Source organism: Chanodichthys erythropterus, chromosome 22 (genome assembly GCF_024489055.1).
Source record: "Chanodichthys erythropterus isolate Z2021 chromosome 22, ASM2448905v1, whole genome shotgun sequence".
In the NCBI taxonomy this organism is placed as follows: Eukaryota; Metazoa; Chordata; class Actinopteri; order Cypriniformes; family Xenocyprididae; genus Chanodichthys; species Chanodichthys erythropterus.
In genome coordinates this window covers 10,628,139-10,679,884 of record NC_090242.1, presented here as the reverse complement: position 1 = coordinate 10,679,884, position 51,746 = coordinate 10,628,139, and the positions used below count along the sequence as shown (strand labels likewise).

The following is a 51,746-nucleotide window of genomic DNA, read 5'->3' as shown; positions in this document are numbered from 1 at the left end:
ACAGGCTGGACAGTGACGCAGCTGTCATGGATTTGCTACTCAATCCAATGTCACCGAGCTGTCAAAGCAGATGGCCGAGTGGAGATTTAGTGCCCGGCTTACTCAAGCCGCTCTTCTCTCCTTCACACAGCCTACTGACACAGTAAACGAGGTGTGGGTCTAAATGAATGGTTGCCTATTACTTGCCTGGCAAAGATTTTCCTTTGCAACTATAATTCTCCATTAACCAGCACAATTCCAATGCAGGCCTTTTTCTTGAGGCAAAGTTCTGTTTTTTTTTTTTTTTTGCTTTAAAATGTACAGCAAGTCATACAGAACAGTGCAAAGTAAATATCTATAGGTAGACACAATAATGTGTGAAACCTGATGAGCTGTAAAGAGGAATAAGGTGTGGAATCAGACAGTCTTACAGATGATCAGTGTTTGCCTCTCGCGCCGATCCCCGTCTCACGACACACCTTCATTCTCATGCAGGATTGGCTTTCGTCATGAACACAGTGAGCTCGTGTCACCTGTAGCAGCCGAGAGCCTGGGAACAATGAGGGTGAGACGTGGCATAATAATGCCATTTTAAAGGATCTTGAAATTAAGTAGTTCAAACATAAAATAAAATAATAATAGTTTCTAAAAAAAATTGCTTCACCTTCACTGCATTAAAATATTCTCATTACTCCGACTGCTTGCACCTGTGTCGTTAGCCTTTGAGTATTTAAAGTGGACCTATAATGTTCCTTTCACAGATGTAATATTAGTCTCTGGTGTCTCCAGAATGTGTGTGTGAAGTTTCAGCTCAAAATCCCCCACAGATCATTTATTATAGCTTGTCAAATTTGCCCCTATTTGGGTGTGAGCAAAAACACGCCATTTTTGTGTGTGTCCCTTTAAATGCAAATCAGACGTTCTCAAGCCAGCCGACCCTCCAGACGTTCTCAAGCCAGCCGACCCTCCAGACATCATCAAGCCAGCAGACCCTCCAGACGTCATCAAGTCAGCCGACCCTCCAGATGTCATCAAGTCAGCCGACCCTCCAGACGTCTTCAAGCCAGCCGACCCTCCAGACATCATCAAGCCAGCCGACCCTCCAGATGTCATCAAGTCAGCCGACCCTCCAGACGTCATCAAGCCAGCCGACCCTCCAGACATCATCAAGCCAGACGACCCTCCAGATGTCATCAAGTCAGCCGACCCTCCAGACGTCATCAAGCCAGCCGACCCTCCAGACGTTCTCAAGCCAGCCGACCCTCCAGACGTTCTCAAGCCAGCCGACCCTCCAGACGTCTTCAAGCCAGCTGACCCTCCAGACATCATCAAGCCAGCCGACCCTCCAGACGTTCTCAAGCCAGCCGACCCTCCAGACGTCTTCAAGCCAGCTGACCCTCCAGACATCATCAAGCCAGCCGACCCTCCAGACGTCATCAAGCCAGCTGACCCTCCAGATGTCTTCAAGCCAGCCGACCCTCCAGACGTCATCAAGCCAGCCGACCCTCCAGATGTCATCAAGTCAGCCGACCCTCCAGACGTCTTCAAGCCAGCAGACCCTCCAGACGTTCTCAAGCCAGCCGAGCCTCCAGACATCATCAAGCCAGCCGACCCTCCAGACGTCATCAAGCCAGCCGACCCTCCAGATGTCTTCAAGCCAGCCGACCCTCCAGACGTTCTCAAGCCAGCCGACCCTCCAGACGTCTTCAAGCCAGCTGACCCTCCAGACATCATCAAGCCAGCCGACCCTCCAGACGTCTTCAAGCCAGCTGACCCTCCAGACATCATCAAGCCAGCTGACCCTCCAGACATCATCAAGCCAGCCAACCCTCCAGACGTCTTCAAGCCAGCCGACCCTCCAGACGTCTTCAAGCCAGCCGAACCTCCAGACGTCATCAAGCCAGCCGACCCTCCAGACATCATCAAGCCAGCAGACCCTCCAGACGTCTTCAAGCCAGCCGACCCTCCAGACGTCATCAAGCCAGCCGACCCTCCAGACGTCTTCAAGCCAGCCGACCCTCCAGATGTCATCAAGCCAGCCGACCCTCCAGACATCATCAAGCCAGCCGACCCTCCAGACATCATCAAGCCAGCCAACCCTCCAGATGTCTTCAAGCCAGCCGACCCTCCAGACGTCATCAAGCCAGCCGACCCTCCAGACGTCTTCAAGCCAGCCGACCCTCCAGACGTCATCAAGCCAGCCGACCCTCCAGACATCATCAAGCCAGCCGACCCTCCAGACGTCTTCAAGCCAGCCGACCCTCCAGACGTTCTCAAGCCAGCCGACCCTCCAGATGTCTTCAAGCCAGCCGACCCTCCAGACGTCTTCAAGCCAGCCGACCCTCCAGACGTCATCAAGCCAGCCGACCCTCCAGACGTCTTCAAGCCAGCCGACCCTCCAGACGTCATCAAGCCAGCCGACCCTCCAGACGTCATCAAGCCAGCCGACCCTCCAGACGTCTTCAAGCCAGCCGACCCTCCAGACGTCATCAAGCCAGCCGACCCTCCAGACGTCTTCAAGCCAGCCGACCCTCCAGACGTCATCAAGCCAGCCGACCCTCCAGACGTCATCAAGCCAGCCGACCCTCCAGACGTCTTCAAGCCAGCCGAACCTCCAGACGTCATCAAGCCAGCCGACCCTCCAGACATCATCAAGCCAGCAGACCCTCCAGACGTCTTCAAGCCAGCCGACCCTCCAGACGTTATCAAGCCAGCCGACCCTCCAGACGTCTTCAAGCCAGCCGACCCTCCAGATGTCATCAAGCCAGCCGACCCTCCAGACATCATCAAGCCAGCCGACCCTCCAGACATCATCAAGCCAGCCAACCCTCCAGATGTCTTCAAGCCAGCCGACCCTCCAGACGTCATCAAGCCAGCCGACCCTCCAGACGTCTTCAAGCCAGCCGACCCTCCAGACGTCATCAAGCCAGCCGACCCTCCAGACATCATCAAGCCAGCCGACCCTCCAGACGTCTTCAAGCCAGCCGACCCTCCAGACGTTCTCAAGCCAGCCGACCCTCCAGATGTCTTCAAGCCAGCCAACCCTCCAGACGTCTTCAAGCCAGCCGACCCTCCAGACGTCATCAAGCCAGCCGACCCTCCAGACGTCTTCAAGCCAGCCGACCCTCCAGACGTCATCAAGCCAGCCGACCCTCCAGACGTCATCAAGCCAGCCGACCCTCCAGACGTCTTCAAGCCAGCCGACCCTCCAGACGTCATCAAGCCAGCCGACCCTCCAGACGTCTTCAAGCCAGCCGACCCTCCAGACGTCATCAAGCCAGCCGACCCTCCAGACGTCATCAAGCCAGCCGACCCTCCAGACGTCTTCAAGCCAGCCGACCCTCCAGACGTCATCAAGCCAGCCGACCCTCCAGACGTCATCAAGCCAGCCGACCCTCCAGACGTCTTCAAGCCAGCCGACCCTCCAGACGTCATCAAGCCAGCCGACCCTCCAGACGTCATCAAGCCAGCCGACCCTCCAGACGTCTTCAAGCCAGCCGACCCTCCAGACGTCATCAAGCCAGCCGACCCTCCAGACATCTTCAAGCCAGCCGACCCTCCAGACGTCTTCAAGCCAGCAGACCCTCCAGACGTCTTCAAGCCAGCCGACCCTCCAGACGTCATCAAGCCAGCCGACCCTCCAGACGTCTTCAAGCCAGCAGACCCTCCAGACGTCTTCAAGCCAGCCGACCCTCCAGACATCATCAAGCCAGTCGACCCTCCAGACGTCATCAAGCCAGCCGACCCTCCAGACGTTCTCTAGCCAGCCGACCCTCCAGACGTCATCAAGCCAGCCGACCCTCCAGACGTTCTCAAGCCAGCCGACCCTCCAGACGTCATCAAGCCAGCCGACCCTCCAGACGTCATCAAGCCAGCTGACCCTCCAGACGTTCTCAAGCCAGCCGACCCTCCAGACGTCATCAAGCCAGCCGACCCTCCAGACGTCTTCAAGCCAGCCGACCCTCCAGACGTTCTCAAGCCAGCCGACCCTCCAGACGTCATCAAGCCAGCCGACCCTCCAGACGTCATCAAGCCAGCTGACCCTCCAGACATCATCAAGCCAGCCGACCCTCCAGACGTCATCAAGCCAGCCGACCCTCCAGACGTCTTCAAGCCAGCCGACCCTCCAGACGTTCTCAAGCCAGCCGACCCTCCAGACGTCATCAAGCCAGCCGACCCTCCAGACGTCTTCAAGCCAGCCGACCCTCCAGACGTCTTCAAGCCAGCTGACCCTCCAGACATCATCAAGCCAGTCGACCCTCCAGACGTCTTCAAGCCAGCCGACCCTCCAGACGTCTTCAAGCCAGCTGACCCTCCAGACATCATCAAGCCAGCCGACCCTGCAGACATCATCAAGCCAGTCGACCCTCCAGACGTTCTCAAGCCAGCCGACCCTCCAGACATCATCAAGCCAGTCGACCCTCCAGACGTCTTCAAGCCAGCCGACCCTCCAGACATCATCAAGCCAGCCGACCCTCCAGACATCATCAAGCCAGTCGACCCTCCAGACGTCTTCAAGCCAGCTGACCCTCCAGACATCATCAAGCCAGTCGACCCTCCAGACGTTCTCAAGCCAGCCGACCCTCCAGACATCATCAAGCCAGCCGACCCTCCAGACGTCTTCAAGCCAGCCGACCCTCCAGACGTCTTCAAGCCAGCTGACCCTCCAGACGTTCTCAAGCCAGCCGACCCACCAGACATCATCAAGCCAGTCGACCCTCCAGACGTTCCCAAGCCTGAAATTCAAGCCGGCATTCCAGGGTTTAGTTTCGTCAGCTTGGATGTAGTGGTCTTCTGCTCCACCGTGGGAATTTTCAACTCCGCCCTGCATCATGGACCGTCTGCTGGGGATTCTACCCTCGCTCATCCTGTGCACTTGCACTGGCTTCTCCCTCCTTCCACTGCCCGGTTGGACTCATTTTGGCACAAGGTTGCGGTTTCCGGGATCTCCAGTCACCACAGCACTACATTTCCCAGCATCCCTCCTGGCTCTCACCTGCGCGCACTCAATCATCACCCACACCTGCAATCAATCACCCTCATCAGCAGCACCACATTTGAGCACACCATCCACACTCTGACGTTGTCTGGTTTCGTCACTCTCTAGGGCTGCGTTCCACTCCAGTTTTAGACACGCACTCGCAAACTTCTCTAAACACTTCCCCTCGGGGGAATCCCTGCCGCCATTTTGAAGTGCGTTCCACTTCGTGAAGTGGACGAGGGAAGTTTACATGGACAGACCCTCGCTCCCTCGATTTTAACGATTTTAATTGCGTTTAATTTACCCCACCACAAACAATTTTATGATATATTAATTATTTTTTTAAACATTTAAAACACACATATATACATATAGAATGCTGTATTAAACAAATTTGTAAGGGGAAAAAATAAATAGTAAATCAGCTCCACTGCGGATTCCAAGTGATCAAGGGCTTAGGACGTTCCAGTTCAGCCCATACAAAGGTTCCGCCAGAAGTGGGCACTCGTGCAACGTAAGCAATGACGTACAGCCGAGTCAACGAGACCGAGGGAAGTTAGCGAGGGAAGGGCATTTAAAAACCGAACTGGAATGCAGCCTACCTGATGTATGGACTTACCCTTCTGCCTACCTGCTTGAGGATACTTACCCTTGCTATCATCATCCTCTTCCTTGCATTGACAATCTTTATTCATCCATATCTGCAAAAGACAAAGAGACTTTCAAGTCCAAGTGGTGACTTTATTTGATACTGTTGGCTTACCGGATTCATTCCTTGTGTTTGCACACTTCAAATAAAGAACCTGTCTCTTTGAATCCACTGTCTCCTCATCTGTTTGTGACAATATGACATAAAATAATTGATAAAACACTAAATCCTATTCTCTGAACCAAATTCGCAATGGCCTAAACCCATTTGTTGAATAAATCACTCTTTCTGTAAAACCATAAACAAGTTCAGGCAATTAGAATCCATTCGCAAATCTCATGCAATCTTTTTGCAAAACTGTAAACACATTCCCATTCAGGAAAACACACTGTAATGCACTTGTGTTGCATTACAGACAAGAAGGTGCTCAAAGAGGACCGAATCTGACAAATGAGATCCGTGCAACACTGTTTGACCACGTTGTCAACCACGGCCTGACGCTGAGCGAGGCTGGACTGTGAATACAGCCAAATCTAAGCCGATACACAGTGGCAAGTGTGATAAGAACATTTCGACTGGAAAATAGGTATTGTAAAAATATCATCATATCAAAAACATCTGCACGGTTTCAGTAACTGCTTACAGTACTGTATTCTATGCACTATCAGCACTTCTGTTACCTTTTCCTGTGAAATTACTGTACTATTGTATACTGTTTTTTTTTCTACATAGGATTGAGGGTCGGGAACGACAAGGGGGAAGGCCTCCTATGTTCACAGAACAGCAAGAGAGGGAGAAAGTAAACATGGTTTTGGCCAACAATGCTATAACACTCAATCAGCTCCAAGCTAACATTGTCAGTAACCACGCCACTTTCAACGAAATCCATCAGGTCTCAACATCAACACTGGCACGGATCCTAAAAAAAAACATATTCAAATGAAGCAAATTTATCGAGTGCCTTTCGAGCGCAATTCTGAACGGGTGAAACGACTGTGGCATGATTATGCAGAGGTATTTATTCACTTTAGCAGTGTGATCTTGCATACTGTCTCATAATCTTACTGTACTGTAATATGCATACTAGATCTACACTGAACTACACAATTTTGCCTGACACTGTTCTTCAGAGAGTTTTACGAATGGATGGAGAGGAGATCCAGCATGAATTCATTTACGTAGATGAGACTGGGTTCAACCTGACGAGAACACGAAGGAGGGGAAGAAACATCATTGGCCACAGGGCAATAGTCAATGTCCCAGGGCAACGTGGGGGTAATATAACACTCTGTGCAGCCATTACACAGAATGGGGTCCTCCACCGCCATGCCCATATGGGCCCTTACAGCACAGCACTCATACTTACATTCTTGGACCAACTGCACAACATAACCGCAGCAAATCAAGTCCATCATATGCAATACATTGTTGTCTGGGACAATGTGTCTTTCCACCGCTCTGCTCAGGTTCAGAACTGGTTTCAGCAACATCCTATATCTTCACCATACTCTCCATTCTTCAACCCTATAGAAGAGTTTTTCTCGGCATGGCGGTGGAAGGTATATGATCTCCGTCTCCAGGCTGAGGTACCCCTCATCCAAGCCATGGAGGAGGCCTGTGACCAGATGGAGGTAGCAGCAATGCAAGGATGGTTTCGTCATTCAAGACGTTTCTTTCCAAGGTGTCTTCCTAATGACAACATTGCCTGCGATGTTGATGAAATTCTCTGGCCAGATCCAGCTAGGCGAAGAGACAATGTCTAGTGTTTTTTTGTTTTGTTTTTTACAGTAAACTTACAGTACAATACGTAAAGTGACATTTTGTTACAGTATTATGAATCTCCATGTCAACATTTTGGGCGTGTTGACAAATAAATGAGTTTCTTCAGTCTGCAACATTGGTCTTGTGTAGTGTTTGGTGAATTTAAATTATATTTGTACTTTGTTGATGGTAGCCTACTCTAATCATAGGGAAGAAGAAGTGCTAAAAGTGTTTTAGGTTTATCACAGCAGAGTGTAACTCGTGCAAACAGAGTATAGTAATGTGAAACGTGTGTGTTTCATATGGTAACAAAGTGTGTTTTTTAAACCGAAGTGTATAGTTTTTACAAGAGTGTTTAATTATGCAAAGGATCTGTAGTGTTTTGAAAACACGGGCCCTGTTTTGAAAATCGTGCTTAAGCAATCCAAAAAAAAATAAAATTCAAGTCTTCTAAAGAGACACGTCCTTCGTTCATCGTCAGAACACAAATTAAGATATTTTTGATGAAATCTGAGAACTTCTGACCTTCCATAGACAGCAACATTATTACCACATTCAAGGTCCAGAAAGGTAGTAAAAACATTGTTAAAATAGTCCACATGACTACAGTGGTTCAACCTTAATGTTATGAAGTGACAAGAAAACTTTTTGTGCAGAAAAAAATTAAAATAAATAATGATTTTATTCAACAGTTTCTTCTCTTCCATGTCAGTCTCTGATGCTGTTCACTAAGTAAACACAGTGCAGCGCTTCCAGGTTCTACGTCAGCTCATTATTGGCCGGATTCTGCGTTAGCATCACACGCATGCGTCGTGGTGCTCACATGAACAGCATCAGAGAGTGACACGGAGAGAGGAAATTGTTGAATAAAGTTGTTATTTTTGTTTTTTGCATAGAAAAATTATTCTCTTCATTTCATAACATTAAGGTTGAACCACTGTAGTCACATGTACTGTTTTAACAATGCCTTTACTATCTTTCTGGACCTTGAAAGTTGTAAATTACGTTGCAGTCTGGGGTCAGAAATTTCTTGGATTTCATCAAAAATATCTTCATTTGTGTTCTGAAGATGAACAAATGGTTTCTCTAGATAAGACCCTTATTTCTCTCGTCTGGGATCGCTGTAAACTAATTTTGACCTTCAACCGTTTGGGCTCCAGTGAAGTCCACTATATGGAGAAAAATCCTGGAATGTTTTCATCAAAAACCTTCATTTCTTTTCGACTGAAGAAAGAAAGACATGAACATCTTTTATGACATGGGGGTGGGTAAATTATCAGGAAATTTTAATTTGAAAGTGAACTAATCCTTTAAGTACAAGTAAAATTACAGATTTAAAAATGTACTCAAAAAAGTACAAAACCCCGAAAATGTTATGACGCAGAAGACCCAGAGGCGAGAGAGCAAGTTAACAGCGTTTTAATTCTCAGTCCAAACAGTGTAACATAGGCAGCCTGCCAAGCGCCGTCACAAAGGTCCGCTCAGCTGGACATCACAACGGTGAAAACAAGCAGCAGTCACAGGCGATGGTCCGCAGAGAACAGTAGCTCGACCTCAGATCTGGAATCGCCTCGGGTTGTAGATGGAGAGAACAACGCCTGGCAGTTGGAAGATACCAGGTCCGAGGACTAGAGAGCTCAGAAGGATGGTTCACAAGGCGGCTACTGTGACTGGGACAAGGACTGAGACGGACATACAAACAAAGGTCACGGGTATCTGACGGAGAACAGAGAGATAATGCCATTAACAGATATTTAATCATCCGACAAAGAGACAAGGAAAACAGCACAGAGAAATAAGAGGGTATGCATCGACGTCACTTTCCCGCCAAAACGCGCTCCCTCAGCTGGACTGAGTGGCAAAAGAAGCTGCTGCGTGACGATTTAATAGAGGAAACTGCAAAAACGCGAGTAAAACTAACGATTACACTAAAGGTTGCACTCGAAAGTGGTCCTTACAACTTGTCAAATAAACCTAATCCATGGATATTGACATGCAGCCAGGAGTCGTGTTTCCTGACATTTATATGTGCCTGATTTCGACGCTGGGGAAATACATAAAGCAAATCTGCCTGTGAATATTTTATATAACTACAATATAGGTAGGTTTAAATCCACGTAATCACTTATATCAATGTTATATCATCATATTGTCCAGCCCTAAAACCTATAGTTTTATAGTAGCCTATAGTTTCTGTCAGTGTTTAAAAACACCCAATCATGCAGAATATAAGATGGAAAATATTTAATTGATCAGCTGTCAACATAACATATAACAGTACAATATATACGGTATGATTTTACCTCAAAATCCAACAATTAGACACAAAATGATTCTGCAAATCCATGTTTCTCTGCTGGAGTCCAGCTGTTTTTGTGAATTGCAGTGATCCATTTGCTTCTTTTTTCTGTAGCTTTCAGCAGTCTTTAAATATATACCTCAGGTTTTGTGTCAAAGCTATTTGTACAGTCAATCACAAAGCTCTTTTTCGTTTTGGATGTGTTTTGTGTGTTTCTCGCGGCATCCACGCTGATAACCAGTGCTGCCGCTCAGTGGGCGTGACCGCAGTCATAACGGTCGATGGTGACGTCACGTGCATACCCTCTATAGCAGAGAAAATCAGAGAAGAAGAGCAACAGGTGAGGCAGAAATCAGCGCGAATGCCAATAGTAATGACAAGCAGATGAGACCAATAGGCAATGAAGGCAGAGGGAAAAAAGGAGAGAATCAAACTCTGCTTATAACACACAAGCTACTTAATTACAGTAGGGATGTCCGATACCACTTATTTTGTTTTCGATACGATACCGATATCGCCGATATTATCGATACTGATACGATACCTCTAATATGAACTCTAATATGAATATCCACGTGACGAGTGTTGTTAAACTCATCGCTCTCATGCGCGCTTGGTGTTCAGTTTTGGTACAGTGATATTTCTCTTGTGTTTGTAGTCAAACTGCAGCTCTAATTGCAAACAGCACTTTCGTGTTTCTGAGGATGGAAACATGAAGGACATCAACACAGTTGAACAGGCAGAAGAATGGACATCTCAACAGAGCAGTGCTTGGATTAGTTTTTCTCAATCGATTTGACACATTTCTCCAAAGTAATGTAACTGCTCTCAAAACAGTTAACACTCTTAGCTTAGTCAAACAGTTCAACTTCACTGCAAAATAAAGCACTGCATTTTTTCTAGTAATGCATTTATTAAAAGTAAATACTAAGATCAAAACTACAGGTGTATTGTCTAATGATTTTAGAACATTTTCAGCTAATACACTCACAAAACAGGTTTGGTAATATGGGTCATTTACAAATAAAGCTTCATAAAAGTTTTTTTTTTTTTTTTTTCCAAAACTGATGAAATACATATTTTTGAGTCATGAACAATGTGTTAAAACAAGTTTCTTTTTTTTTCTCTTAAATTTCTCTTAAATTCAATTTGCTGTGCAAAAGTTTTCAATGATCCCAACTGCTTTAAAACAACTGATATTTATAAAGTTTGTTTATTCAAACATAAAATTAAGCCAAACTATTTTAATTTTTCTCTTTCTCTCTCCTTTTTACATCCTCTCTCCTCATATGACCTTCCTCTTATCTGTTCCACTCTCCCTTCCCTTCCCATCACACCCTTCCACACTCACACCACACTTACACCTCTATTTTCTCCTTCTCTTGCATATTCTTATTCTTTTCTTGCTCTATGTATAATTTCCCTTTCATACTTTCCCTGTTACATAATGCAATGGTGATAAATGTGTAAACGTTTGTGAAAGCTGTATTTCCTGTGTTGAGTGTATTATTAACCAAGCAGATATCATTTTGAGGCCATTGAAAACATCCCATGTGCACTTGATGACAACTTCCAGAGTTTTGTTTATTGTGTTTGGAAAACACGTTTGTGAATTGTGTAAAGCCAATAAAAAAAGTTGTGGTAGTTTTTTCCTGATTTATTAAAGTTTTGAATGTATGAAGTATTCTGAAAACATTTGAGAACTTTGTGCGTAATGTTTTGAGAAAATGGTTCACGTGATTTGCAATTTGTGTGAAATGAATGAAAACGTACATCTGTTTAGGACAGTCACAAAGTGTTGAGATCACTGAGTTAACTGTTTTGTCAAATCGATTGAGAAAAACTGGAACAGAGTTCATTCTTATGAACGATGAGAATTAATGAGCTGTTTGTGATGAATAAATGCAGAGAAGCGCTGAGAAACGGTTGACGTCAGCCCCGATGGAGCCCCGGCAGCCAATCACCATCTGGATCTTGCCGGTACGCAGTGACATCAGAAGCTGTGACGTTGCTCCGACTTTGCTTTTCAAACAAATTGCTCTAAAAAAATGCAAAAATAACTAATTATGGATAAACTTAATGAGTACATTTACTGTTTTCAGTGATGTGCAGCCCTTACATATCTGTTCACATCTCAAAAAATGTGTTTTGGGTTTTTTTCTAACCTGAACCCCAAGAGAAAAACTGTGAGCCAGTTCAGAAAGCACAGCTGACACATGCTCCGAATGATGATAGCAATGATGGAAACAATCTGAGAGGCAGAGGAGGAAGAGAATGTGTAAGAACAGGACGCGGATGAGAAACATCAAGGCCGGATCCGGCACAGCAGAGGGTTTTTCCCATCATTCCCTGTGATGAGGCCGGACCAGCATGAAGACGTGATGCTGAGGCAGAATGAATCTCTCATTCACTTTGATTTTATAGGTGCTCCACTTTTTTGAGTGTATGCCTACTGTAACATGATTTTCATTGAGTTCTCGTTGACCTTTTGGGCGACTGTATTACAGTATACAAGTGCTGAATACACTGAAATTCAGTACTTTACAATATTCAGTACAATACTATAGCCTACTTGCAGAACATACAGTAAACAATATATTCACCTTAGCTGCAATTACTATATTTTTATGTAATTGTAAATTTTGATTACTGTATACAATATAATTTCTGTAACTAGATGATGCTGTTCTCCATTTTAGAGTCTCATGGATGATCTGTAGCGTTTATATGACTGACGTGTGGATGATCTGAAAACGGTCTGATTTTGAGCAGGTGTCCGGGGTTTTGTGAATATAGTGTGAAGATTTGGTTCTGTGTTTAATGTTGTGGGAAAATGGGTGAAGTTTTCAAGAAATGTGTCTTAATTGTAAGAACTGTAAGATGTGTGATCACTACAGAAGAAATGCAAGCGAACCTCAGCCTTTTTGTAATCTCATTATTGTCATTTCTTTGCGTAGTAAATGCGACCAGCTATAATAGAGTCTGACAACACTGTAGAGAGAGAGAGAGAGAGAGAGAGAGAGGGAGAGAGAGCATGTGTCAGCATGTCGGATGATCACACTGATCGGATCCGACAGACTCCAACAGGCTTTAATATGTGACGGCGGAGTCTCGGGTTTCGAGGGGAATATCACTGGACGATCCTCGGAAAAACCCAGGAATTCACGGAGCAGAAACTCCGCAGGAAAACACCGCCTCCTCCCCGCGGGACACGCCCCCTTACGTCACATGCTGAGCTGCAGAGGGAGCGCGCACACATTACCCCACATTAGTGTGTTCATCATCTTTACTTCTTCTTTAATCAGCTTGTCATTGTGGGTTTATCTGTAGGCTACACATTTCTCTTTGATAACAGTTCTGCACGGACTGACACGAGCATTGCGATTCAACTTGTTTTAAAGTAGTAAAAGTAAATGTTTTAAAGCAGTTTATTATCTCGTGTCCACTGATCGTCTGGCTGTTTTAACGCATTTTGTATGAACTGAGCTGAGCCTGAGCTGCCATACATTCCCTGACAACAAACAACACAATCCTAGATTTAACAAGCAAACAAACAGAAAACATCTTTTAGCGAAAGCAGCACTCGATGATTAAGAAATGATCATTAGCTTTAGGCTTATTTCTCAATCTTATTCCTTGAGCATGGACAGAAATCTCGAAACCTAAAATTCCAGAGATCAGGCACGCTATTCCTCAACTGTCACATTTCTAAACACCCAGAGCTGAAGCTGTTTCTTTGAAACGAGTCTCTTACAGTAAGGCTTTTCTGCGCGCTCGCGCCCTCTACCGGCGCAAACAGCGTTTCCCGGAAATCCACTGACTTCTGTTACGGACTGAGTTAACCCCGGCACTCTGCACTTTACTCTCCATCCACAATGTGTTTAACACAACTACACTCATAAAACTTGCCTGTCGAAAGAAGACAGTTTAAGTAGGGTCTATATGAGTAGTTAAATGTAGGCTTTTCACATTCACAGTACGAAGAGTTGCTGCTGGGGACAGATTCTTTGCATAAATGAGCCTAAAAATGATGCATGTAATTATATATTTCTATGTAAAAAAATGTGTCAACCCATGAGGTGCACTGTGAACGGCGGTAATTAATTGTTGATTACCGTAGCAATAATACATTAATGTCTTAATGTGTGTGTGTGTGTGTTGTGGTATGTCGAGGGCGTGTGTATATGTTTATCCAATTGTCTTCCGCACGTAGTTCGTCTATCTCATAACAGCATGATTTCTCGGAAATCAGCATGGCTGTGTTTAGAGCGGCTGGCTCTCTGTGCGCATGCGCGTTCTGTTGAGACTATGTCAGCTCACGGGAAAAGTCCCCACACACCACACTGCTATATAAACGCTCGCGCCTTCCTACTGTACAGTAAACGACGAAGCTTCTGTAGACGAAACTTGATCTGTAGTTCTGAGTGGATTCACGCCTTTACTGGAGATACTTTTTTGCATTTCTCTGATTTGGATTCAACACCGGTTTATACTGTAAGTGTCTATGAAAATGTTTTATTGCATTTTTATTCAAACGTTTTATTGCATTTATTGCAGTTGCTTAGTAAATATAGAAAAAAAAAAATAGAAATTGTTTATGAGACACTTCACTGCAGGCGTTGAGGGGTGCGGATTCACTGGAAAATTAAATATATTATATTATATTATGTTATATCCTTAGATCTTTATTTAGATTCTTATTTGTTAGTAACTGATGCAAGTTAAAGGGAATCTGCAAAAATGTTGCAAAACAATGACAAAGCATCAAAAGTTACTTTTGCATAGATTGTACAAAAAAAAATAAATATTCTGAATTTTGCAGAGTAAAATAAATCCGCTCGTTTCCTGGTCATGAACTCTTCCACGCGCCTCCCTTCACACGTGCGCGCGCACACACACACACAGGAGATGTGAGAAAATAATTCTTCTGTCTCCCGCTACAGAAACCATGCCTGTGTCCAGAATGCGCATGCGCCCCTGGCTGGAGAGCCGGATCGACTCCAACACCATCGCTGGACTCGTGTGGGTCAACAAGGTAAAGCAGAGACGCAGCGCTACACTAACCCATCTAGATAAGTGTCTCAGAGGTCAGAGGTCTCATCGATATGCAAATGCTTTCAGGAGGAGAAAATGTTCTCCATCCCATGGAAACACGCCGCTCGTCACGGCTGGGAGGTGGACAAAGACGCGTGTCTGTTCAAGCAGTGGGCGATCCACACAGGTGAGAGAGCACACACACACACACACACACACACACACACACACGATCAGACGGGACATGTGCTCACTCTGCTCTAATTCTGCTCCTCAGGTAAATTCAGGGAGGGAGTGACCACACCTGACCCCAAAACCTGGAAAGCCAATTTCCGCTGTGCCATGAACTCGCTGCCGGACATCGAAGAGGTGAAGGACAAGAGCGTCAACAAAGGCTGCGGCGCGGTGCGAGTCTACCGCATGCTGCCCGCCGTGAGCAAGAAGAAAGACAAGAGACCCCGGGGCCGTGACAGCCGGAGACGGGCGAAGGTGAGCCGAGTGTGTGAGACAGGTGTAGAGCGCAGGTGTGAGCGCTGACAGTCCCACTGAACGTGTGTTTGTGTCCTTCAGGCTCTGCCTTCACACGTCAAGAAGGAGGAAGCGCGCGCGGACGAGATGCAGGAGCCCACCATCGACAGCACCATCCTGAGTAAGAGACGTTCCTGGAGTGAGTGTGACAGGTGAGACGCTCAGCTAGCACAGAGTATTCATCGGGTCTCTCGTTCTTCCAGCAGACTCTCCCAGTCCCGCCATGGACACCTCAGATATTCCCGCGTGCGAGGAAGTCGTCGGCCCGGACAGTTCGAGCGGCCTGTACACCAGCAGGTTCCAGGTGTCGCCCATGCATTCGACAGGTAACAGGAGCTCACGTCTGCTTTCAGACATCTTCTTGAATTGAAATGAACTGAATCGGTATTGATTGCGTGTTCTCTTCATCTTTCCCCTCAGACTTGGAGGATTACGAAGCTATCATTGAGGTGAGTGTCAGATTTGCTCTGTGTCTACTGTGCTTGTTCATTGACAGGAATACCCCGTTTTATCTCAAAGTGCCTGCTATTGGCCCAGATGTAATCAAAGAACAAGCAAAACCCAGTCACTTACAAGTTCTGTGTTTTGCTCTTGCAGATCTCACGGCAATTGGAACGTGATAGTTCACAGTGGCTACAAAGCGGTGCCTTTGCAAAGGGGTTCCTGGCCAATGAAGTAGGCACATCAGAGTCTTTGAGTCCAGAGAGCCAGTGGAGTGTAAGTTCAGGTAAATGTTGCACGAGCAGTTAGAAGAGCCTCAGCACGTGCAGTAATGCAGACATTCGCTCGTCCTGTGAGCAGAAACTCACGTGTCTTTCTCATGTCGCTGCAGGAGACGAGCTCGAGCTTCGGCTATACACCGAACTGACCCCGGAGGAGTCTCTCTGCACCTACACAGAGCTGGTGAACAGCAGCACCTTCACACCGACCATATGTCCTCTCTGAGAGCATCAGACTCTGTCTCACGGACATCTTTTTCTCATGGACAATGAACTTCAATCCACGGACTCAACCTCATACCTCAGTTTGCTCATTCTTCTGGATATCTGCTGTGTTCCTCTGAACGCGATCCGTCATGCGGGAAACAGACGAGCTCCGCCAACACGAGGATCTCCTGCAGCTGAACCCAGTGACGGATTGTGGCTTTGCTTGTACAGCTTTGTAACCTCATGTAATGTGAATTGCTCAAGTTCCGTTATGTGCTCATGTCAGGGTTTATCAGATAGATTTATACACACAAACACACACACATATTCCACATAACAAATGAAGCTGTTTGTATGAGTATGGGATGGGGTTCTTCACTGTACATATTATGTAAATATTTATTTGTAATAAAAAACAAAATGAATTTATTTGCTGTTGGTCATGGTTTCTTGAGCGATAAAAGTCATGCAGAAGTGCATCGTGAATGCATCCTGTGAAGAAGGCTTGAAGCACACTGTGATAAAGATTACAAGTTTAACTTGCCATTTCTTTGTCATTAATTGTGAAATTTACTAGTAATTTCTGAGAAAAATCGTTTCTGCACCAAATATTTTCAGTGCAGTATGGAAGCTTGTTTCCTCCATGAAAAAAATGTAAATTTGAATCTCACAATTCTGATTTATTTCTCACCAGTCTGACTGTTTGTCTCAGAATCTTGAGATATAACACTGGAACTGCGAGAAAAAAGTCACAATTTTATTCTGTGCCTTTTTTTTTAAATTCAAGCTTCCATATTTTAAAGGGATAGTTCACCAAAAAAATTATTTTGCACTTTGAATGATCTGCAGAACACAACAGATGATCTTTAAACAGCGTCTCAACAGATTCAAGCTGCAAAAAGGACAGAAAGGAAGCGCAGTTACTCCAGCGGTTTAATCAGGTCACATGACTCTGCCTCCCCTTGTGAAAAAGTGCACTTAACTGTATTGAATGTGCACTTGTTGTGTACTTCATATTATAAAAATACATTTTTAAAAAACATAATGAGGTGGAGACACTGACATCATGGTGTCAATCAAACGGTCTCTGAATGGCTTCAGCACTATCATCTACTGGACCACAGTGAGCACCTCTGAGCACCTGACCTGGACTCATCACATTCAAGCCCTAGCTAAAAAAGCCAGACAACGACTGAAACCATCTGAGAATAGTGGGAAAATTCAAGGTCTCCCCTGGAATCCTGAAGACGTTCCATATCAGGGCTGTAGAAAGTATATTGACTGCATTGCATCATGGTACAGTGAACAGCTCAGGGTCGTAAAGCCCTTCACAGAGTGCTGAGATCAGCTGAACGTCTCCAGAACTTCACTTCAGCCACGAAAAAGAAGCATACTTCAAGTTTTATGAAGCTTACTTAAGTAATGTTCAAGTACATCTTTAAGTATCCTTTATGAAGTAAGTATAATATTATCAATGTACTAATAGCAAACTTGTAAGTATACTATTTCAAGACTAAATTGGCCCACTTTTTAGTATATAAAAGTATATGTTTATCTGTACTATGAGTGTAACAGTAGTAAACCAGTTTACAACTATGTTTCTTATTTGTACTGCATCTGTACTACAAGTGAACTTATACTGTAAGTATACTAGTAGCGTACTATTTTAATACTTGTAGTATTTTCTTTGGTTTATGAAGGGACACTTTGACTCTCTACTTAGTTTAGTAGATTTATACTGCAAGTATACTTGTAAAGTTTTCTTTAACTGAACTTAAGATCATACTTATAGTTTACAATTTATATATTATTTTTGCACTTTAAGTATACTACTATGTTCCTATTTAGGAATTAATTTTTTATAATATACCTTTAACTGTACTTTAACTCTTTCCTTTTTAACAACATTTTATTGTAGCTTCATGCATCCTTTTACTTACAACACTTGAATATGGGTAAATTTCATTTAAAAAAAGCAACATTTTAAGCAAAAGCTGAAAAAAATCATGTTTTTGTCAAAGACTTTGTCTGGATCTGATTTAGAGCGATGTTTAAACACAGCTGAAGTAGATCGAGTCTATCAACACCTCAGATCTTCACAGCTGTTAACCCTTCCTGGGTCGACGTTTCATTCAGTAACACTACAAGCCAAGTGTACTTAGAACACTTAATAATATTTTTAAGTATATCTTGATCAAAAGAGTACAAGGACAAATATACTTAGTTTTCTGTCAGTATAAGTCGAGCATACTTAAGTGCAACTTCAAGTATATTTCTGAGAAGTACATAACACTGAAAGTATACTTTCTTATGTTTAGCTTTAAAAAAGTATACTAATATCACACTTGAATAAACTTGTCCTCAAAGAGCCTGGGAATCGACTGTTTAGTCTGGCACACTTCCGCAGCTGATGGCTTAAATGGAGAGCCTCAGGAGGATCTTCTTCGCTCGGGTCACGACTCTGAAACATGGACATGAAACACTTACACTCTGTGCTAGTGTACACTTACTCTCTGCACATTGCCAGTGTCATTTTATATATTTATATATATATATGAATTTCTTTTGTATTTTATTTCTTCTGTATTTCAAAAAGTATTTGTCTGTATTCTCTTTTTATTGCAGTCTACAGTATGCCAGACCTACATTTCACTGCTTGTTGTATATTAGATAACTTGAATCTTAATGAAATAAAAGGCCACTTAAAGTGCAATAGACTCTCTCATGACTGCTTCTTAACACACTTACACTTTTTCTTAAATTAAAAGTGTCACTTTAAAGTACATTTAAATCATTGTTTTAATATCTTTTGTTGTTCTATAAAGTATACTTTATGTAGTAAGTATACTAATATCATTGTACTAGTACTAAAAGTATTTAATAGGCTCCTTAATCAAAAGAGTAAACACAACCCAAGTGTACTTAGAATATGTCATTATACTTTGAAGTATATCTCTATCAAAAGATTGAGTACAAGTATAGGCCAAATATACTTCGACTTTCCTGTCAGTATAAGTAAAATACACTTAAGTGCAATTATCAGTTTATTTCTGAAAAGTACATAAACAAATAAGATGAAAGTACACTTTTCACACAGAAAAGGGCTCTTTTACATTGTAATAATATTTCACAACATCAGTTTTTGCTGTAGGCAGTAGTGGCGATACTGTATACGGGTTGATTTGAGAATAAATTTCGCTCTGTTCATTGTACAAAACAATCTTTTGTTGTTTCAGAAGAACTTTTACGTTTATGTCTTTTTTGGCACCTGAAACTTTTAGAGCCCACTGACTATTTTAGTACAAATTCTTTGGAAAATCCTGCTTTTCTACAGAAGAAAGAAAATATGAGTTTATAACTGCAGCTTATGATGACTATATTGTAATTCTGCTTCATTCATTTCAACACAATCAAATCACTGTATTTCTGTTATGGTGAAATTAAGAAAATTCCAGTCATTATTCAGTGAAAACAAAAAGTCATTTTATTCATTTTTTTTCTGTATTCTGGAAAGAGAATAAAGAACATGAGAATCACCACTCATATATCAGCTCACGTCGGATGAAAGCATCAAGTAAACGCAATAAAAAGCTCACTAAACAAGTAACATTACTCCACGTGAAGAAGAGTCGAGTGGACGGATCAGAGGTCATCTGTCGTTTCTTCAGCTGCTCTTCAGAGATCAGAAGGCTTCATCTCCTCTGAAACATAAAGGAAAAGAGGAAGCGTGATTAAAACTTCAAGCGAGGCGTTTCCTCAAACTCACTGGTCACACCGAGACGAAGTGGGTAAGAAAACTGCGGTATTCTGGGAAGAACGCCTGATATTCTGTTCCACATGAGTTTGGATGGCAGGGAATCTGTGATATACGGACCGTGTGTCCAATGGCTGCTCTGCCGTGGTCAGGGAATCTGTTTCCCAAAGTGGATCAGAAGATTGGTTGTTTTCATCCTAAAGAAATATATTCTGTCACTGCAGACAGCTTCAGACTCGTAAGACAGCATACCAGGGACTAAACCTCCAACGTCGCAGTGATTTTATCAGATGTTGTACGCCAGAAGAACTCATTTTAAAGCCTTAAACGCTCTTAAACATTCCTACCGTGATCAGATCTAACTGTAAGACATTGACTCTCTCTCTCGTCTTTCTAACCTGTATGACCTTCTTTCTTCTGGACCATGTGAGAAGCATCTCAGGGCTTTCTGTCCATACAGTGAAAGTCAATGGGGTCCAACGTTGTTTTCAAGGTTCTTCAGAACGTCTCTGAGTTCCACAGAAGAAAAAGCCAGATTTGTATATGATGACAGAATGCTTCATTTTCAGGTGAACTCTTCCTTGTGTGTCATGAATCCCTCTGAAGTGAACACAGGAACAGAATTATATGTGGTTAGACAGCAGTGATTGTGACATAATGCCTTTCCCTGTTATTCCCTGCTGTTCGGACACAATCCTGGCCATAATCTGCGCTCTGCTCTGCGTGTTTCATCATCTCACCTGACATTTCTGACACATTCAGTGTTACAAGATCTACAGACTCTGAATAAATCACACACACGTTTAACAGGCTTGCACAGAGAGAAATAAAGACAGCGACTTCCGTTCTGTCCATATTAATCTGTCGTGGCGTTCATGATCAAATGCTTCATTCTCAGCTGAAGATGCCGTGCTGTCACATCCCCCATAATGCCGTGCTGTAACGCTGATGATGTCTCTATACGCCTCACCCTGTGGATTATATACACGCTTTGAACAAGCATTCGTCGATCCTGGTTACAGCGTTGTTATATTAGCTTCGTCTTCAGCTGCTTGTTGTCTGTGTTTCTCTTCATCTCTCTGTCACACGTTTGTCAGGTCAGGGCAGAAGAGCGATTCAAGCGTCTGGACTCATCCAGCCAGACGTACACGCGATACACTGTACTGATATACGTGACATTATGTAAGAATTTACACATGCAGCGCTATCAGATTATCGGTGTCTGAGGCCTGAAACATCGCGCCGGCGCTCAGATGTTACTCTGTCACTGCATTGGCTTCCTGTTAAACATCGTATAGATTTTAAAATCTTGCTAATTGCTTACAAAGCACTAAATGGTTCAGCTCCCCAGTACCTGAGCGAGCTCTTAATGCATTATAGTCCTTCACGTTTACTGCGATCTCAGAATTCAGGCCAGTTTATAATTTATATTATTTATTATTAGCCTGCATAAATTAGGTCAGCCGGAACCGGGAACACTTCCTATAACACCAGATGTACTCGTTACATCAGAAGAAGAATGGCATCTACGCTAATATTAGTCTTTCTGTTTATCCCGAGGTTTACCGTAGTCAGCCGGATCCGGGCCGTATCCAGGTGAGATTGAGGACCTGCGCCTGGACACGATGACAACGCAGCCCTGAAATGACGGCTCATCGACACGACAGCCATCGGCACAGATCCTCAACAGACTCAAGAACCAGACCAGATTCGGCTTCATTCCAGCGTGATGAATCCCATCTTCAAGCAGAAGGAAGTGGATGAATATTTGAACGCTACCAACCCTGACCTGATTTCTGACCTGTAACGCTGCCTGAATCATAATCACGCATTGTTCGCTGTTGGCCAGTCAGGGACACTTGATATTCAACAATATTAGTGATCCGACACTATTCTATGAGACCTGAACCGAGCTGGACAATGACATCACTGTTTTCTCCAGAGCTGAGAAATTAACTAAATCAGTAACTGATGATCTTTACAACGAACTGAACAACTGAACAGTCACACTCTTTAGTTGAATTCTCTTTGCACCATTGATCTTTATTTTCCTGTTCATCACTGAAACGATCTGTATGTATAAAGCGCTATAGAAATAAAGGTGACTTGACTCAGTCCCTGGTGAGGAAAAACAGTATACTTAAACACAATTTATTTGTATGTACTTTAGTATAACTGAATGTATTTGTGGCCCGCTATACATTGGTATACTTAAAGCCTGTTTAATTGGAACAACTAATTTTGTACTAAATGCATTTTCTTTGCCCAAAAGCAGTGCTGAACTTCAACTAGAGTTGTATTAAATATTCTGTTTTGTGCTGAAGTGAAACTATTCTACACTTTAAATATCTACTCTTGTATTTAAGTTTTGAAATGCAGAATTCACTCAGCATAAACTTCAAATGTATTTTGATTACATTAGAATTGCAATTCAATTACACTGTGAGAGTGTTGAACATACATTAATATTACACTGATAGCAGACTGAGGTCAAACTATCCTTTACTCTTAGTGATTTTAAAACACATTGCAATGGCTTGAGGTGTGATAATGGCAGCCTTATTGTGTGCTTCTACACAGTTCAGAATACATTTGAGGAAACGTATAACCTTAAAATATCTAGCAGAAGTAGTTAGTAGAACTTAAAGCTTTTGAGAGAAGTGGGGCGGGTCGAGAGCCGTGGAGGCGGAGCTGGGTCCCGGCATCACTGAACTCCCACAGCTCTCAGCCCCGCCCCTCTCAGCATCATCATCAATTACACACAGCTCATTTACATAAACATCACATTCAGATTAGATGTTAGATAGCAAATAACACATGCAAAGAAACTGTCATTATATACTTGCATTATATAATCAAGCAAAATATAGTACATTTGTTCTTAAAAGTTTTTCAGCCCATACTCAACCTAACCACAGGCTCTACTCTTCACAATAACCTCACAACACTAACATAACAGAAAAATACCAACATAACACAACATTAAACACTAACTTGTGTCTCCCTTGTGCAAAAACACACAAAATAACATTTAATTTCAGCATTTATCTATACAGTCTGATGCAAAGCATGCTGGGAATTAGAAATCTGCTGCAACTCAGTCATATTAAGTTCAGCTAACTACAATCAAATCTTGAGTTCACGCAATGTTTTTCAATTAAGTACAATGAACTTTCATCATTATTTGAGTGAAACAAACTCATTTCATTGAATTAATTTCACTGTTTGGTTATACAGTAATCTTTATTTTAAAGACGTTTACACACGAGCACATCAGCGAGACACTGGGAACAGATTAATGCACAGTCACTGTGGGACACATTACGGACTGGATTCGAACCCGGGTCACGGCCACACTAGCGTTTACCAGTCACGCCTCCACACAGATTTACACAACTCAAAAGCTTTGTGTTATTTCTATACTGTTATGAGTTATACTATAAGCAAACAGATTTTTCCAGAAAAGTCTCAATATAGGCGCAGTAAGTGTTGTGAAAATAAATGCAAAACAGCCTGAAAACGAAAGTGTTGCTATTTTACGTTGTTATTATTCATGCTGTTAATGTTTCTGAATTTATTTGACATTTTAACTTTTTGTGTCATTTTTGAGGACTGGTCAGTATAATGTTAATAAATTGTTTAATAATTCATAATATTTTGACAGTCCACAATTCAGTGCAGCGGGCCACTAAATGAGCGTTAATGAGGAAAGTGTATTAGTACAGTAGGTGCATTGTACATATAATACACACATAATGCCTTATAAACAACCTTGTAATGTGTTGCATCATGTCATGAATAATCCTAAGAGCAATAATACTCAACTATTTGTGTTATACCTATTAAGAGTATGATGATTTATAACACACAATGAGCATCATTTTATCCACTTAAGTTATAATGGATTATAAATGCTATAGTTTCATATCTTTCCAGTCTCATATCTTGACATTGTTCACTTCAGATCTGCACTGTATCATACTTCATCTTAGGAGTGTGTTTTACTGCCTAAAGTAAAGTGACAAAAACTGTAATAACAACAAGGATTTTGCCGAATTTAATACCTTTATAGAAATATAAAAAAAAGCATGTAGATTTACAAGGCAGCTTAATATTTATATATCCAGAAAGTAACTAGAAATCAGAAGGTCAATCACTTTCAGTTGATAACTAGTGTTGAAGTGTGTGCAGCTAACTGTTATTGTTATTTATGTCCAGATTATTTGTTATTTTTGTTCTTGTCCTGTAAATCATACATTTAAATATACAATATAAACAGTTCTTTACAGTTTGAGGTGCACAAAAATATGTTGTTTTACAGTCTGGTTAACCACATTCATGTTAGCTGTTTCTAATGTCATCAGGCGGTTCTCAGCACTTTCCGAGGTTCACTCTTACGTTGTTTACATTTGAGGGTTTCCTATGAGGCTAATGTTAATTTGAGGCTGACCTAGTTTAAAGGGATAGTTCACCCAAAATAAAAACTCTGCCATCACTCACTCACCTTTCCAAACCTGTACGAGTTTCTTTCTTCTGCTGAACACAAAAGAAGATATTCTGAAGAACTTTGGCAACCAAACAGCCACTGACTTCCTATTGACTTTAGTTAGATTATCAATGTTCTTATTCAATATCTTCTTTGTGTTCAGCAGAAGAAAGAAACTCGTACAGGTTTGGATCAACCTGAGGCTGAGTAAATGATGACAGAGTTTTTATTCTTTAAGCTGACTGGAAACTCTTTTACATTTGAAACAGTACAATGTTGTTTTGTTGATTTAACATGTGGAACACATTTTATTTATTTTCTAAATATCGCAATAGAAATGTTCAAAGCAAATGTCATGTCTTATCTTATGGCTGTTTAAAAGAAGACTCAACTTTTGTTACTTTACTAAAAGCAGACAGAGAGCACTTATAAATATTATTACCACATTATAAAGCTTTTCAGATGTTTAAAAGACTTTGTTTTTGTAGTTTCATGAGATGACACAACACATGATAAGGTTGATTATAATGCATTAAGAATATCCTTATGATGCATTATAAATCCAGGCTTCATAGAAAGTGTTACCGTAATGAAGTATATTTATTATTCACTAAGAGAGAGATAAGCTAAAAACACTATGCGTCCCACAAGCCACCAGCCAAATCAAGCATGAAAACATGAGAAACAAACACACAAAAACACTTGCAGCAGATTCATTCATCTGTCAATCATATGAACATGAGTCAGTCAGGAAAGTCTGACACCTCTGACACGACTACAGCGTATTCAAAGTATGCAAATAACACACACACACACACACCCACACACACACATTAATGTTTTATTTATACACTGTTATGATAACGATGGATAGACCCTTAGAAACATGATGAATATTAACCCTAAACAACATTTCAATAAACCATTGAAAACAGCAAAAACACTTTTTAAATGTTAAATTGTAATTGCTAATTTGACTGGTTCATTCATGTTAAATATTAAATGTTCAGGTCAGTTTCAGTGGATGTGAATCTGAGAGCAGTTCCTCACACAGATCTCTCTATCGCTGCACGTCTCTCTCTCTCCTGCCAACTGTACGCTTCAGCGAAAGAGGAACTTAATCATCTGCTTATTTGACACATTTCACAGGATTGTTTGGTCCCACATGTTCGTATCCTGAACATTCAGCAGTTCTTAATACAGACTACACTCTTTTTACATTCATCATTTACTTTCATGTTTTTTTTAAATTAGTTAGATTTTATTGATTTATTGTTCTTGACTTTCAATCTAAAAAATATGAAAATATCACAAAAACATTCATTTATATTTTTTAAATTTACACTTTTTAAAAAATCATCTTAACGAAGAGTGAAATAATCATAAAGCATTGTTTCTTGTGTGATGATGATGATGATGGTCAGAGAAGAGCTTGAGATGTGTGAAGAAATCATCTGAATAAATTCACGAACAGAACTGATTTTGTGTCATTATGAATGGACACTAATACTGTTCAGAAGTTTGGGGTCAGAACGAGATTTAATAAGAAATCAATACTTTTATTCACCAAGGATGGGTTAAACTGATCAAAAGTGACAGTAAAGACATTTATAATGTAACAAAAGACTCAATTAGGTTCAATTAAATGCTGAACTTTTAGAACTTTCTATTCATCAAAGAATCCTGAAAAATAAAATGTATCACAGTTTTCACACAAATATGATTTGTTTTCAATGTTTTCAACATTGATAATAATCATAAATGTTTCTTGATTATCAAATCAGCATATCAGAATGATTTCTGAAGGATCATGTGACACTGAAGACTGGAGTAATGATGCTGAAAATTCAGCTTTGATCACAGGAATAAATTACACTTTACTATATATTCACATAGAAAACAGCTGATTTACATTTAATGACATTGTCACATTTTTACTGTATTTTTGATCAAATAAATGCAGCCTTGATCAGAAGAGACTTTCAGAAACTAAAAACTGTACGATTGTAGTAATCGTATTTTTGTCTAAAATGACAGTCATTCCCACAGCATCACAACAGTGTATTTAATAACATTCTGTGGTGAAAATGAGATTTGTAGTTTTAGAAAAATGACTGTCCTGTGATGAATGATGTCCATCAATAGGGAGACATTTAAACATTTCTGGAATTAAAGGCAGAATCCTTGATCTTACTGAGAATCATTCATGAAGAGACGAAATGAAACCTTCACATGCTGTTCGTGAATGATGTTTACCTTTTCTTCACCTGACACAAGCATTGCTTATAGTTATAAGTTTGTCATCAGAGTCTTCTGTCATCGCCTGTCACTAAACCTAAAAGTACCGTCCTGACCGCTGATCTCACAACATCAGTCATGTCGTATTTCTAGGTCTTTTCCAAACCGTATATATCGTTTATATGTCGTGGATAAAACTCCAAGGTTAGCATTTTACTTCCCCGAAGGGTTTCCTCTTCCTTACACAACATTCACATCAGTTATTTTAGGACAACAACACATTTCAAAACATGATTTCCTATGAATCATTGGTAGATTTTATGCCACATTATCATGACCTAGTGATTAAAAATACTCTGAGTGTTTTTACTCCAGTCACTATTGTACAGTGACAAAAAAAGTGCTGCAACCGCTTCAGTGAGTCAGTCGAGCTCAGGGTATCTCCCTAAAACTTATCAAAGACAGAAACGGCCCTCTTCTGACTGCTGGTATTTCCCAAAATTTATGATACAGCCACACACACCTCGACAGCCGTGAACAGAAGAGCAGCAGAAGCACTGCAGGAGTTGACTGCGTCTGGAAGGATGTGGTGAGAAACCGTTGAGGCGACCCTTCCCTTCCGCTGCAGCGCCTGCAGTCACACTGACGCGCCGCACGGATCTCAGACACGAGCCTAGCGTTCATCAGCTCAACAACTCCAGACAGAAACACCAGAACAACCAAACAAGACACAGGTGAAGAACATAATCATAACCTCAGTACAAAGGAAACAGGAACTGAACAGGAAATACAAACTAAAAGTCCATGAAAACAGACTAAATCCAAACCAAAATGTGACAGGAATGATCAAACTCCAAATAAATCTTTTCCCCCACACTTTCAGTAATAATAATAATTACTATTTTAATTCATTTATAAAACTCGTGTTTTACTAAACAAAGTCATTTCCAGCACATCGCACGTGACATGTTCGTGTCATTCTGTGGCGGAAACGACATTTGAAACAACTCTGGAATAAAACGGTTGATTTGCTACGGTTCATCTATCAAATATACACAATATAATCATATTCGAGTAAAGTACTCTGTTCCTCAAGTGATATTTACGAGCCACAGACATGACATGCAGGGAAAAAAAATTGTAGGCTAAATCATTCCCTCGATTTACTAAATCGTGCGCATGAATTAGTAAATCGAGGGAACGATTTAATGTTTTCCTTGCATGTCATGTGCGGGGCTCTGTAGATATCTGCCTTTGTTTTCCACACGTCCATCTCCAGCTCCTCGCTGACACTGATTGTCGAGTCTTTGCTGATCAAGAACACAAACACATTCTGAGCAAGTGATGCCACAGCTGAAGGAATGAATTTTATTTTAGGACTGAATTAATACTGAAACGGTGTGCGCTTATTTCAAACAAACATGTTAAATCATGCAGATCCGGTTGTTCATCTTATTCCATTTATTATTATTGCTATTATTTATGGACAACAAAATGATCATAGCCTGAATCAGTGAAACATTGCCTTTGTCAAGCCTTATGTGTTTCTGGAATGTGAAGATGGTGATGATCTACACTGTCCTCCAGCTCTGTGTTTAGTGTGGTGTGTAAATAAATGATGGTATCTGACAGCAGTGATGTGTGTCCATCAGCAGACAGAAGACACGGCCAACATATCACAACGTTACCCTTATATCGTAATCATTACAGTAATCGCTGCATAACACATTCATCATGTCTGCTGGACTGAATACTTCATGTTAAAGGGATAGTTCACTCAAAAATGTCATAATTTTATCACCCTCAAGTTGTTTCAAACTATTTCTTTCTTCTGCTGAACCCAAAGGAAGATATTTTGAAGAATGTGGGTAACCAAACAGTTGTGGGGCACCATTTTTTTTCCATACTATGAAGTCAATGGAGACCATCAACTGGTTTCTGACATTCTTCAAAATATCTTCCTTTGTGTTCAGCAGAAGAAAGAAATTGTTTGAAACAACTTGAGGGTGATTAAATGATGACAGAGTTTTCATTTTTGAGTGAACTAACCCTTTAACATCACGTATTATATCTGTACGTCACCGTCATATAGACGTTACTGTGATCTGTAATGACTGATGACTGACACTTCCTCATCTGTAAAACTGAACCAAGCATCTTCTGTAAATCTGCTTTGAACGGCCGGGTCCGTTGGAACCGTTTGCAGTCTGCTCCATCTTGTTTGTCTGCGATCATCACAGAAACAGTCCTGCATATACGTTCATGTCTCTCAGACAGGCAACAGTTCATTAGCATTGACATTCAGATCTTGTTCTGTCACCTTTTCCTGCGGAGTGCCTCAAGGATCTGTCCTTGGTACACACTTCCTCTGGGTCAGATCATCCGGCGGCATGGCTTTAATTTCTACAGTTATCCTGAAGATATGCAAATCTATTTCATGTACAGCAAAAGTCTGTTTTTCTTCCCTCTTCTTTAACATCTTTCTTACACGATCTCAAAGTACGGATGGCTCAAAATTACTTAAAGCTGAATAACTTTAATAACATGGCGATCTGTGCACAAGTTCCTCAAAGCAATGCAAAGATTTATTTACATGAAGACGAGGCTTATGTAACGTGTGGAAATTGCACACATTGCAAAGCGTGGGGAAACATGACCAAAACTATGGAGGACCAAACCTGCAGAAATTAAAAATGAATAAATGAATAAATAAATGAATATATAAATTAATAAACAGATAAATAATGTGATAATAGGAAAATAAATTAATGAATAAACAACATGATAAAATAAATATTATTCATTTTTAATAAAATTCATTTCCCCCCCTTAATTTATTATTTTCTGCTTTTATGTTTTAATTATTTCTAATTTTATTTATTTATTATTTTATTTATTTTTTCCATTTATTTTATATTTACTTATTTTATGCATTCATTTATTTTTATATTTATTTATTCCAATATGTATTTATTTCCAGATTTATTTATTGTAACATTTATTTATTTCAACTTTTTAAATTTATCTTCATATTTATTTTTACATTTCTTTGTCATGTATGATAATTAGGTGGGTTGGTCTTGCTTATCATTGGTTCATCATTGATTGAAGCGCTTGCTCGATTACTCTGGCTGTGTAGTGACAGGTTGTAGCTCTCGCGCGTTATTTTCACGACAACAAGGGTGACACCATTGCGTTCGTTTAGTTATCTTACTTCTGGTTGAGAGGGACCTAATGCTAGTCTCTAGCCGTAATCCTATAACTGTAACGGTAGATTATATTAAGCGGTCGGAGTGTTGCGCTGCACTTTACAATTCAACACCCACCGCCTTAAGACGAGGAGGAGCACCTGAGGCAATGGCTGAAGGCGCTAAACTTGAAGTGCCCACATTTCATGGACGGGAAGCTGACTGACGAACACCCTTACCCGAGAAATGTCTCGGCTACGATGTTCCCGTAAAGAAGTCACGCCAGATGCTGAACAGGTTGTCAGATTCAGGTAAGCTAACTTAGCTAGCCATGTGCTTGTTAACCTAACGATAGATTTGTGAAGTCCGTTCTATGAATTTGAGATCAGTAATATTCACAAAACACAATGAATCTTGCACTATTACCATTGTCACCTGTATATTTCATATTTACGATAGTACATTTACTGTAGTACTATGGTACAATAGTCTTACAGTAGCTTACATTATTCCTGTAAATTACAGAGATTGCAGATGATAGCAGGCAATCTAGCAACATCTCTCATATTGATATTGATGTATGTATCAACACTAGAGTTAGAGATTGTGTATATACTGTCTCGTTTTTAATGCATCTGTCTCTCACACTGTTCTGTTCAAGTAGTGGCATTGTATATTCATTCTCATGATGTATTATTACTAATGTAAAAATGTGTTTGGTTATACTATTTCCACAGATGCATCGATGAGCGTCAGTGATGTAGACAACAGTGAAGATGCTCACATCCACATGCCCTGAACTGTGATGCAGAAACACAATAGGAGGATCCATCTGTCTCTGACCACAACTACACATCAAAATCGCATCTCAACCTGAAGCCACCTACATCTGATATGAGAATGCAATGCGTTGAGCCAGTGCCATTGTACACAACTCTGTTGAGAAACAACCATCTTTGTCAGCACACAGGGTTGACATCGGATGTGTTTCATTCAGTCGCCGAGCACCTTACCAATACATGCACCAACAGCTTCCAGCTACACACTTGGGATCAGCTCCTGATTACTGGTGAAGCTGTGTCTTAATTTATTGCAGGGTGATCTTGCTTAAAGGTTTGGTGTTTCAAATCCTGGTGTTGTGATAAATTCATAACTGCAAATTCAGAGTTCCTGGAATACCTTTGTCCAGGCGCTGAAGTAAATGCAGACAGAGGCTTCACCATTACCGATTTCCGCTATGAAAGGAAGGTGAAACTCGTCATTCCAGCATTCACCAAGAGAGACTCTCCGAAGAAATCACCATCGCCAAGTGGTCATATGGCTGAAAAACTTCAAAATCCTTTCTTAAAACAGTTCCAATTAAACTCACCCCTAAAATTGATCATTTAGAGAATTTGTCCTGTGTAACCTAAGCAACATAATTTCTGATGTAGAGGAGGAATAAGTGTTGATTTGTAGGTGCGTTCCACTTCTGTCTGTGCTTTAGTTTTGATTTAACTAATCAGTGTAAATAGTGTATGTAGTTATTTTTTATAAACCTTTACTATGTTACTTATCTGTAAAGTTATTTCTATAAACCTTTACAATATGATAATGTTATCTTTTGTGAAGTTTTGTTTTAATCTTTACAATGTGGCCAGATGTTAGCTGTCAGTAATTTCTTATAAAACCATATAATGTAAGCTCTGTAGATTCCCCTTAAAACTGGAAGGAATGAAGTCTACTGATTTAAATGGAATAAGTCATGTCAAGTTTGCAAATAAATTCCATCTTGGTTTATTGCATATGAAAATTAAATGGTGAAACATTACATGAAGGTCAGTAAAAGTTCTCTAGCTTCCTGATAACAACAAACACTCTTACAACTGATTTTATACAACTTGTATTAAATGATAAATTTTCTAAAACAAATCACAAAGTTATCTCTTGTTTTACAAAGCTGATTTAAAATAATTACAGTCTTCTTCACCTACACCCTTTACATGCTGCTCCATCAACTCCTGACAGTCCCATGGTCTGGCCACTTCTTCATATCGTCTACCCACGTTAACAATGTCAATATGAGACCATCTGATCGTCGTATAAAGTTTTCTCCGTGCTCCCAATTTAAAACATTTACTGCATTAACGTTATTTGTCATTTTGCTAAAGTTATAGCTATTAATAATCTAACCAATCGTCCACTGAGTGTCTGACTCTAGGCGTCATCACCCTAGCGTCTGACATCGACGGTTCTAGACTCGATGACGATGATGCTGTGGGGGATCACATAAGTAGCTTCAGCTTTGTGTTTTTATTTCTGGAAAATAGTTTACATATTGCGGCATAACGCGAATAACAGTAGGTGAAAATAACTTACAACTCTACGGCTGCCGCCATTTTCGTTGCAAACTCCGATCTCTATCGTTTAGCTGGCCTGACGATTCTGTGCGTGAGCTCTTAACCAATGATGCACTGAAGCTACAGAAGGACCGCCTTCCTCATTTCCATGTTACACACGGAAAAGTAAAAATAAATGAATCAATAAATAAATAAATCTAAAAAATAAATACATGTGGGAATAAATAAATCTAAAAATAAATGAATGCATACATACATAAATAAATCTAAAAATAAATGTAAAAATAATATATAAATATAAAAATAAATTTAAAAAAGTTTTAAAAATGTATAAACGCAGAAAATAATAAGGGGGAAAAATTAAAAAAAATTATTTTATTAAAAATGAATTATATTTATTTTATTGTCATTTATTCATTAATTTATTTTCCTATTATCACATTTATTTACCTATTTATCTATTTATTCATCTATATATTTATTTATTCATTCATTTATTTATTCATTTATTCATTTTTAATTTCTGCAGGTTTGGTCCTCCATACAAAACATGCTTTTCAAGAATCAATCAAATGCAGTTCAATACAAATGATTAATATTAATCCACTGGAATGGAGTGGGTGTAGGATTTACTCATAAATTGCTAGTAAACTTCACAAACACTTACAAAGAAACACAGAATTAAAAGGTGCCGAATGATCATTAACAGTGTAGAGCATCTGCTCATTCTTCTGCCAGGCTTGATGCTTTGATAATAAACACGGAAGCTAAAGCAGTCTTTCAGGTTCTAGTCATTTACTCCAACTATAGAATTCATTGTTTATCTTGGCAACGGATCAAAAGCCGACATGCCCGGTTATGATTACAGCAGGACTGAAGAACCGGTATGAAACTCAACTCCAGAAGAGGAACGGCTCCTGAACATGCCTGAGTTCATCACGACTCACAACATCGGAGGCCGGGATAAAGAAACGTCTGCTGCACTGTAACATAAATCTCAAATCGCTGTATTTTGTTTCTTTTCTTTTCTTTTACTTGCTCCCAAAAGATTAGATGTTTTCAATTTTGTCAAATTTAGATACATTGTTCAAACACATTAAAGCCCAGGGCGATTTGCTCACTAGTGTGTGCACACAGCCTTGCAGAGTAAACTTCGTTTGACTCGTACTCGTACACAGGCGTTCGACGCATGCCCAGTTTTGAGCAATCTCTCTTCACCCGTTATAATCCACGTAAATACATTTGTATTCTTTCATGCGGGAGTTGTAGAAATGAGGGTACTTCATAACTCTTCACACAATCTCTCGTCTCTGTAGACCGTCATCGCTGTAGCTCGCATGCGTTCTGGTCTGTTCTGTTAATGCAGTTTGAATACCTGGTGAATCGACGCTCCAGGGCACGGTCGCCACCTTGTGGATAAACGAATTACTCCAAAAACAATTAAATGTGCATGTGTGACCTGCATGTACAAGTACACGTGGTTTCAAACATCGGCGGCGCGTGTACACGTGTACTCTTCTGATGACGAAATTCACATCGCATACGCGTAACAAGTGAACTATACTTTGGGCTTAACTCGTTTCCCGTCACTGGCGGAATTTTCCGTCAATCCGTGTTTTCACTGTTATACGATAGGGGGCGCTATTACACATCTTCTGAAAGAGTACAGAGTCTCCAGATCAAAACACAGACGAAACAAGCGATAAAAGATTGCTGACACACAAGTCAAATAACGTGATCATCAACGTGTGAGTTTTTATCCTGCTGAAAACGCCTTGCGCGACGGGGTTTTGCAGCTCAGAAGCTATATGTGCAGTAATACAGAATGTCCACAGAACGCAGGGTCGTGTATTGCCAAGAATCTGGCGATATGATACATATCATGATACAGCGGTTACTATACAATATATTGTGATATATTGCGATATTTCTTGTGTTTTCAGTAAGAGGATTTCATTTTTAGAAAACAACTGGGAAAATATGCTAGCCTCGGGGAAAAATTTCCAGCTTTTTTTTTTTTTTTTTTTTTTTTTTTTTTTTTAGCAGAGGCTCTGTACTTTCTTTTGATGCTCAGATATTCATACAAAAATATTCTAGGGGCCATGAAAGTTTTGTGAAAATGACCAAAAATGCTGGTGCTGGCTGGGAACTTTTGGGGGAAAAACACAGGCAGGGAAAGAGTTAAATTAGGTTTTGTTAATGCGTTTACCTGAAATAAATGCCTGATGAAACATCCAAAATCTATCAAAAAGACATGTTGCATATCAAGCAAAAACTCTGATATCATGTATCTGATTGTGCGAGCGATGCTGTGGTGTGATTTTTCACTATGGCGTTCCAGGCGTTTAAGGAAGAGCTCGCGGCAGGAACGGAGCTAATGCAGAAGATGCAGCTTGTTTGTCTGTCATTAGCTTGATTAAGGAGCGGCTCAGGAATGTGTTTATTGAGTGCTAAGCGCTGTGGTTTCTATCTATTGCTTTTCAAAATAAAATTTCAAACAGATGCCATGTAAACATTGTAAACACTGTAAACATTTTGCAGGTGTGAGCGAGGAGAACGTGCTTATTAAACACGGACGGACGGATGGACACTCGACTCCTGCGGATCACGGTCTACTGAGATCATAAACAACAACTCAGTGTGAAGAAGTGCTTGTTTAAGTGATATATTATACTCTACAACAGACCTGCATTTTGCCCACTCATAAGGTAGTTTATGCCATCAATACAGAATTTCACAGAAGCGTTTCTGCATGAAAAAGGGAAGTTTATCTCAAACGTTACAGGGACGTTGTATTTAACTTCACCACATGACAGTCTGTTATGCCAGCACACAGTCTTGATCTCAGTCAGACTAAAGGCACGGCTGTTAACTTTTAACTTCCCGGTCACAGTCGAGGACTTTGAATCGCGTGTGAATCACTGAATCAGGTCAAGAGATGCATATTGTACTACTGACACGACTGCATAACAGCCTAACAATCACAGGCGTGACCTACATAAGTGATGATATATGAGCGATTGTTGTGCCGCTGATCTGAACCAAACACAAGACCTATTGACTCCAACACTGAGCGGCAGGACCGCGGGCCAATAATATGCAAAGCTGCTGATAGCAGGTCAAGAACATGTTTCTACTTCCCTGGTGACATCTGTAAGGCCTGAGAATAAACCAGGAGCCGAAAACAGCTAATTTACTCTCCACTTATTTCACAATATTACTGTTTTTACATTTTCAAACAAAAGTGTATCGACCACAAATTTCTAGTCAACACACACACACACACACACACACACACACACACACTGGGGTTAAAATTCAGAAAATTAACTATCAAGTGATTTACAAAAAATAAGCAAAAAAGTAAAGCTAAAAAAATGAACTGGGAAGATTTATTATCTAATTCAGATTTAGAAATAGCTAATCAAACCTTTACACAAAAAATTGTAACACATGACGTAATCATGTTGGAAAAATCACGCGTGATGTAGGAGGAAGTACTGCGGTAGAGCGAAAAACTCCATCTCATTTTCTCCTCCAACTTCAAAATCGTCCGTCATCGTTGTTTTACCTTTTTTTGTAAAGGCCGTTTGACTCAGTCTTTGACGTTCAATTTGTAAACACTGGATCGGTCGTCACTACGTCACGCGTGATCTTTCCAACATGATTACGTCATGCGTGGAGCATCTCAGAGCAGTGCAAGACGAGCATTTGTGGTTAAAAAGCGTATAATGTTTATTTATTTAATAAAATGTCCAATGTTTCTCTAGATGAGACTCTTATTCCTCGTCTGGGATCATGTAGAGCTCTTTGAAGCTGCACTGAAACTGACATTTGGACCTTCAACCCGTTGAACCCCAGTGAAGTCCACTATATGGAGAAACATCCTGGAATGTTTTCCTCAAAAACCTTCATTTCTTTTCAACAGAAGAAAGAAAGACATGAACATCTTGAATGACATGGAGGAGAGTAAATTATCAGAACTAATGCTTTAATTCGGCAGTGGAATGCAAGGAGCCTTTTGGCTAATGGGTTGGAGTTCAAAGTTCGTATAAATCAAATAAAAGATAGTAGGAATGGGAAAAACAGCTGGGTGTGTAGTAGTTGAAATATGGGACCAAGAGATTAGGATATTTAATGAAGGACAGGCTGATGAGAGAGTTATCTGGTGTGGAGATTTAATGCACAGAATACTTTCAGGGATGGGACAGTAGTGGATGTGAATGAACAAGGTGGTTGAAGAATTAAAAGAATAAAAAGGAAAGAAGTTTTAGGGGGACGAGGAACGATGGACAGTGGTGTGATGTTGGTTCATAAAGAGAGTGTGGCGGCAGTGTTCTCTGACATTGGAAAGGCGTATGGGTTGCTGCTCAAATTTGAAAACATTTGGATAGGAGGGAGAATATGTAATTGGATTAAAGAATTTCGGGAAGAAGGATCAATTAAGGAGAGTGTATATCTTCATGACAGAGAGTGGAGCTCTTTGGGGGACTGTCCATCACTTTTTATTATCATGATTTATGAGGGTGGGTAAAAATATTTGCAGATCTCGTTTGCAGAGGATAGGAGCTCTGCGGTACTGAGGAGGGAATATAATGTTGTGCGGAGAACGAATTCTCAGTGGAAAACACTCAGGTAGACATTCACTAATAAAGAATGGATGATGAAATCAAATTAAAGTTGTATAATCACAATCTAGAATGGGTATCCAAAATAAGATTCCTTGGATTCTGGTTCAGCAGACTCACGGAAAGGGCAGATTGAGAAGATGCAAGAGAAGAGTAAAAGAGTGTAGAGTATAATGAGATAACATTAAAGAGTAGGATTTTGGATTAAAATATCCAGAAACCACTAGAACAATGTATATATTTTGTTGACTTGTGTACTTACATTATCCCAGATGTTTCCAAGAATGTTTAAATCCAGAGAAATAAGCAATTTTAACCAGGACACGGACCGTGCGTCACCTATCAGAGACGTAATGCCCACGATTTACGTTTTTATTTTGTAGAGACCATTAAACACCAAAAGACAACAACTCCCATGACTCCACGAAATCAAGGTGTCATCAAGCTACGCCTTTATTTTGAATAAGCGACATCTAGCGGCGAAAATTTGCACATTTATTCAGATCAGTAATGGACTGTGCTTTATCGGCAGTTCCTCTGTGGATTTTTCCACAGCCTTCAGTTGATTTAAGGATGCTGGAGCATAGACAAAAAGAAGGTCAGAGTGAACTCGAGGAAATCCAGGTAAGGGAATACCTGTGGTTAAAGTGTGGACATAAAACACAAGAATATATCTTAAAATCCAGATAGTGAACCAGTAGGGGTAGCGTTTGTCCAGAAAGGTAAGGATCTCAAATCAGTATTTTCAGTATTTTACTTAATTGCAGTAATGATGGCATTAAGATAAGGATAAGCGAGGCCGGTGTGGGTATGATCTTATGTGCACTGAAGCACAGCAGTCTGACACTAGATTTAGTAGAGGAAATCCTGCAAGAGTTATATACGTTACATCTGAAAAGGGTGAGGGTAATATTCCTGTGGGGGTGAAAGGGAACGAAGCAGCACACAAACACGTCAAATCTCCAAACCTGTTCAGTACTGTGGCCGCGCCGCAGCCTGCTTCTCACACACACACACACCAAACGAGATAATCACTAGTTGGATTTTTTTGTTGTTTTTTCTTCTTATTTCTCGTTTGTTGAGATTTAATACTACATGAGTGTTGAGATGTACTGTGAATCAAGGACTCTTTAAAGTTTGTGAAATCAAATGAAAGAAAGAAGGAACTGATACTCTGGTACGGTTTCAGTGTTTTCATTAGTTTTGTTGTTTGTTTGTTTTTTGCGAAAAAAAAATAGTTTTTTTAAAAACTGGTTTGCTAAACAAATCATTGATCATCTTAACAGTTCTTTTAGATTAGGGGAAAATCACTCGACAGAATCTGCTTCATGATACTTTAGGCATGAATGGACAGAGAGTGGTAAGGCTGTATTTCTTGATTTACAGAAAGCTTTTGACACTACATCCTTTTGCATAAATTTTAATTTCAAAAGTGTTTTTAAATGTAACTAACTTTAAACTGTCATTGTGTCCCACAGGGCTCTATATTGGGCCCAATTCTTTTTAGCACGTGTATTAATGATTTACCCATGGTGTGTCAACAATATCCTAATGTATGCCGACGATACAGTCATTTTCACACATAAAAATGCAGAAGAGGTCGAAACAAGTTGAGAGATGTGATGGTAAAAGTCACATCCTCAGTCAGTGTTATCTGACATTAAATGTGTCACAAACAGTCTGAATGCGCCTTTCTGAAGGATAAAGTGTTGATAAAAGGCAGGATATTTTCATTTCGGCAGAGATTAAGTAGTTTCAGGATGTAAACACCCAGGGTTCATTTGGACTCCTGTCTTGTTTTCTAAACCCACAGGTACATTTTGGTAAATGTTAGGGTTATTAGAAATTCTTTAACAAACGAGGCTGCAAAGATATATTTCACTCTATGATTTTTTCCTCATTTCACGTATTGTTTGACCAGCTGGTCTAATACACATTCCAAAACAATTTAGTTTTCACCGTTGTTACGTTTTAAATAGTATAACTTGCTCAGCTGGGAAAAGCTCAGTAAGTTGTAATAAGTTCATGAGATTATGTGTGGTTGAGCTCCACCTCCTCTGACTTTATCATATTTCCACACAGGAAACTTCGTTTAGTCGAGCTGTTTTTCATTCAGAGCAACAATGTGAACATCGCTGTTGCTTCTTTTTATTATTATTATTTAACCCATAACAATACTTGGTCTTTTTTATATTGTTTGTATGTTTTTGTATATTGCATGTTATTCTGTATTTTTGTATAACGTTGTTTAACTGTATAACTAAATGAAAACTAGCTTTTGGGCTAATTTGTGTACATTTGCATTTTTTAAAGATTAACGTGTTCATTTTGTGATTCATTTTTTTATTTTATAGTTTTCACCATCGCTGACACATTTCTCAATATTTGGGTCTGTTTTTCTACACTCTTCACAGTGATCGACATCGATTCGATACGAGCTCGACTGAGGATCATTCATCACTCAAAATGCATTCAATGACGGCATCTTTCATTTTTTTCACAACTTCTTTTCTCATTTAGACACTTAAACACCTCCAAAACCTCATGTACTATATGCCAATCTGCATATTTACATACTCTTTTCTGACTGAACTATTTCTACAGTAATTCCATACTGAAATATATTCTGAATCCAAAGAATGAAACTATTAGATGACATTCACAAGTGCTAGTCTTTCAGTTTCATCACCATCTATTCAAAAGTTGAAATTTATAGGAATAATTTAATAAATAATAATTTTGTACTGTAATGTTAACATGGACCGTGAGTGTCATTCTTGTTTTGTAATGAAATTTTACAGAAGAAGTGGTTGTATAATGCTGCTGTTATTAGTGTTTTTAGGTCATTGTTTTACGAGTGTGTTTGTTGAATGAAACCTTTAATAGTGTTCAGAAAGATTGGGTCATGAATGACGTGTTTTGATATTTTAGTGCATTTTGAATGTGAAATACACTGCTGTGAAGCTGGAGCTGATTAATAAAACTGTGTGAAGACTTTTAAGAAAGTGACCTCAGTATTGAGAAATGTGTCTTGGAGATTGTGAGAAACAAAACTGTAACACTTTAAGAATATTTAACACAATTAATGCAGCATTCGTTTTTTCTGGCATCCTTTAGCTGGTATTATATGATCTCTTGTTCACGCAAATGCTTTTAAACAATTCAAGTGTGACAAGACACAGAGAACTCAATCTGTGAATCTCCTGTTCTGTCTAACACACACACATACACACACACACACACGGGCAGAAGGACACCAAGTTATATCAAAATGCCTGTTTTGGTGAGAAACTTCATTAGCAATCTTAAATGAGTTAAAAAAACTCTTACAGTTTTACAGCGTTTACCAATACTTCAAGAATGCTTTCTAACCTCTTAACACAGCAGTGTATTCAATACACTTTTTGATGATTTGATATTCAGCAGTGTTTTGATGTGTGTGCGTCGACACCGCTGAGCGGATCTGACCGTGACATCAGTGTGTACTCCAGAGCTGACGTTTAGATGCTCTAAATGACTAATGATTTTCACACGGGAATGAATCAATACTGAATTAACTTAAGCTGTCCAGAGCTGCTGTGCAGCCGAATCCTGTTCCTCCATCCCTGTGAAGCGGCTCTCACACAATCTGCATCCTAAGAAGCGTTATATCAATAAAGATGACACTCCATCACACAATTAGCCAATTATTTATTTTCTGCCCCAAACCATGTTTTGTTATATAAATACAAACTCTACATGCCAAAATCCTGTTTCTACATGTACTAACTCTGTCAAACACCAGCACTAGTTTCTATCCAACATGAACACAAAGTCAAACAAAGTGAAATGACTGTCAAAATATCAGATGATGGCATTATGAAAACTGCATTACTGTTTCAGTTCTACCTGCAGAAAACATGAATCCATTGTTTTGACAATTCAGTTTCCTTTTCCTGCAGTAATGCTCACGTTAGCCATTCATTTCCGGTTGAGTGTTGAATATATTCTTGTCAACAGTCTAAAAGTGAACGAGTCTGTACTGTACAGTAGAAAAGAAGAAGAAGAACAGAATTGGTCAAATGAGTCTCTTCTGCAGAGCTTCAGTCCTCTCTGATGAAATCTCTGTCTGGTGTTGATGTCCCCTTGCTAGTGCCCTACACAGACCACATGTTCTGCATATATAGAGAGCAGTGGTAGTGGATCATTGGAGTGAAAAAATTACATGAAGTTTTACTGAAATGAAAACATGAATTTGCTGCCGTTGATCAACAACAAATCCAGCATACGTGATCTTTGGTTGTTATGGAAGCTTTTTTCCTCCACAGATTTCTTATATATATAGAGTAACTGTGACTTTTTGTTTCACAATTCTGACTTTTTTCTCATAATTGTGAGATATAAACTAGGAATTGAGAGAAAAAATGGATTTGTTTATTGTCTATGCATGGCAGAAATAAGCTTTCATAGGATCCACATGTGTAAGAGGGAAACCATAGAGATGCTCAATCCAGCACACGATCCTCCGGACTATGCCTCCAACTGAGACTGGATCCTTGAATTTCTCAATATTTCAGTGATCTGCTTATTAAAAACGTTTATCACTTGACTCAATATTTTTTGTATATTTTTGTTAAATATGTTTGAGCTGCTGTTGTTGCAGTTGAGGTCTTCATTTCTGACCTGCTGTGTTTGAACATTTTTAAATAAGATCAGAAAGATCCATGATTTTGGTATTGGGCTATATGAAAAGAAAATATAAGCCTTTTAGAAACGTGTTAATTGACTGCATTTTATGTGAAAGTGGCATGAATTGTGTTAATAGTGTGGCCACAACAGACGGATGTTCTGCTAAATGTGATACAGATTGGACAAAAAGATGTTAGAAATTGAAGAAAACTGTAAATGAACACCAAGAGTTGTGAGAAAATGTGCATCAGGTCTTAAAGTGACAGCAGCCTAATAAACCTTAATATGTCTAGTTAATTGCTGGAGCTTTTATCACGGTATATGGTATTTTCACAATATTGAAACAAATTGCAAAAAAAAAGTGTTGTCATAGTATAACAGGTTTAAGAACTCTTTGTAATAACAAAAAGAACTCTGAATGTTTAAATACAATAATACAATACACAAAAAATATATAAAGTAAAATTTTCAAACAGATTAAAGTGCAAAAGAATTAGGCTATAAAGAACAGCAGGAAACACTTTACAATAAGATCTCATTATTTAATGCATTAACTAAGATTGAGCAACAGCTACATTTGTTACAGAAAGTGTTATTTTTTGTTAATGTGAGTTAAGAAATACAACTGATCATTGTTAGTTTTATCTCAGGTCCATTAAATAAGTTATTTTGATTTTAGTAATGTTATTAAACAGTAAGAAATTAACATTAATTAAAAATAATTAATGTTTTATACATATTTTTCATTGTCAGTTTGGTAAGAATGAATTAACATGAAAAGCCGTATGTTTTCAAAGAAAATGAATTAACTAATGAAGCCGTATGTTTTCAAAGTTTTACTGAACAATAACAAATAAGCAGAACATTTCTAATCATTAGGGCATGTTGTAGTCCAGATTAAAATATAAAGTTTGAAAATAAATAGCCTATTAAGCCTTTAAGTATTTGGTGCTGTGATGAACAACACTGAGATTACAAAAAGATGAATGTCTGTTTGAAGCATTTTAAAAACTTCACTAGCAGCTGCTTTGTTTGCGGGGTTTCCGGGGTAACCGCTGCATTTCTGCTGTTCCATCAGCGCCCTCTGCTGTCAGAGAGTGAACGTGCCCTTTCATTCAGAGTGTCTCCTTCACTCGTTCCACCATGTGCTTCTCGTTGGGCTTGTTTACATCTGAGCGCGTGTCCCTTTGACGCAGAATACAGGGTTGTTGTGCATTTTAATGCATTATAAAAATTTTAATAATTGGGAATAAATTATTATTTACGGTATTTTGAAATGCCCACGATAACAATATTGTGCATATTCATGATCGCGATATATCGCATTACCGAATATCGGCACCAGTCTAGTTGTGTCACAGGGTTTTACCGTTACAGAAGTGAGTGAGCGCGGCGAGATGTGGAGCAACGACACAGCGACGGGTCTATTTCACTCTCATTGACTTAAAATCATAAAAACTTGCCACAAACGCACACTGCAATGTACCATTACACGCAACACCATGAACAAATTATTATTCGCTTTTGTTAGCTCACCGTGAATATATTCATATCCTGTGACAGCTATAATGCACAAATGCTCAGACGTTCACATTTGTGCTGTGCATCGAAAATATATTTGAACAAGCCGTTGCATCATTAGTAACCTTTGAGGCTCATTTTGCAGCGTTTGATCGGTTCAAGGGCCGCAGAAACTCTTACAAAGCAAAAACAAACAGTAATTTTTGACCCATTACTGCCTATATCACACACCGTATGTGATCTCACAGTTCCAACACCCTGATCAAAGCATGCTGTCCTGAATAATTAAGCGGGGTGTATTCTCATTGGATAAGGACACGCGGTCTCATAAATAATTATGAGCCACTGATGCGTCATCAATGTACAACTTGACATTTGATATTCAACAGTGTTTAGATCTGCACTGACACCACTGAGAACTGAGCTGAGCTGGATGATGAAGTCACTGTTTGCTCCAGTGCTGATACAGATAAATTAACTAAATTACTGATTTTCACAATGGAATGAATCAACACTGAATTTACTTGAGCTGGACAATTACACCATTTTCTTTAAGAGCCAAAATGATACACCCGTTATCACTGTAAAGCTGCTTTGACACAATCTGCGTTGTAAAAAGCGCTATATAAATAAAGGTGACTTGAGTTGACTAGCATACAAGAAAACATCACATCCTGTGACCACGACACTTAAATCTGGAAGATGAAAATAGCACAAAAAAGATTACAATGAACTAGTTTTGAATCTAACGGATGATCAACAACACACTGTTAAAATCTCAGAAAATGCAGTTTAGGGTTTCATGAACTTAATGTTAATCAAACAATAAACGACACTGCTCCTGACTGAATAACTTCTGTAACTTTAATAAGAATAATCTATATTAAACGTATAATTTATTTATACAGAAGACTGTTATTTTAAATTTGACCACTTTATTTATATATCTATTTCCTACCTGAATATAACTCACCTGGAAATCTGTTTACAAGGTTACATAAAATAATAAAAAAAATAATATATATATATATATATATATACACACACACATATATATATAAAATCATTGTTGTTGTTGTTTTTGTGTTTGTTGTTGTTGTTGTGGGGTTAGTGGAAATTTGATCAGATCAGGTCAAAATCTGAACCGGCCGGTAGAAAACCCCTGATATAATAAAGGAACAGCTAAATGACGTTTCTTATAATGGGTTTATGTGAAATCAATTAAAAGTTGATATTTTTCAAATCCTATTAAATGTTACAACTGACAGCTTTCAATTATACTGTAATGTTCAACAGCTATAATTATTGACTAAAATTAAGAAAACAATTAATGTGCGAGAGACGACAGTATCAGGAATCAGTGATTCGTGAGCTCATAAAACATGACATTAAACACACATTTAAAATATACCGTCTTTATGTTGTTTTACATTCATTTGGGAGATACAATGTGAAATTATTAAAATATAAAACTAAATATAATGTTGGGTGTGATTAATTAGTCATTTTTTAAATAAAAAACATGTATAAAATGATTTAAAGCCCCCAAGTTTTGATTTATTAGCGTGTTAAATCCTATATTTGATGTGGTCTCAAGCTCGTCTTGTTTCAGTGTTAATGATCAAGCTTCAGGAGTCTCGTGACGTCCGCCGGGAACACACGTGCCTCAGGACGCTGCTCTCAACCGTCGGCTCATTGCAGAATCCAAGGCAGAGGCTGCTTGGATTTCTTGTAAATCACGTGACTTTATCTCCAGCAGTAATACTGCAGCGTGACCAGGCGGAGTCGCCGTTGAGGGGAAACGCAGGCATTTACAAGAAATCCCTCAGTGTGAGTGGAATTTACCCTGCTTCCCTGGATGGCATGCCTGACATAACTCACTGCTGTCTGATTGGTCGTCTGCGACACCTGTCTGACATAAACCAATAACAATAAAGACACGAACCCTGAGGTCAAAGGAGAGAATGTGGATGATCAGCTCTCGTCTCGAGCCTGAATGAATCTCTCAGATCCGAGCAGGGAAATGGCACTGGTTTCCAAGAGGAAGCTGCAGGCCTGTGAATTCCACTCCATCACATGTGTTCAGTCACACAGAGCCGCATGTGGAAGTGTGCAGCGGTAGTGGCAGACGTCGGTCATCGCGATTGTGCAATCTGATGAAACGCTTATTTCTGACCATAATCTCTTCTGTTGTTGCACTAAAATAGACTGATTGATCTGACACTTGTGCTGCCTGAAACACCAGTTCGTACAATGAAAAGCGTGATGGATGGAAATGTGGAACAGACAGCTTTGAAACGAGTTTATGACTGACATAATATCGGTCATCTGCAGGCTTTATCTCAGCTGTTGTTTGCTTTAATCGTGTGCGCTGCTGACGGAGAGCGATACACGTACTTATAAACAACACGACCTTTACATTGAAGCTCAGCCACAAAACTGACTGGAGTCCGGGCCAAAGCACTCCCTCACATACTCTAAACATGTTCGCTTCCTCACATTGTCTGAAGAGTCAGTCCGGGCCGGTCGGGTCACCTCTGACACCCACAGGGAAACTCACACCTGCCGGTGCCGTTACGGAACATTTACGGATCATTAGGGATCTGCATGGACGTTCACAAACAGCTTTCAAAGTGACACTGAAATGCTTGAAATGCTTCATTGCTTCTCTCATTCCTCCGTGGAAAGTAATTCACACCCGTACACTTCCTCATAGTTACTGTGACAGTTCTTCAGCAGAATGAGTGTGCCGTGATATAATCTAATGCATTACAAATATGCTTACAGGTTCTTCTAGATCACAAACGTGTTTAATTAGAGCAATTATCGTTACTGGTCAGGCCTGTAAACAGACACTGGTTTGCATATGAATGTGTTTCTCACCATGACAAGATCAGAGCAAACAACATGCTGATCTTTCAGTGATGATTACCTCTATATGCTGTTAAACAGCGCATACAGCGCCATCTGCTGGACACACGCTAGAAAAATAAACTTAACTTTCAATAATAAGTCATTAATATCTAGTAAACACACATGATTCTGATTGGTCAATAATAGCAGCATAACTGACCACTCAGATCATATACAGTGCTGCTGTGGAGTCTTTTATTTAACAAGTCATTATTACAGCAAAGAAATGATGAAGACTGATGAATGTCCACAGCTGCTCCACAAAAACACACTATAGTAAACACTACCGTGTTTATGAACCATACTATAGTAAAGTAATTGAATTAATTTGTTGTGGTAATTCTATAGTTGCTGTGGTAATATAATAACTATACTAATATAAACAAATTACTTTACCCAATACCCAATAAAAGTTTGGAAACATTACTATTTTTAATGTTTTTGAAAGTCTCTTCTGCTCATTAAGACTGCATTTATTTAATAATAAATACAGAAAAACAACAATATTGTGAAATATTATTTCAATTTAAAATTATGGTTTTTTATTTTAATATACTTTAAAATATAATTTATTCCTGTGATCAAAGCTGAATTTTCAGCATCATTACTCCAGTCTTCAGTGTCACATGATCCTTCAGAAATCATTCTAATATGAGAATTTATGATCAATGTTGTGCTGCTTCATATTATTTATAACCTGTGATACTTTTTCAGGATTCTTTGATGGATAACAAATTAAAAAATATCAGCATTTATTTAAAATAGAAATCTTTTGTAACAATATACACTACTGTTTAAAAGTTTGGGGTCAGTCATTTTTTTTTAGAAAGAAATTAATACTTTTATTCAGCACGGATGTGTTAAATTGATAAAAAGTGATAGTAAAGATTTATATTGTTAGAAAATATTACTATATAGAAATATTTCTAATATTTATGCTGAAAATTCAACTTTGATCACAGGAATAAATTATATATTAAAGTATATTCAAATATAAAAACAATGTTTTACATTGCAATAATATTTCACAATATTGTTGTTTTTTCTGTATTTATAAATGAATAAAATAAATGCAGCCTTAATGAGCATAAGAGACTTTGTTCAAAAACATTAAAAATAGTGATGTTTCCAAACTTTTGACCGGTAGTGTATATACAGTTTACTGTAGTAAAAACTGAAGTATACTAGAGTATTTATTACAGTTGATCAGTTCACTATAGTTAACACTACAGTACACTGTAACATTCATTAACAAAGTGTTGTAAATACTATAATATATACAGTATACTAAATCTTACTATAGTATGCTTCAAAAACACTAGTATTTTTTCATTACTGGATCGTTCTCGAGCAGGGTTTGGGAAGTTGAGGTGTCAGTACAGTAACCCTATTATACACTACAAATACTGTTTTTGTGAAAGTAGTTTTCTTCAGATAATGTGCTGCAGTTGATCAACAAACACTGTCTGTTCACTGGCTGTTCGAGCACATGTGATCAGACTGCCATCTTCTGGACATCAGACAGACCTCTAATTAACCCCAGAGCGTCATTATGCTCGTCAGTTTAAATCTGCTTACTGAGATGATTTCACATCCGCTCTGAGGAACATTTAATATTTATTTAATATTTAAACATTTAATATTTACTGCGTACAAATTAGCGCAAAAAAAGAAATAGCAAAACAACGTGAATGAAAAAGAAAACAACAGAATAGAGTCTGATCACAAAGCACGATGACGCAATACTGACAGCCTGGAGCGCGCTGGAAACTGGAGCGCGCATTGTGTTGACGCTCGAGCGTGACGTCATCACGACCGTTACACGACCATCACAGAAAATACTGCAAAACTACATTTGAATCTGATTTAGAGCAAATATAACTCGCTGAACCGAACCGAAGCTGCGATAATGTAACGCCACTCGATCCTCTGATCCAGAGAGGAAACACGGTCTCGAACCCTTCAGCCGAATCACTTTCTCTTTCACATTCACCAGCAGATCTGATCGACGAGAACATCACATTCTCAATTCTACACATTCTCAATTCTACACATCGATCCTCAGGCCTGCAAACGCAGTGCAGAAACGACATGTAAACCACGACATTAAAAACAGTGTTTTGTTGCGAGATATTAGTGTGTAATGTACGAACACCCGACATCATCAGAACATCGTCATGTTCGTGTCGTCTGATTATTAAAATGATCAAGATTAAGATTAAGATTACAGATTTGAAACGCTTACCTGAAATCGACTATGTTGTCATTTTCACAGAATCAGAGCGGTTTATCTGAGCTCGAGACGGGCGCAGACTCACTGGAGCTGTTTAAAGAGCTGTTTTACTTTCACTTCAGAGAGTGTGAGGAGGAACTGACGAACACACACACACACACACACACACACCAGCACATGCTCTAAAATATTCATTATAAACTCACAAATGTGTGACATAATCCATTTGTAATTGTTTATTTATTCTTAATCCAGGTTTAGAATTGATTTATCACATATCAATGATAAAATAACTGACATTTATTCATTCTCAGAATATGAATTATTAATGTCAATTCAATTAGCCTATTGATATCAGGAATTACATTTCCAGTAGTAAATAAATAAATAATGATGATTTTTACCAATAAGAACTGTATTTCTGATATGTGAAATTGTAATTTCAGGTAGTAAGAAATCAATTATTGATTCATTCTAGTGAAGATACAATTACAGATATTGTTGATATCAATAATTATATCCTGAGAATGAATGAAAGTTAAACGGCCTGCCGTACTCTACTGTAATCAATCAAACATTATAATAAAAATAATCAAACACTGTTAGCCTGTTTTTTCACCGTGTTTCATCAATGCTAATTGTGATAAATTATACTTACAGTGAAAATTTTCACACACACACACACACACACACATGTTTGTTTTTGTGAATTGTGGGGACTTTCCATAGACTTCAATGCATTTTACACTGAACAAACTGTACATTCTATCCCCCTACCCTGCCCCTACCCCTAAACCTAACCCTCACAGGAAACTGTGCAAACTTTTACTTTTTCACAAAAACTCATATGATTTATAAACCCATTTACATTGTGGGGACCGCTGGCTGGTCCCCACGATGTAGGTGAACTCAGGTTTATATTACATCATGGGGACATTTGGTCCCCACAATGTAATATAAACAAAAGCACACACACACACACACACACACACACACACACACACACACACACACACACACACACACACACACACACACACACACACACACACACACACACACACACACACACTTTGATCAATGCTTGATGACATTAAATATGCTAATTACACATTACAAATGACATCATCATCATCACGTTATCTCCTGACAGCACTCGAGATGTGCTTTGTGAATATATCTGAATTATGCATTGAAACAGTAAACACTGATTAACCTCATTATTTTAGGAAAAGAAAATGTTTTCCAGACTGAAACGTTTCAGTGTCATTATCGCTTTGATTCATCATATCTGTCACCGATACACTCATTCCAGGTTCAGGCATCAAGGTTTGCACTCGTGAGGTGTTTCTCACTGTTCTGAGATCAGATGTGATGAATGAGGTGTGAATGCTGATCCCGTCAGAGATGAAGTTAAATAACGGAGGCAGAAACACACACTCATCCTGCTCTCTCAACACCAACAACACGTAAGTCATCCGTCACACACTGTGTTTTTGAGGAAATGTTGTTTAATGGTTTTGGCTCTTATTTCACGTAAAACTTACAGCAGTTTTAGGAAACACATTGTTAATGATTATGAATCATAAAATGCATGTCTTCATGTAATAAAGGCTATTTTGAGCTGATCACTGGAAATGATCCAGCTGCAAATCAGGGAAATTCAGTCACTTTTCTAACATTTTCAAGCGGTAAACTATAATTAGTTCATTTCTGTAAGTGAGGATAGCAAAATAAAGTGAACTGTGACATATTATACCCAAAAATTCTTCATACAGTGGACTACCAGAAAAATTGATAATTTATTTTTAACCAAAAAAAAAAAAAAAAAATTATTCAGACACTTTGACCATGTTTTGCTTAAGTGTTATCTGACATAATTAAGATTATTATTATTTTTTTACTCTGAGATCTTGTCATATTTTATTACCATTTTTTAAACTATAGTCAATAAACTGTATTAATGAATTAAATGTTCAAGGCGTCTGAATAATTTTTGGTGTGACTGTATATAATATGTCGTGACATATCATCTTGATACATAATTTGCTAGATGATGGTGGTTTTGAAGGGACAGTTCACTAAAAAATGAAAATTCTGTCATTTACTCAAACCCAGATTGTTCCTAATCTGTATCATTTTCTTTGTTGTGTTGAACACAAAGGAGGATATTTTGAAGAAAGGGTTAAACTGAGCAGCTTTGGGGCACCATTGACTTCATGCCCCAAAGCAGCAGGTTACAAACTTTCTTCAAAATATCTTCCTCTGTGCTCAACAGAACAAAGACTTTCATTCAGATTTGAACAATCTGGGTTTGAGTAAATGATGACAGAATTTTCATTTTGGGGTGAACTGTCCCTTTAAACCAAGAGCAAGAATATATGAATATGAAATCGTCAGCAGAGGGCGCTGAAAGAACAGCCACTGATCAACTATAAGAAAGAAAATCAAACAGACGTGATGTGACTGAAGTCAAGTCATGTTGGTGATTTGTAAGGTTAAATCTGATAGCTGAAGCTCAGCAGCAAAGACACTGCTGTGCTGAAACGAGATTAAACCCATAGACGTGTGTTCACTTCACATTATTTTGCGTATAATCGTGGAAAACTGAATCAGTTTCTGTGTGAGTGAGAATACTGTCAGAGAACATCAACCCTGCTTACACTTTTTTTCTTATCTTAAAATAAACTGCATTTACTACAGTAGGATAAAAAACGTTATCGCTATTCTTATACTCTTTTGGACGATTTTATTTAATAAAAAAATAAGTGAATGCAAAGAGGAGGGTCAAAATCACTGTAAAGTGCCTTTGAGACTTCACAATTTCCAAAATAAACACACACACACACACACACACACACACACACACACACACACACACACACACACACACACACACACACACACACACACACACACTGTGTGATTTTTTCAGATTAATAACAGCTTCAAATTTAATATTGATCACAAAAGTACTTTCTGTGATTCTGAAATTGAAACAACAGTATTGTTTTTTGACTATTTAGTTAGTACAACTGTAGACTTAACATATACGAATGGCTTAAAATTACAATTAATTTGATTTCTTTATTTTCCAAAAATGACATAACTTTTGGTATAATAATGGAAGATGTACATTCAATTTCTACTGAACAATACTTTCATTTTGGGAAAATGTTATATTCATGTTATATTCATTTACTGTAAGTTCCTTAAAACAAAGCCATTGCTTTCTGTTTTTCAGAAAGAATTTGGGATTTACTCTAAATCTTTAAGAATGGTAAAATTTAAAGTGGAAGAAGACAGCTTGGTTCACTGGAGAAATTTAAACCATTAGAAGACCTGGTGATGATCTCCCCCCCCCCTATATATATTTGGTTCATTTCTATGAAGTTGTGCTCAGTTATTTTGGCTAAAAATAAAAACCACAAGACATAATAATAACTGAATCTACACACAAGATTTACCCCTCAACCATCCTGTGCAAATGTTTATACCCCCTGAATTTTAATGCATTGTTTCCTTCTGGAGTATCAGTAAATGTTTTGACCATTTGTAACAGTTGGGTATGAGAAGAGTCCCAAACATGGGCCTAATCATAAAGAAAATTATAAAAAAGAG

General features: G+C 39.4%; 1 protein-coding gene and 1 long non-coding RNA gene across 4 annotated transcripts; one reads left to right on the top strand and one right to left on the bottom strand.

Annotated features, from left to right (window-relative positions):
• The first annotated feature begins 14,005 nt into the window (after window positions 1-14,005).
• Window positions 14,006-16,560, top strand: irf1b (interferon regulatory factor 1b). 3 transcript variants are annotated; one of them, XM_067375525.1, is made up of 9 exons: window positions 14,006-14,163; window positions 14,613-14,704; window positions 14,791-14,890; window positions 14,981-15,192; window positions 15,274-15,352; window positions 15,438-15,557; window positions 15,652-15,680; window positions 15,829-15,958; window positions 16,064-16,560. In XM_067375525.1, the coding sequence occupies exons 2-9, from the start codon at window positions 14,618-14,620 to the stop codon at window positions 16,174-16,176; spliced, it is 870 nt and encodes a 289-aa protein (XP_067231626.1). In that variant the 5' UTR covers window positions 14,006-14,163; window positions 14,613-14,617; the 3' UTR covers window positions 16,177-16,560. The 3 variants fall into 3 exon arrangements, with proteins under 3 accessions (XP_067231626.1, XP_067231627.1, XP_067231625.1); XM_067375526.1 differs by having other exon boundaries at window positions 15,435-15,557; window positions 15,829-15,948; XM_067375524.1 differs by having other exon boundaries at window positions 15,435-15,557.
• Window positions 16,561-19,267: 2,707 nt separating this feature from the next.
• Window positions 19,268-48,234, bottom strand: LOC137012372 (uncharacterized). The gene is made up of 3 exons (XR_010893560.1): window positions 48,138-48,234; window positions 27,159-27,330; window positions 19,268-21,651 (listed from the first exon to the last, which is right to left on the bottom strand). It is a non-coding gene; the product is annotated as an uncharacterized lncRNA (long non-coding RNA).
• Window positions 48,235-51,746: the final 3,512 nt, after the last annotated feature.

Excerpts from the sequence above, each read along its gene's own strand:
- irf1b (XM_067375524.1), top strand. The coding sequence starts at position 14,618 with ATGCCTGTGTCCAGAATGCGCATGCGCCCCTGGCTGGAGAGCCGGATC. Across the intron at positions 14,891-14,980 it reads GCAGTGGGCGATCCACACAG|GTAAATTCAGGGAGGGAGTG; the intron begins GTGAGAGAGCAC and ends TCTGCTCCTCAG. Across the intron at positions 15,558-15,651 it reads GTCGCCCATGCATTCGACAG|ACTTGGAGGATTACGAAGCT; the intron begins GTAACAGGAGCT and ends CTTTCCCCTCAG.